This window comes from Mirounga angustirostris, unplaced genomic scaffold, assembly GCF_029215605.1.
Source record: "Mirounga angustirostris isolate CCGP_5_RB_7025 unplaced genomic scaffold, mMirAng1.0.hap1 SCAF_11, whole genome shotgun sequence".
NCBI lineage: Eukaryota > Metazoa > Chordata > Mammalia > Carnivora > Phocidae > Mirounga > Mirounga angustirostris.
Window position 1 is genome coordinate 72,410,620 of NW_026991719.1, and position 72,089 is coordinate 72,482,708.

General features: G+C 35.9%; 1 long non-coding RNA gene across 1 annotated transcript; it reads right to left on the reverse strand.

Moving 5' to 3' along the window:
* Positions 1-21,696: 21,696 nt before the first annotated feature.
* Positions 21,697-51,340, reverse strand: LOC135362021 (uncharacterized). Its single transcript, XR_010406314.1, has 3 exons — positions 51,142-51,340; positions 25,508-25,547; positions 21,697-21,812 (listed from the first exon to the last, which is right to left on the reverse strand). It is a non-coding gene; the product is annotated as an uncharacterized LOC135362021 (long non-coding RNA).
* Between the last annotated feature and the right edge of the window lie 20,749 nt (positions 51,341-72,089).

Sequence of the window (72,089 nt, forward strand, 5' to 3'; positions counted from 1 at the left end):
GCATCCAGAGTATGCCAATCCCTGTCAGTGTTCTGAGTCTGGCAAGATACCAGTCTCTTGTACAGCCCTTAAAAAAACAAAATTGCAGACTTATGCTTCTTTTCTTGAAGCCTTGGGTTTTATGCCTTTTCCCAATCACATCGACCACACCAAACTCCTCCCCACCCAGAGGTCACTTTTTATTTCAGCAGTCTCCATGCAGCCAAACTGTACTGGTTCGGTCAGTGTTCCAAATGAAGCAAGGCAGGAACTAATCTCTCAGCCAGCCTTTTGAAGAGTCAGAACAGCAGACACAGACTCCACTCCTCTCCCTCCCTCCTGAGAAAGAAGTCTCAAGTCATGCAACTTCTCCCAATCACACTAAGTCATGTTGATTAGAGCAAGCCACTTGCTGATTTTCTTGATCTCATTGCTCCCCGAGCATCCAGACTGCTCTTCTGTCAGTCTTCTGGGTGAAGTGAGACACAAACTACTTCCTTTGGCTTATCTCTGGAAAGTCAGAACATTGGAGGCATGCTCCACTCTTTGCCTTTTCTCCAAAGGAGAAGTGATGGGCCAGGATTTTATTCCCTGATACTGAGCTGGGCTGGCTTGCAGGAGGTACTGATGCAGATAAAGTGAAATTGTTCTTCTTACCCAATTCAGTGCAGATGTTCTTGGCTTTGTATCACCTTGGATTACTGAAATTTCTTAACTGAGCCCTGGAATTCTCATAAAGTTATTTATATCCTCGTATTATTATTAAATCTGTTTGCCAGAGAACATGGACTGGTACTTCTTATTCTACCATCTTGCTGATATCACTCCTATGACAATGTTTGTAATGGAAAATACATATGTAATACATTTATATTCCTTAACAATAAAGAGATTAAGTGCATGTTTCCCTTACACTTTGTTGTTTCTGTTTCCCTTAGTTTAGAGTGATGATATCAGACGCTATCACATTTTTTTCATCTTTATTTAGGACCACAGTGTGTTATCAGTCAAAATAAGAATGATTACTAAATAAAAGACTTCCAAAAATATTATTTTGGATTCCTGTAGTCAAAATCCCAAGCAGTAGTGGTAATCTTCCTTGTTTTATTGTGGATGCCAATAACACTTCTCTTTTGTTTAAAGATTTATTTACTTATTTTTAGAGAGGGGGGAGGGGCAGAGAGAGAAGTAGAGAAAGAATCCCAAGCAGACTCCCCACTGAGCAAATAGCCTGCTCTGGGGCTTGATCTCTAGACCTTGAATAATTTAAAATACTGTTGTATTAAAGCTCTCAATACTGCTGTTGTGCATCAAATTAAGTAATTTGTCATTCGCAATGAAAAAGACCTGATTTGCTAACTGAACTCTTGTGATTGGTGGTTATTTGATGATGAGCCTAATTATATCACAGGCATTACTGTTGTTGTTTTGTTTATTCGGTATCAATTTGAAAAAGTACATTGAAGAGGACTGTTCTTATGAAGCATTTTGATATGCAAAGAAATATTTGAACAAAACAACAATTAACTGATAAACATTTAAATATTTAACATGTTTCAATGTATGTGTCAAGAGCAAAACTACAGTGTTTAAGGAAAATATCTCAAGAGCTGTACCACAGATCAGAAGTGTGGCACCTGAAAATATATTTAGTTATTGCATGCAAAATAGAGTGAAATTAGAAGTACATAAATGTCCACCTCATTAAAAATTATGGTAATCATCATTTATCTTGCCTTTTACCATATCAATTATGTTTGATCATGTTGAGCTGGACCAGGTAAAACCTGATTCCAAAAAACATTTTTCCTATGTAAAGAAATAAAGTGACTTTCACACAATAAAATACAAAGGTTTTTTTAGCTCTTTTATAATGTTCACAGGTTCTACCCTTCTGTTGTCTAACGGTTTGAAGTATTTCCCATGGCAGCTTAGATGCATGTTTTCTGTAGGTTTTTTGTATGAAATTTCACATGGTGAATCTGTTGATGAATGAAAGAATGAGGTATAAATTTCCTTCAGTTGATAAAAATTCATTATTTATTAAGGGAGCTTCAACTAAGGGCCATGAGCTAAGAATAACATATAATTTCCTACATTCAGTGACTTTTTGATTAAACCTAATTTCAAAGTTAATAGAGATGTTTATGATACCATTTCACAGCATCTAAGGGATTTGCACTGTGTTACAATAATGTCGTCTGATAATAATTCTTGTTTCTACTATCATGGTCATTGGTAATAAGAGTTTTCTTTATAAGACATTATACTCAAAACTGAAACAAAACTCTGATAAAACTTTAGCTGAGGGCGCCTGGGTGGCTCAGTTGGTTAAGCAACTGCCTTCGGCTCAGGTCATGATCCTGGAGTCCCTGGATCGAGTCCCGCATCAGGTTTCCTGCTCAGCAGGGAGTCTGCTTCTCCCTCTGACCCCCGACCCTCCCCCCTCTCATGCTCTCTCTCTCTCAGTCTCTCTCAAATAAATAAATAAAATCTTAAAAAAAAAAAAAACCTTTAGCTGAGATTTTTTTAAGTAGACTAATTCAAGATAACACAAATATTGAATAATGTGCACCTTCCCTTCTTCTTTACTTTGATGAGTATCTGAATGAAAAAAAAATACAAATAGTAAAGAATAGATTTGATGTTTCACCTGAGGTGAGGATATGACTATTATTAAGGAGAAAAATGGTTTTAAAAGCCAACATGTATTTTATAACAAAATAAAAGTATGTCACATTTTATAATGAGCATTTTAAGAGAAAAGGGTTTTATCTTTATATTATTTATTTATTTATTCGGGTTTTAATGCAAATGTTTTAATTTGTTTGACAATTCTATTTGAACTATAATTGACATACAATGTTATATTAATTTCAGGTGCACAACATATTGATTTGACAATTCTATACACTACTCAGCCCTCACCACAATAAGTGTAGTCACCATCTGTCACCATGCAATATTATTACAATATTATTGACTTCATTCCTTGTGCTGTACTTTTCATCTGCATGACTTATTTATTTTATAATTAGAAGATTGTATCTTTTAATTTCCTTTATCTATTTCATCCATCTCCATGCACACATCTCTGACAAGCATCAATTTGTCCTCTGTATTTGGGTCCATTTTTGTATGTTCATTTTGTTTTATAGATTCCACATATAAGTGAAATCATGTAGTATATGTCTTTTTCCTTATGATTTTTTTCACTTAGCATAATACCCTTTAGGTCCATCTATGATGTTGCAAGTGTCAAGATTTCATTCTTTTTATGGCTAAGTAATATTCCATTATATACATAGCAGTTCTTCACCAATTCATCTACCAGTAGATATTTGGGTTGTTCCATATCTTAGCTATTGCTAATAATGCTGAAATAAATAGAGGTGAATATATCTTTTCAAATGAGTGTTTTTATTTTCTTTGGGTAAATACTCAGTTGTGGAATTACTTGATCCTATGGTGTTTTTATTTTTAATTATTTGACGAACCTTCATATTGTTTTCCATGGTTGTTGCACCAATTTATATTCTCACCAACAGTGCACATATGTTCCTTTTTATCCACATCCTTGCCAAGACTTGCTATTTTTTTGTCTTTTTCACACTAGTCATTTTGACTTGTATGAGGGGATATCTCACTGTGGTTTGGATCTGCATTTGCCTAATGATTAGTGAGGTTGAGCACCTTTTCATGTGTTTGTTGACCATGTGTATGTCTTCCTTGGAAAAATGTCTATTCAGATCCTCAACCCACTTTTTAATTAGATTGTTTGTTTTTACGGTGTTAACTTGTATAAAGTATTTATATATTTTGCATATTAACCCCTATCAGATATAAATTTGACTTATTTTTTTTGCTTTTCATTTTTTAAATGTTTTCTAAGAACATGTAAACTATATTTAGATTATTTCCAGCAGTTCTTACTATTTTTTTTTTATTTTGAGTCAAGCATACATTATATTTCATAGACTTTTATAAGGATTTAAGACATTATCATTTAAACAGTGTCCTGTTGAAATAGATGTGTGTGGGGCCAGTAGATATTTTTGAGTAATGACTAAAGTACTTGACATTTCCTCCACTGAGAATATATAAGAAGGTAAGCACTAAAAAGTAAAAATACGGATGTCCATACCCAGTCACATCCTTGACTCAAAGAATCACTCAGGGTAAAAGAATCAAGGGACCTGTATAATAGGACTTTTCAAATTAGGATTTTAAGAAAAAAAATGAGCCCTGTTGACTGTCATCATATTAATTTTTAAAAAAAGTATATGGAAGACTGTTATGACTCATTTGTGGAAGATTTCATACAGTAGGAGGCAGCAGAGGGACGTGACAGTCTACAGGTGTTACAAAAGACCTTGAGGCAGTAACACTCAAAGTTTTGTCCACAATCAGTTTTATAACATATTCTTTGGTAAAATATGTTTCAAAAATCATACTCTAGGTAATGGGAATAATAGTGATTGGCATAAAAATGGTGAAAGTTTTCTTGAGGTCTCCAGACAGATCCAGCCTATTTGAATCTAGGGAAGAACACAATTTAGACTCAATCTGGCAACGTCTTCTAAGCAGTATTTAATACTGCTTCTGTATTTAAATAGCTATCAAATTAAGGACTAATTAGCTCGAGGCATTTAGTGATTTTTTTTCAGTGTGATTTTATTGTTACAACTGTCAAACAATTTTGTGCACCAAGTTGGGTATTCTAATATGGATAAAATTTCAATTTTATTAAAGCAAAGTAATAGCAAAAGGTAAAGTTAGACATCTGATAGAGACAGAACTGGGTGACCTCCAAGTTTGCTTTCAAATATACAATTCTATCATGAGTATACAAACATGCTTGCCCTTATAGATTCCAATAAAGGACACTGAATATATTAGACTAAGAGCCACCAAACCTTGATTCAAATCTTAAAATGTATTTGAAGTGGAATATAAGAAGCAAAACAAATGAGCAAAGGGGTAAAAGAGAGAGAGAGGCAAACCAAGAAATGGGCTTTTAAGTATAGAGCACAAACTGATGGTTACCAGAGGAGAGGTAGGTGGGGGGTTGGGTTATATAGGTGATGAAGATTAAGGAGTACACTTGTGATGAGCACTGGGTGATGTAGTAAATGTTGAATCACTATATTGTACACCTGAAACTAATATTATACTGTATGTTAACTAACTATAATTTAAAGAAAAACTTTAAAAATGTATTCTATTTCAAAATTAAGTGTGGATGTTTTGTGTAAAAATTATTTGGATTACAACTAATGTGGGAGGAAAGCACTGAAGATGTCATTGCTATATTTATTATTATGAGTGATTTAACACCCATTTATTTCTACCCTGCCCTCCCCATTTTTTTAGTTTTGCTCATTCAATCAGGGAGTATAAACCAATGTTGGAACAACTATTCAGTTTAGCATGTAACTTTTCCTTTTCAATATTTTTTTAGCATTTGTTTATTTTGATATATTTAGAATATAATTTATACTTAACCGTATATGATTCATGGATTTTTAAAGACTCACTAGTTGTCCTTTTATACTACTTTTCCTTTCTGGATATGTTAATATTTAACTGATATTTATAAAGTCATGTAACTGATATATTCACAAAGACCTTGCCCATCAGAAAATGGCTTGTGTTTGATTTTACACATAAAATGTTTATTGCTGCAGAGAAATCTGAAAATTTCTGATTTGGGTTCTTTTGTAAATAAACTATTAGTTTTTGTTACAGCTTATATGCTTATAGAATTCTAAAATTTAGCACTTTTCTCTTGCCCAGTGAAATGGGATTTAGTGTGAATGCCCAAAGTTCCAGTTAGGGGAGAGGCCTTCAGTAAGGGGTTCATGTGGGGTAAGGAGAGTGGTTTCAGGGGAACCCAAGGATATGAGAGCCTCCTGGATGAGTGCTGATTTAGTAAGCAGGTCCAGTGAGGCCCACTCCTGGCTGAGATTCCATACTGCTGGCATTTCAGGAGTTGTCTGCTGGAGGTGCCCAGATCACCAAGTCTAGGGCTTGCTCTCTGAGATGGAAAAACAGAACAGTTACAGCAGTTCAAATGAAAGTCTGTAATTGTGTGGGCTCAGATAAAATTTGGGCATGCAGGTGAAGTAATGTTCTGCATTGAAAAATAAAATGCTTGTTTGGGAGATAGTCCAAGATGGCAAAGGACTAGGAGACCTTAGTTTTGTCTGATCCCAGGAATTCAGCTAGATAGCTATCAAATCATTCTGAACATCTGCAACTCAACCAGAGATCTAAGAAAAGAATAGCTGCAACTCTACAGATAGATAAGCGACCACTTACCACAAGGTAGGAGGTGCAGAGAAGTGAATTTGAAGTGATATATGGGAAAATAGACCATGGGGAGAAGGAGCCTCCATCAGCCAGCACCAGAAAGTGATATAGCAGCAGAGCACAAAATCAGAACTTTTGGAAGTCTGCTCTGGTGAGGAATGTCCTGCCTGAAAGTCACTCAGGTGGTGAAGTGGGGTGGAATCCTAGGTGGGATAATGTGGTCTCAGGATCCCTGGGGTCACAGGAAAACCAGGGGTGCCAGAGTGCTGCCAAGTTCCCAGGCATCAGAGCTGGGAAGGTGGCTAAAATCAGAGAGCTCAGGAGTGGGCTTTCAGCTCAGTGTTGCCATATACCATGAACTGTGGCATGGTCAGGCGACGACTCTCTAAACAGGGGCCCAGCAAGTGGAAGAAACCCCTCACTCCCCCAGGAGGAGCAGCACAAGAGACTCCAAGTGGGGTCGTGTGCCTGAGATAGAAATGTTCAGTCACGGGCTGTGTGAGACAGGAGCAATTGATTTTCCTGGAGGGTGCAATGAGGGGTGGGGCCCCAAGCTTTTGGCTCCAGACCTGAAGATTGGGAGGCTACCATTTTCATTCTCAACCTCTAAGCAGAGCAGAAAGCCTTCAGGGAACAAAAGTCACATAGAGCAATCCGGAGCAGCATACATAGCCTAGCCCCCTGCAAGGGCAGTGCAATTCTGCTTGGGGCAAAGACATCTGGGAATCAGGACAACCGGCCCATCCCCGCAGAAGATCAGCAAGAATATCTGGCCAAGACCAAGTTTACTGATCACACAAAACTGCAAAACTTCAGCTCTCGGGAAAAATAGAATATAGAATTTATGTTTTTTTTTTCCCCCCATGGATCTTTCAATTTTAATTTTTTCTTTCCCCTTTTCAACCAATTTCTTATTTTATCAACTTGTTAATTTTTTTTAATTTTCATATTTTACACTTATATTCTATCCTTTCATTGTATTTAATTTTATTTTTGTGTGTGTATGTGTATATATATATATATATATATATATATATATTATTTTGCTTTCATTGTAATTATTAGATGCAGTTTCTTCTAACAAACAGACCAAAATACACCCAGAATCTACTGTGTTGCTCTGTTCTCCTCACCAGTATGATCATATTCTCTCTCTTTCTTCTTCTTCTTCTTAGCCTTTTAAAATTTTCATCTTTTCAGTTATATTATAGCCTTTCAATGTATTTAATTTTATTTTTGTATATATATATAAGTTTTTACTTCCTTACAATTTTGGGATGTAGTTTCATCTAACAAACAGACCAAAACAGACTCAGGTTATAGTGTATTGCTCTGTTGTGTTCACATGTTTGTTTGCACTCCTTTCTTTTTTTTTTTTTTTTGTCTTTTAATTTTCATTTTTACAGTTACATTCTATCATTTCAATGTATTTAATTTTATTTTTGTACAAGTATTTCTTTCTTTATAATTTTGGGATCTAGTTTTCTAAAAAAAAACAGACCAAAATACACACAGATCCAGTGTATTACTCTGTTCTGTTCACTTGTCTGATTATATTCTTTTTTTAATTTTTTTTTCTAGTTTTGGGTTTCTTCTGATTTGTTTAGTGTATATTTCTTTGGGGTCATTGTTGCCATTTTAGTATTTTGTTCTCTTATTTATCTGTTCTTCTCCAGACAGAATGACAAGATGGAAAAACTCACCTCAAAAAGGAGAACAAGAAGCAATACTGATAGCCAGGGACCTAATCCCTATGGATATAAGTAAGGTGTCAGAACTACAGTTTAGAATAATGATCATAAAGTCACTAGCTGGGCTAGAAAAAAGCATAGAAGACACTAGAGAATCCCTTTCTGGAGAAATAAAAGAACTAAAATCTAATCAAGTCAAAACAAAGAAAGTTATTAATAAGATGAATCAAAAATGGAGCCTGTAACTGCTAGGATAAAGGAGACCGAAGAGAGAATTTGTGATATAGAAGACACAATGAGGGAGAATAAAGAAGCCGAGAAAAAGAGAGATAAACAACTACTGGGTCACGAGAGGAGAATTCAAGAGATAAGTGATACCATAAAGCAAAACAATATTAGAATAACTGGGATACCAGAAGAAGAGGAAAGAAAGAGAGGGGCAAAAGGTATATTGGAGCAAATTATACCTGAGGACTTCCTTAATCTGGGGAAGGAAACAGGCATTCAAGTGCAGGAGGCAGAGAGAACCCCCTTCAAAATCAATAAAAATAGGTCAACACCCTGACATCTAATAGTGAAACTTGCAAATCTCAGAGACAAAAGAGAAAATCCTGAAAGCCACACAGGAAAAGAGGTGCATAAGGTTTCTACAAGGGTAGAAACATCAGACGGGCAGCATACTTATCCACAGAGATCTGGCATGCCAGAAAGGACTGGCATGATATATTCAAGGTGTTAAATGAAAAAAAAAAATGCAGCCAAGTATACTTTATCCAGCAAAGATTCATTGAGAATACAAGGAGAGATAAAGAGCTTCCAGGACAAATAGAAACTAAAGGAATTTGTAATCACTAAACCAGGCCTGCAAAAAATGATAAAGGGCTCCTTTAAGTGAAGAGAGACCCCAAAAGTAACATAGACCAGAAAGGAACAGAGAAAATCTACACAGTGACTTTACAAGTAATACACTGGCATTTAATTCATATCTTTAAATAGTTACTCTGAATGAAAATGGGCTAAATACGCCAATTGAAAGGCACTGGGAATCAGATTGGATAAAAAAGCAAGACCCATTGTTATGCTGTCTTCCAGAGACTCATTTTAGATGTAAAGATACCTCCAGATTGAAAGTGAGGGGTGGAGAACCATTTATCATGCTAATGGACATTAAAAAGAAAACTGGGTTAACAATCATTATATTAGACAAATTAGATTTTAAACCAAAGACTGTATAAAGAAATGAAGAGGGACACTATATCACACTTAAAGGGTCTATCCAACAAGAAGATCTAGCAATTGTAAACATTTATGCCCCTAACATGGGAGCAGTCAATTATATCAACCAATTAATAACCAAATTAAAGAAACACATTGATAATAATATAATAACCATATGGGACTTTAACAGCCCACTCAGAGCATGGGCAGATCATCTAAGCAAAATATCACCAAGGAAACAAGGGCTTTGAATAACACACTGGACTAGATGGACTTCACAGATATTTTCAGAGCATTCCATCCTAAAGCAACAGAATACATATTCTTCTCAAGTGAACATGGGACATTCTCCAAGATAGATCATATACTGGGTCACAAATCAGACCTCAACTGTTAAGAAAAGGTTGGGATCTTCCCCTGCATATTTTCAGACAGAATGCTTTGAAACTTGAACTCAATCACAAGAGAAAATTTGGAAGGAATTCAAATACATGGAAGCTAAAAAGGATCCTACTAAAGAATGAATGGGTCAACCAGGTAATTAAGAATTTTAAAAATTCATGAAAACGAATGAAAACGAAAACACAACTCTTCAAAACCTTTGAGATACAGTAAAGGCAGTCCTAAAGGGGAAGTATACATCAATACAAGCCTTTGTCAAGAAACAAGAAAGGTCTCAAATACACAACCTAATATTACACCTAAAGGAGCCTGAGAAAGAACAGCAAATAAAGCCTAAACCAAGCAGGAGAAGAGAAATAATAAAGATCAAAGCAGAAATCAATGAAATAGAAAATAAATTAACAGTAGAACAGATGAATGAAACCTAGGAGCTGGTTCTTTGAAAGAATTAATAAGATTGATAAACCCCTGGCCAGACTTAACAAAAAGCAAAGAGAAAGGACCCAAATAAATAAAATCATGAATGAAAGGGGAGAGCTTACAACCAACACCAAGGAAATCCAAACAATTATAAGAACATATTATGAGCAACAATATGCCGACAAATTAAGCAATCTGGAACAAATGGATGCATTCTTAGAGACACAAAACTACCAAAATTGAAACAGGAAGAAATAGAAAACCTTAACGGACTCATAACCAGCAAGGGAACTGAAGCAGTAATCAAAAATCTCTCAACAAACAAGAGTCCAGGACCAGATGGCTTCCCAGAGGAATTCTACCAAACATTTAAAGAATTAATACCTATTCTTCTGAAGCTGATTCAAAAAACAGAAGTGGAAAGAAAACTTCGAAAGTCTTTTTATGAGGCCAGCATTACCTTGACCCCAAAACCAGGCAAAGACCCCACCAATAAGGAGAATTTCAGACCAATATCCCTAATGAACATGAATACCAAAATTCCCACCAAGATGGAAAAATAAAATAAGATGAAATCAGAGAGGGAGAAAAAACATAAGAGACTCTTAACTATAGGAAACAAACAGGGTTGCTGGAGGGGAGGTGGCTGGGGAGATGGGTAACTGGGTGATGGGCATTAAGGAGGGCATGTGATATAATGAGCACAGGGTGTTATATGCAACTGATGAATTACCGAACTCTACATCTGAAACGAATGGTACACTGCATGTTAACTAATTGAATTTAAATAAGTTAATAACAAATAAAAACTTAATTCTTTATAACCATTTGACCTTTCACATGGTTTCTTTTTATCTCACCTTGATCATATATCTCTTTTCCAGGACTTACTTCTGAGTTCCACCTAAGCTCTATCTAGGCTGTCTTTATTTCTGAAGAGCCATGTTCTCCCTTTGTGATTTTCTAGTTTTTATTCTCAGTTCAAATAATATTTTCTAACAACTGGAGAAGTAATAAATCAATGGATCCCACTCAAATGTTCTCCCTTTTTCATTTAAACTAGAGCAATTGGGAGGACATTCTTAGAATGGTCATCATCCTCTCTTTGGAGGCTGTTTTCAGTAGCCATTTCAAGAGCCAGTTAGTCATAAAGTGTTGTGTTATGGATATTAGGGATATAGAAGCAAATGAGATTTTATATCTCAAGCAAATTATTTTTCTCCTTTTCTACAGATTATCTCATGTTTTATGCCCTTTTGCCTCAAAGAAAGGTCAGTCATGTGGACCATATTATTTATGTCTCTGTAGAAGATCCACCCAATTTTCCAAGAGATGTTATAGCTAAGGTAATAGGGTTACTATTTGAAAATTTTAGGATGGATAGAAGTGCAGGGTTGTTCCTATATAAGTGACTTCGTATCTAAGCAGGAAGGATAAGTAATATGTATGACAAAGATGGGAAGCTCTCCTGAATCTCCAAGATCTCCAAATCAGGCACTACTGGGAGAAATTGAAAGAGCTATACACTACATAACCTGACCCATACTAGGAGGTACCCATAAGATGTGGGAAAGGTGAAAAATTATCTTGTGTCACTAGAGAAAGAGATTCAGAGAAATATATGCTGCAAACTACAGCAAGAAATGAGATGCAGTGTTGTGTTTTATAGTGGGAAGTATCACACTCTTTTGTTTCCTAAATATTCTTGAAGGCTCAAGGCAATAAACCTCACCTCATTAAAATTGTGCAAAACTAAAATCAATCCCTAGAGGGCTTTTGAAGTTACCAAAATTTCTGAGGACATGCAATCCCTGAACATTCTGGGAGTGACAGTGGAAGTTATTTCTTTTTTTTTTTTTTTAAGATTTTATTTATTTATTTGAGAGAGAGAATGAGATAGAGAGAGCATGAGAGGGGGGAGGGTCAGAAGGAGCAGCAGACTCCCTGCTGAGCAAGGAGCCCGATGTGGGACTCGATCCTGGGACTCCAGGATCATGACCTGAGCCGAAGGCAGTCGCTTAACCAACTGAGCCACCCAGGCGCCCGACAGTGGAAGATATTGACAGTAGTGCAGGCTATTTGTTGAGATGAAAGATATTGCTGGGGCTATGCCATGGCAGTTGCCATTAAGAATGTTGACATTATGAACAACTTGGTATACGTCTCATTGAGGGTAAAATCTGGTTAGATTGACGTTTCAGAAATGCAAGTTGTTTAGGACCCTTAAATATTCAGCAGGGAGACTATGAATATAAGAATTATATCACACAAAATGATTCATTTTTTTTAACCCCGTGACATGGATTTAGTGTGGAAAGGTGAACTAATTTTAGTGTATTGTCTAATTTATCTAGTTTATTCACCACTGGAAAATACCTGTCAAGGTACAATTTGTTTTGTGTTTGATTTGTTCTTGTTTTGAGGGGCTATAATTGGATATTTGAGAGAGAATTTTATAATATTAAATTTGCTTTATTTAAAAAGGATATTTTATTGATGGAAAAATCTTTCTGAAAATAAATGAGTTTTTCCTATGTTATTTATTTATTTTTAATCAAATGATTTCTATGCCTTGATCTCTCAAATAAAATGGAGAAAGGAAAATATTTTAAAGAACTGAATCACTTTTTTTCAGAACATGACAGGATAATTTGAGATATTTACTAGGTATAGAATGCGTGACTGGAATTTAAGAGGGAATTTTTTAAGGTTTACCACAAATTTGAAAATATGCAATTTATTCACTGGATATAATAGATTGATAATATCAGATGAATATTTTATTATAATACCATTACCTTATCTTTAAAATTCAAATTGATGCTGAAAGCACACTAGTAAATAATTATATTTATGAAAGCATAACTGTTAATAGAAAACTTTATAAAATATCATTTAATGCTGAATCTGAAGCAGACCCCAAAGGAAAGGCAAAGAACTTGGAGGAATTCCAGGTAAGTTCAAAGTATTTTCATGTATTTTATCATATTTTTAGTGATTATACATTTGTAGAATTGGAAGATTCACAAAATGAGAACGCCATCTGTGCATTTTCTATTTTTTTATACAAAGGATCATCTCCTGATTTAGATTCTTTTTTTATTTTATTTTTATTTTTTAAGGTTTTATTTATTTATTTGAGAGAGCGAGAATGAGAGAGAGAGAGAGAGAGAGCATATGAGAGGGAGGAGGGTCAGAGGGAGAAGCAGACTCCCTGCTGAGCAGGAAGCCTGATGCGGGACTCGATCCCAGGACTCCAGGATCATGACCTGAGCCAAAGGCAGTTGCTTAACCAACTGAACCACCCAGGTGCCCCGATTCTTTTTTTAAAATTTTTTATTGTTACGTTAATCACCATACATTACATCATTAGTTTTTGATATAGCGTTCCATGATTCATTGTTTGTGTATAACACCCAGTGCTCCATGTAGAACATGCCCTCTTTAATACCCATCACCAGGCTAACCCATCCTCCCACCCCCTCCCCTCTAGAATCCTCAGCTTGTTTTTCAGAGTCGATCATCTGTCATGGTTCGTCTCCCCCTCTGATTTACCCCTCTTCATTCTTCCCCTCCTGCTATCTTCTTCTTCTTCTTTTTTTTAACATATAATGTATTATTTGTTTCAGAGGTACAGATCTGTGATTCAACAGTCTTGCACAATTCATAGCATTCACCATAGCACATACCCTCCCCAATGTCTATCACCCAGCCACACCATCCCTCCCACTCCCCACCATTCCAACAAACCTCAGTTTCTATCCTGAGATTAATAATTCCTCAAATCAGTGATGTCATATGATGCATGTCTTTCTCTGACTGACTTATTTCGCTCAGCATAACACCCTCCAGTTCCATCCACGTCGTTGCATATGGCAAGATCTCATTCCTTTTGATGGCTGCATAATATTCCATTGTATATATATACCACTTCTTCTTTATCCATTCATCTGTTAATGGACATCTTGGCTCTTTCCAGAGTTTGGCTATTGTGGACATTGCTGCTATAAACATCGGGGTGCACGTACCCCTTCGGATCCCTACATTTGTACTTTTGGGGTAAATACCCAGTAGTGCAATTGCTGGATCATATGGTAGCTCTACACATTCAATGCAATCCCCATCAAAATACCATCAACTTTTTTCAAAGAAATGGAACAAATAATCCTAAGCTTTGTATGGAACTAGAAAAGATCCCAAATAGCCAGAGGAATGTTGAAAAAGAAAAGCAAAGCTGGTAGCATCACAATTCCGGACTTCAAGTTCTATTACAAAGCTGTCATCATCAAGATATTATGGTGCTGGCACAAAAACAGACACATAGATCAATGGAACAGAACAGAGAGCCCAGGAATGGACCCTTAACTCTATGGTCAACTAATCTTTGACAAAGCAGGAAAGAATGTCCCATGGAAAAAAGACAGTCTCTTCAACAAATGGTGTTGGGAAAAATGGACAGCCACATGCAGAAGAATGAAACTGGACCATTTCCTTACACTACACACAAAAATAGACTCAAAATGGTTGAAAGACCTCAATGTGAGACAGGAGTGCATCAAAATCCTAAAGGAGAACACAGGCAGCAACCTCTTCGACCTCAGCCACAGCAACTTCTTCCTAGAAACATCATCAAAGGCAAGAGAAGCAAGGGCAAAAATGAACTATTGGGACTTCATCAAGATAAAAAGTTTTTGCACAGCAAAAGAAACAGTCAACAGAACCAAAAGACAACTGACAGAATGGGAGAAGATATTTGCAAATGACATATCAGATAAAGGGCTAGTATCCAAAATCTATAAAGACCTTATCAAACTCAACACCCAAAGAACAAATGATCCAATCAAGAAATGGGCAGAAGACATGAACAGACATTTTTCCAAAGAAGACATCCAAATGGCCAACAGACACATGAAAAAGTGTTCAACATCGCTCGGCATCAGGGAAATCCAAACCAAAACCTCAATGAGATACCAGCTCACACCAGTCTGAATGGCTAAAATTAACAGGTCAGGAAACAACAGATGTTAGCGGGGATGCAGAGAAAGGGGAACCCTCCTACACTTTTGGTGGGAATGCAAGCTGGTGTAGCCACTCTGGAAAACAGTATGGAGGTTCCTCATAAAGTTGAAAATAGAGTTATCATATGTCCCAGCAATTGCACTACTGGGTATTTACCCCAAAGATACAAATGTAGGGATCCGAAGGGTACATGCACCCCAATGATTATAACAGCAATGTCCACAATATTTAAACTATGTAAAGAGCCAAGATGTCCATCGACAGATGAATGGATAAAGAAAATGTGGTGTGTATATATACAATGGAGTATTATGCAGCCATCAAAAGGAATGAAATCTTGCCATTTGCAATGACATGGATGGAACTGAAGGGTATTACGCTGAGCGAAATAAGTCAATCAGAGAAAGACATGTATCATATGATCTCACTGATATGAGGAATTCTTAATCTCAGGAAACAAACTGAGGGTTGCTGGTGTGGTGGGGGGGTGGGATGGTTGGGGTGGCTGGGTGATAGACATTGGGGTGGGTATGTGCTATGGTGAGTGCTGTGAATTGTGTAAGACTGTTGAATCACAGACCTGTGCCTCTGAAACAAATAATACATTATATGTTAAAAAAATGATAGCAGGAAGGGAAAAATGAAGGAGTGGAGATTGGAGGGGGAGATGAACCATGAGAGACTACACTCTGAGAAACAAACTGAGGGTTCTAGAGGGGAGGGGTGGGGGGATGGGTTAGCCTGGTGATGAGTATTAAAAAGGGCATGTACTGAATGGGATACTGGGTATTATATGCAAACAATGAATAATGGAACACTATATCAAAAACTAATGGTGTAATGTACGGTGATTAACATAACATAATAAAAATTAAAAAAAAAGTAATAAAGACTAAAATAGAACAGAGAAAATCTCCAGAAACAATGATTTAACAGGTAATACAATGGTACTAAATTTGTATCTATCAATAATCAATCTGAATGTAAATGGACTAAATGCTCCCTCCAATTAAAACACAGGTGTCAGAATGGATTAAAAAACAAGACCCATTTATATGCTTCCTACAAGAGACTCATTTTATTTATTTATTTTTATAAATTTTATTTTTATTTATTTTTTTAAGATTTTTTTTATTTGACAGAGAGAGACACAGTGAGAGAGGGAACACAAGCAGGGGAAGGGACAGAGGGAGAAGAAGACTCCCCAATGAACAGGGATTCTGATGCGGGGCTTGATTCCAGGACCCTGGGATCATGACCTGAGCTGAAGGCAGATGCTTAATGACTGAGCCACCCAGGCGCCCCTACAAGAGACTCATTTTAGACCTAAAAATACATTCACATTGAAAATAAGGTAACGGAGAGCAATTTGTCATGCTAATGGATGTCAAAAGAAAGCCAGATAGCCATACTTATATGACACAAACTAGATTTTAAACTTAAGACTATAACAAGAGATGAAGACTGGCACTATATCATAATAAGGGGGTCTATCCAAAACAACATGACCTAAAACTGTAAATATTTCTGTCCCCAACTTGGGAGCACCCAGATATATAAATCAATTAATCATAAAGTAAATCATTGATAACAATACAAGAGTAGGGGACTTTAACATCCCATTTATAGCAATGGACAGATCATTTAAGCAGAAAATCAGCAAACACAATGGCCTTGAATGACACACTGGACCAGATGGACTTAACAGATATATTCAGTACATTTCATCCCAAAGCAGCAGAATACAGTCTTTTTGCCTTCATATCGACATTCTCCAGCGGGTTACAAATCAGGCCTCAACAAGAATAAAAAAGATTGAGATTATACCATGCATATTTTCTGTCCACAATGCCATGAAACTTGAAGTGAACCACAAGAAAAAATGGGGAACGGCAACAAATACATGGAGGTTAAAAGAACATCCTTCTATAGAATGGATTGGTTAACCAGGAAATTAAAAAGGATATTAAAAAATACATGGAAACAAATGAAAATGGAAACAACAATACAAAATATATGGGATGCAACAAAAGTGGTACAAAGAGGGAATTACATAGCTCAATAGGCAGGACTAACTCAAGAAGAAAAATCTCAAATATAAAACCTAAACTTATACCTAAAGAAGATAGAAAAACAATAAATGAAGCTTAAAACCAACAAAAAGAGGAAAATAAAGATTACAGCAAAAATAAATGATACAGAAACAAACAAACAAACAAAAACACAGTACAGGTGCCTGGGTGGCTCAGTTAAGCGACTGCCTTCAGCTCAGGTGATGATCCCAGAGTCCTGGGATTGAGTCTTGCATTGGGCTCCCTGCTCAGTGGGTAATCTGCTTCTCCTTCTCCCTCGCCCTTCCCCCTGTTTGTTCTCTCTCTCTATCTCTCACTCTCTCATAAATAAATAAATAAATAAATAAATAAATAAATAAAGAGAAAAACACAGTAGAAGAAATCAATGAAACCTGTAGCTGGTTCTTTCAAAGAATTAATAAAATTGATAAACCCCTGGCCAGACTTATCAAAAAGAAAAGAGAAAGGACCCAAATAAATAAAATTACAGATGAGAGATGAAAGATCACAACCAAAACCGCAGAAATAACAAGAGAATAAATATAAGAGAATATTATGAAAACTGAAATGCCAACAAACAGGGCAATCTGGAAGAAATGGACAAATTCTTAGAAACATACAAACTACCAAAGGTGAAACAGGAACAAATAGAAAAATCGAACAGACGAATAACCAGAAAAGAAATTGAATCAGTAATCACAAATCTCTCAACAAACAAAAGTCCAGGGACAGATGGCTTCCCAGTGGAATTCTGCTAAACATTTAAGGAAGAGTTAGCACTTATTCTTCTCAAACTATTCCAAAAAATAAAAATGGAAGGAAAACTTCCAAACTCACTCTGAGGACAGCATTGTCTTGATTCTAAAACCAGACAAAGACCCCACTAAAAAAGAGAACTATAGGCCAATATCCATGATGAACGTGGATGCAAATATTCTCAATAAAATACTAGCAAATCAAATCCAACAGTAGATTAAAAGAATCATTCACCACAATCAAGTGGGATTTATTCTTGGACTGAAAGTGTGGTTCAATATTCACAAATCAATCAACGTAATACACCACATTAATAAAAGGAAAGATAAGAACCATATGATCCTCTCAATAGATGCAGAGAGAGCATATGACAAAATACAGTATCTATTATTGATAAAAACCCTCAACAAATAGGGCTAGATCTATAAAGACCATATATCAAAGACCCACAGCTAATATAATCCTCAATGGGGAAAAACAGAGCTTTTCCTCTAGGGACAGCAACAAAACAGGGATGTCCACTCTCAACCATTATTTAACATAATACTGGACATTGAGCCTGAACAAGCAGACTACAAAAAGAAATAAAAATCATCCAAATTTGCAAAGAAGCCAAACTTTCACTACTGCAGATGACATGATACTCTATGTAAAAAACATGAAAGACTACACCAGAAAAATTGCTAGAACTGATACACAAATTCAGTAAAGTCGCAGGATAAAAAACCAATGTACAAAAATTTGTTGCATTTCTATACACCAGTAATGAAGTAGCAAAAAGGGGTTGTACCAAAAACCATAAGATACCTAGGAGTAAACCTAACCAAAGAGGTAAAGGATCTGTACTCTGAAAACAAGAGAACACTTACGAAAGAAATTGAAGATGACACAAAGCAATGGAAAAACATTCTATGCCCATGGATTGGAAAAATAAACAAATAATCTAAAAATGTATCTACTACCCGAAGCACTCTATACATTAAATGCAATCCTTATCAAAATACCACCAGTATTTCTCACAGAGCTATACAAACAATCCTAAGATTTGTTTGGAAACACAAAAGATCCTGAATAGCCAAAGTAATCTTGAAGAAGAGAAGCAAAGCTGGAGTTATCACCATTCTGGACTTCAATCTCTATTACAAAGCTGTAGTGACCAAGATAATATGTTACTGGCACAAAAACAGACACATACATCAATGGAACATAATAGAAAACCCAGCAATGGACTCACATCTATATGGGAAACTAACTTTTGACAAAGCAGGAAAGAATATCCAATGGAAAAAAGACAGTCTCTTCAACAAATGGTGTTGGAAAAACTGGACAGCAACATGCGAAGGAATGTATCTGGACCATTTTTTACACCATACACAAACATAAATTCAAAATGGATGAAAGACCTAAATGTGAGACAAAGAAACCATCAAAATCCTACATGTTACTACACAGGCAGAAACTTCTTTGATATTGTTTTGGCAACTTTGTTCTAGATATGTCTCCTTAGGCAAGGGAAACAAAAGCAAAAATGAATTATTGGGACTTCATCCAGATACAAATCTTCTGCATAGTGAAGGAAAGAATCACAAAACTAAAAGGCAACCTTAGGAATGGGAGAAGATACTTACAAATGACACATATGATAAAGGATTAATATCCAAAATCTATAAAGAACTTAATGATACTCAACACCCAGAGAACAAATAATCCAGTTAAGGAATGGGCAGAAGATATGAATGGACACTTTTCCAAAGAAGACATCTATGTGGCTAACAGACACATGAAGAGATGCTCAACATTACTTACGATCAGGAAATAGAAATGAAAACTATAATGAGATATCACCTCAAATCTGTCAGAATGGCTAAAATTAACAACATAGGAAACAATAAGTGTTGGTGAGGATGTGGAGAAAGGGAAACCCTCTTAGACTATTGATGGGCATGCAGACTGCTGCAGCCACTGTGGAAAACAGTATGGAGGTTTCTCAAAAAGTTCAAAATAGAAATACCCTATGATCCAGTAATTGCACTACTAGATATTAACCAAGGGATAAATATATATATATATATATATGTATATATATATATATATATATATATATATATGTATATATATATATATATATATATAAAGTAAGTTGAACGGACACATGCATCCTGATATTTGTAGCAGTATTATCAACAATAACCAAATTATGGGAACAGCCCAAATGTCCACTGACTGATGAATGGATAATGAAGTTGTTGTATATACATACAATTGAGTATTACTCAGCTGTAAAAAAGAATGAAATCTTGCCATTTGAAATCATATGGATGGAGCTAGAATGTATTAGGCTAAGTGAAATAAGTCAGTCAGAGAAAGACAAATACCATTTGATTTTACTCATATGTGGAATTTAAGAAACAAAACAGATGACAATAGGGGGAAAAAGTGAGAGGCAAACCATAAAACTGACTCTCATATATATAGAACAAACTGAGTGTTGCTGCAGGGTAGGTGGGTGGGGGTATGGGCAAAATGGCTGATGGGTATTATGGAGAACACTTCTTATGACGAACATTGGGTTTTTGTATGTAAGTGATGATCAGTAAATTCTACTGCTGAAACTAATATACACTATATGTTAAATACCTGGAATTTGAAGAAAATGAAGGGATGAAAAAACATTTACCATGCCAAATGAAGCAAATAGAAAAAAGCCCATGTAGTTATATCTATATCAGATCATATAGACCCTAAAGATTTTATGTATGTATGTATGTATGTATGTATGTATGTATGTATGTATTTAGGTATGTATGTATTTAGGTATGTATGTATGTGAGGGAGAGAGAGAGACAGAGTGCAAGGGAGGAGCAGAGGGAGAATGAGAGAGAGCAGTAAAGAATTCCAAGCAGACTCCACTCTGAGCATGGAGCCTAATGCAGGTCTCAATCTCACGATCCTGAGATCATGACCTGAGCCAAAATCGAGTGGGATACTTAACCAGCTGAACCACCCAGGCACCTCCAGGTAATATAGACTTTAAACAGAGAGTGTAGCAAGACAGAAAGAAGTCCATTCCATAATTACAGAAGGACCAATCCATGAAGAGATGATAACTATTATAAATATCTGTGCACCCAACAATGGAGTACCTAAATATATGAAATGAATATTAACATACATATAGAGAGAAATTGATGTTAGTACAATAGTAGCAGTGGGCTTTAATACTCCACTTACATCAATGAGTAGATCATCCAGGCATAAAATAATTACGAAAACAGTGACTTTGAATGACACATTAGACTAGATGGACATAACAAATATATACAGAACATGCCTTCAAAAAACATACATTTTTAAGTGCACATGGAACATTCTCCAGAATACATAATAAATTGTGGAAGAAACCAAGAAACAGACTCTTAACTGTGCAGAACAAACTGATGGTTACCAGAGGGGAGCTTGGTGGAGAGATGGGTTAAATAAGTGATGGGGATTAAGGAATGCACTTGTGATGAGCACCAAGTGTATGTAAGTGTTGAATCATAAATTTTACACCTGATACTAATATTAAACTATATGTTAACTAACTGGAATTTAAATTTACAAAATAAATAAAACAAGTCAATAAATTTAAGAAATTTGAAATCATACCATGCATCTTTTTAAAATACAATTCTGTGAAACTACAAATCAATCACAAGAGAAAAACTAGAAGTAACACAAACATGTAGAGGCTAAACTGCAAATACTAAGCAAAAAATGGGTCAACAAAGCAATTACAGAAGAATCCAAAAATACTTGGAGATAAATGAAAATAAAAACATAATGGTTCAAAATTTGGGGGATACAGCAAAAGCAGTTCTAAGATGGAACTATATATCAATGCAGACCTACCTCAGGAAACAAGAAAAAACTCAAATAAGTAATCAGATATTACACGAAAGACCTAGAAAAAAAAACAAAACAAAATCCAAGGTGAGTAGAAGGAGAAAAATAATAAGAGACAGAGCAGAAATAAATGGCATACAGACTTTTAAAAAAAGAAAAAAAACCAATAAAACCCCAAACAGTTTTTTTTTTAAAGATAAACAAAATTGACAAATTCTTACCCAGACTCATTAAGGAAAAAATAAAGATAAAAAAACAAATAAATAAATTAAATTAATGATAGATGAGAAGTAACAACCAACACCACAGAAAAACAAGGATTTTTAAAAGAATATAAAAAAATAATTTATGCCGGGGCGCCTGGGTGGCTCAGATGGTTAAGTGTCTGCCTTCGGCTCAGGTCATGATCCCAGGGTCCTGGATCAAGTCCCGCATCGGGCTCCCTGCTAGGTGGGGAGCCTGCTTCTCCCTCTGCCTCTGCCTCTCTCTCTCTCTCTCTGACTCTCATGAATAAATAAATAAAACATTTAAAAAATAATTTATGCCAACAAATTGAAGCATTGATAGAAGAAATGGACAGAAGAAAGGGATAAGATCCTATAAACATATAATCTTCCAAAACTGAATCAGGGAGACATAGAAATCTAAACAGACCAATTATTAGCCAAGAAATTCAATAGTCAAAACACTACCAGACAATTTAAGTCCAGGACCAGTGGCTTCATGGGAGAATTCTACAAAACATTTAAAGGAAAGTTAATATCTATTCTCCTCAAGATATTTCAAAAACGGAGAGGAAGAAAAGCTTCCAAATGCAATCTATGAAGGCAGCATTACCTTGATACCAAAACCAAAGACATCAAAAAAAGAGAAAACTATATAGGCCAATATCCCTGATGAACACACATGCAAAAATCATCAGGAAAATATTAGCAAACCACATTCACCAATACATTAATAAATCATTCACCTTGATCAAGTGGGATTTATTCTGGGAATGTAAGGATGGTTCAACATTCCAAAATCAATCAATGTGATACACCACATCAACAAAAATGAAGGATAAAAATCATAGAATTATTTCAATAGTTACAGAGAATGTATTTTACAAAATTCATAATAAAAACTCTCAACAAAGTGGGTTTAGAGGGAACATAACTCAACATAAAAAAGACCACCTATGAAAAACCCATAGTTAACATCATACTAAAAGATGAAGAAATTAAAACTCTTCCTCTGAATCAGGAACAAAACAAGGATGTCCACTCTCAACAGTTATTCAGCTTAGTACTGGAATTGCTAGTTATAACAATCAGACAAGTAAAAGGTATAAGTAGTACCCATATTTGTGAGTAAGAAGTTAAATTGTCACTATTTTCAGATGACATTTATAAATATTTATCAGAATCTCTTTCTCTGTCAAATAAATAAATAAATAAATAAATAACATTGGCAGGGGACATGTATAGACATTATTTCAAAAAAAACCATGTAAATGGCTAACAAATACATAAGATGCTCAACATCACTCATCATCAGGGAAATGCAAATCAAAATCATGATGAAATATCACCTTATACCAGACATAATGGCTGGAATCAAAACACAAGAAATAACAAGTGCTGGAGAGGATTTGGAGAGAAGGGGCCCTCATGCACTCTTGGTGGGAATGTAAACTTGTACAGCCACTGTGGAAAACAGTATGCAGTTTCCTCAAAAAAAATTAAAATAGAAATGCCACATGACCCAATAATTCCACTACTGGGTTTTTACACTCAGAAAATAAAAACACGAACTAATTCAAAAAGATATGTGCACCTCTTTGTTTATTGCAGTATTATTTATAATAGCCAAATATGGAAGTAACCTATGTGTCCATCAATAGATGAATAGATAAGGAAGATGTGGTATGTACATACAAGAGAATGTTATGCAACCATAAAAATATGAGATCTTAGCTTTTGTAACAACATGAATGGACCTAGAAAGTATAATGTTAAGCAAAATTACTCAGCTTAAGAAAGACACATAACATGATTTTGCTCATGTGCAAAATCTAAAAAAACAAAAACAAACAAATGAAAAAACAAACAGCAGAATCAAACATAAATATAGAGAACAAACTGATGTTTGCCAGAGGGAAAGATGGGGGGTATGGGTAAAGAAGGTAGAAGATACAGTGTTCCAGTTATGAAATAAGTAAGTGATAAAAATAAAAACATAGCAGAGTGAGAGTCTTCCAGGGAAGATGGTGGAGTAAAAGGACCCCAAAGTCACCTTGTCCCACAGATACAACTATATAACACTCATATTTGTGTGAATAACCTACAAAATGACCCAACGACTGGCAGAACAAACTCCACAACTAAATGTAGAGAAGAGGCCACATTGAAGAGAGTAGGAAGGTCAGAGACACAGTCAGACACGAAATGGTCCTACAGAGGTGTCCACAGAAGGGAGGGAGGCCATGGGTTTGGAAAGGAGGGAAAAAGAATTCCTCACACCAGGGAGCCCATGAGGGGAAGACAGATCACCCTAACATTTGACTTTGGAAATAGGTTGAATTTCATGAGTTTTTACAACAAGTATGTTTTAAAAACTGGAATTTTAAAAATCAGTAGACTCCACTCTGGGAGAACTGAGAAAGTGAGAGGAAACTGAATCTCCTCCTTTAAAGAGCACAACAATAGCCCATGGAGATACAGCATAGACATAGTAGTTTGAAAAACTCCTGGAGCATATGGGAAGGAGAGTAGTTTACTCATCTCAGAACCTGTCCTGGAGGCTAAGACATCATTGGGAGACTTCTCCAGGAAAAAAGGAGCTGGCAGGTACCATTTCCCTCCCCTGCCCCCCAGCATAAACACACAGCCACCTATGGAACCAGACAGGCACCAACGCTCACTGCTTAACTTTCTAATGCCATTGCTGTGCACCACTCCTCATGCTTTGGCACACCTACCTCCTCTAGCCAGGTCTGCCTCAGTCCCAGAGCTGAAGTGACCCTCTTCCCTCCCACAGAGTATGGTAGGCATGCAAAACTTGCTAACACCACCATACCAGTGCACTGCCCCCCTTGCATGTTGTAAATCTGCTCCCTCTAATTCACTCTTGGACTGAGCCCATTCAAACCAGGGTCACAAGCCTAGTAGTGAAGAAGTAGCCCCAAGAGGGGCAAACACCACTCCAAAGTGATTCCTGCCCCAGGGAAAGGGTAACATAATGACACACACAATTCAGAATGCTGCCACAGCAGTGGACTGAGGATGGACAACTGGTCTGACTACATGCCCCACCCACCAACAAAAGCTACTCAGGGAACAACACAGAGAGAGTACCCTGCAGTTTGGTGCTAATGCATCTGTGGAAAATACCTGGCCTTGTTCAACTTAAGCCCAAAATGACTCTAGATTGGACTGAAAAAATAAAGTGGTTCAGCCACAAGAGCAGGATGCATGTAGCATACATAGGAGATACCCCTGGAGAGCCATGTTTTGGTAAAGAGAGGATACTGCACTACAGGGCATTACAGAATCTATTCTTCATAAGGTCATTACTTTCAAGAGCAAGAGACGTACCTGACTTTCTCAACACACAGAAATAGACACAGAGAGTTAGAGAAAATAAGGAGATAAAAGAATATGCCCCAAATGGAAGAACAGGACAAAATCACAGCAAGAAACCTAAATGAAACAGAGATAATTAACATGCCTGACAGAGAATTTAATGTAATTATCAAAAAAAGATACTTACTGGAATTGAGAAAAGAGTGGAGGAAGGACATCAGTGAGACCTTTAACAAAAAGATAAAAAATAACCAATTAGAAATTTAGAACAAAATTAATGAAATTAAAAATACACTAGATGGAATAATTGTAGACTAGAGGAAGCAGAAAAAAACAAAAACAAAAACAAATCAATGACCTAGAGGACACAATAAAGGAAAGTAATGAAGCTGAGCAAGTGAGAGAAATATATATATATGTGTGTGTGTGTGCAAAATGAGAATAGACATAGGTAACACAGTAACAACATCAAGCATAATACTATTTACATTATGGGGATTACAGAAGAAGAGAGAAAAAGGGTGAGAAAACTTATTTGAAGAAATAATATGTGAAAACTTCCTGAATATGAGAAAAGAAACAGATGTCCATATTTGGAGGCAGAGAGACCCCCCCCACACTGAAATCCATCCAAAGAGGTCCGCACTAAGACACATAATAATTAAAATGGCCAAAAGTAGTAATAGAGAGAATTTCAAAAACCACAAGAGAATAGAAAGCAATCATATACAAAGTAAACCCCATTAGGTTATCAGAGGATTTTTTCAGCAGAAGCTTTGCAGGGCAGAAGAGAGTGGCATGATATATTCAAAGTGCTGAAAAGAAAAGATCTACAGTAAAAAATATTCTATACAGCAAGGCTATCATGCATAATAAAATGATAGAAAAACAGTTTTCCAGACAAAAATTAAAAAAAAAAAAACTAAAGGAATTAATGATCACTATAATAGCCCTACAACAAATGTTAAAAGGGACTCTTTAAGTGCACAGGAAAGACATTAAGAAAGAATAAGGAGAGTAGGAAGGAGAAAAACAGTAAAAATAAGTATATCTGTTAAAAACCAGTCAAAGAAATCACAAAATAATAATGTAAAGTATGCCATATACCCAAAACATGGGCGGAAAAGAGTAAAGAATAGGTTCAAACATAAATGGCCATCAACTTAATATAGACTGCTCTATGCAGAAAATGTTATATACAAACACAATGGTAATCACAAATCAAAAACCAACAATGTATATGCAAAGAATAAAGGAAAGAAATCCAAGTATGTCACTAAAAATAGCCAAATAATACTAAGAGAAGGGACCAAAAAAGAAAGGAACAGAGAAGAACTTCAAAGACAACCATAAAAGAATTAACAAAATGGCAATAAATATATCCAAACCAATAATTACTTTGATTGTAAGTGGACTAAACGTTCCAATAAAAAGACATAGGAAGAGAGAATGGATAAGAAAGCATGACCCATCTATGTGCTGTCTATAAGAGACTCATTTCAGACCTAAAGACACCTGTAGATTGAAAGTGAGAGGATGGAGAAAATTTTATCATGCAAATGGGTGTGAAAAGAAAACCAAGGTAGCAATACAATAAGGATAAAATAGACTTTACAACCAAGACTGTAAAAAGAGGCAAACAAGGACACTACATAATAATAAAGGGGACAATTCAACAAGAAGATAGAAAAATTGCAAATATTTATGTACCCAACATGGAAGAACCTAACTACATGACAGCAGTTAATAACAAACATAAAGGAAATAATTAATAATAATACAATAATAGTATGGGACTGTGACACCCCACTTACATCAATGGACAGAACATCCAAACAGAAAATTAACTTGGAAAAATTGGCTTGAATGACACATTGGATCAGATGGATTGAACAGATATATTCAGAATATTCCATCCTAAAACAGCAGAATACACATTCTTTTCAACTTCATATGGAACATTCTCCAGAATAGATCACATATTAGGCCACAAAACAAGCCTCAGCAAATTCACAAATAACTAAGTGATACCTTGCATCTTTTCTGACCATCATGCTATGAAACTATAAACCAATGATAATAAAAATCTGGAAAGATCACAAATACATAGAGGTTAAATAATGTGCTGCTAAATAAAAAATGGGTCAACCAAAAAACCAAAGAGGAAATCAAAAAACACATGAAGACAAATGAAAAACAAAACAAAACAAAACACACACACACACACACACACACACAATGGTCAAAAACCTGTGGGATGCAGGAAAAGTTGTTCTAAGAGGGAAGTTTATAACAATTCAGGCCTACTTCAAGAACCAAGAAAAATCTCAAATATCCTAATCTTATACTTAAAAGACCTAGAAAAAGAATAACAAACAAAACCCCAAACCAGAAGGAAGGGAATAATAAAGACTAGAGAAGAAATAAATGAAATAGAAACTAAAAAATACAGTAGACCAGATCAATGAAACAAGGAGACAGTTCTTTGCAAAGGTCATCAAAATTGATAAACCTTTAGCCAGATTTACCCTAACACACAAACATACACAAAGTGAGAGAGAGAGAGGACTCAAAGAAAATCAGAAATTAAAGAGGAGAAATAACAACCAGCATCACATAAATACAAGCAATTGTAAGATAATGTTATGAAAAATTATATGTCATCAAATTAGACAACCTAAGAGAAATGGATAAATTCCTGGAAACATATAACCTCCCAAAACTGAATCAAAAAGGAATAGAGGGCGCCTGGGTGGCTCAGTCGTTAAGCATCTGCCTTTGGCTCAGGTCATGATCCCAGGGTCCTGGGATCGAGCCCCACATCAGGCTCCCTGCTCTGCGGGAAGCCTGCTTCTCCCTCTCCCACTCTCCCTGCTTGTGTTCCCTCTCTCGCTGTGTCTCTCTCTGTCAAATAAATAAATAAAATCTTTAAAAAAAAGGAATAGAAAATTTGAACAGACAGATTACCAGCAATGAAATTGAATCAGTAATAAGCAAACTCCCAACACACAAATGTCCAGAACCAGACTGCTTCACAGGAGAATTATATCAAACATTTATAGAAAATTTAATACCAGTTTTTCTCAAGCTATTCCAAAAAAGAGAAAAAGTAGGAAAGTTTACTAATTTATTCTATAAGGCTGGCATAAGCCTGATATAAAATCCAAATAAAGACATTACAAAAAAAAAAGAGAACTACAGGCCAATATCTCTGATAAACATACATGTAAAATTCCTCAACAAAATGTTAACAAACCAAATCCAACAATAAATTTAAAAAATCATTCACCATGATCATGTAGGATATTTTCCCAGAATGCATGCATGGTTCAATATTCACAAATCAAACAATGTGATACATCATATCACTCAGAGAAAGGATAAAAACCATATGATCACTACAATAGATGCAGAAAATGCAGTTGACAAAGAACAACATCCACTCAGCAAAGAAACCCTCAACAAAGTAGGCTTAGAGGGAACATACTTCAAAACAATAAAGGCCATATATGAAAAACACACTGTTAACATCATACTCAATGGGGAAAAAAATGAGAGCTTTTCCTGTCAGGGACAAGACAGGCATGGCCCCTCTCACCACTTTCATTCAACATAGTACTGGAAGACCTAGCCACAGCAGTCAGAAAAGAAAAATGAATAAAGTTTATCCAAATTGGTAAGGAACAAGTAAAACTTTTCCTTTTTTGCAGGTGAGTTGATATTCTATACAGAAAGCGCTAAAGACTACACTAAAAAATGCCAGAATTGATAAATGAATTCAGTAAAGTCACAGGATACAAAGTTAATGTGCAGAATTTTTTTGCATTTTTTAAAAGATTTGATTTATTTATTTGGCAGAGAGAGAGATAGCAAAAGCAGGAACACAAGCAGGGAGAGTGGGAGAGGGAGAAGAAGGCTTCCCGCTGAGCAGGGAGCCCAATGCAGGGCTCGATCCCAGGACCCTAGAATCATGACCTGAACTGAAGGCAGACGCTTAATGACTGAGCCACCAAGGTGCCCAAGAAATATTTTTCATTTTTCACGCCAGTAATGAAGTAGCAGAAAGAGAAAATAAGAACGCAATCCCATTTACAACTGCACCAAAAAGAATAAGATACCTAGGAATAAACCTAACCAAAAAGATGAAAGAACTGTACTCTGAAAACTATAAAACACTGATGAAAGAAATTGAAGATGACACAAAGAAATGGAAAGACATGCCATGCTCATGGATTGGAAGAACAAATATTATTAAAATGTCTATACTACACAAAGCAATCTACACCTTTAAGACAGTCCTTATCAAAATACCAACAGCATTTTTCAAAGAACTGGAATAAACTGTCCTAAAATTAGTATGGAACCCCCAAAAGACCTCCAATAGATGAAACAACCTTTAAAAAGAAAAGCAAACCTGGAGGCATCAGAATTCACAATTCTAGACTTCAAGTTATATTACAAAGCTGTAATAATCAAAACAGTATGATACTAGCACAAAAGTAGACATATATATCAGTGGAACAGAATAGAAAGCCCAGAAATAAACCCACAATTATATGGTCAGTTAATCTTTGACAAAGCAGGAAAGAATGTCCAGTGGAAAAAAAGACAGTCTTTTCAACAAATGGTATTGGGAAAACTGGACAGCAACATGCAAAAGAATGAAACTGGACCACTTTCTTACACCATGCACAAAAATGAATTAAAAATGGATTAAAGACTTGAATGTGAGAGCACAGGCAGTAACTTCTGTGACAACAGCCTTAGCAACTCTTTTTAGCTAGGTCTCCTGAAGCAAGGGAAACAAAAGCAAAAAATAAACTATTGGGACTACATCAAAATATAAAGCTTCTGACCAGAAAAGGAAACAATCAACAAAACTAAAAGGCAACCTACTGAGTGGGAGAAGATATTTTCAAATGACATATCCAATGAAGGGTTTATATCTGAAAGATATAATGAACTTATACAGCCCAACACCAAAAAAGAAAATAATCCAATAACAAAATGGGCAGAAGGCATGAAGAGACATTTCTCAAAAGAAGAGTTCCAGATGGCCAACAGACACATGTAAAGATGCTCAAAATTATTCATCATCAGGGAAATGCAAATCAAAACCACAATGAGATATTACCTCACATCTGTAAGAATGGCTAAAATAAAAAACACAAAGAATAACCTTTGTTGACGAGGATGTGGAGAAAAAGGAACGCTCTTGCACTGTTGGTGGTAATGCAAACTGTTGCAGCGCTGTGGAAAACAATATGGAGTTTCCTCATAAAGTTAAAAATAGAAGTACCCTATGATCCAGTAATCACATTGCTGGGTTTTTACCCCCAAAATACAAAAACACTCATTCAAAGGGATACATGCAGCCATATGTTTGTTGCAAGTTTATTTACAATGCCCAAATTATAGAAGCAGCCCATCAATAGATGAATGGATAAGGACAATATGGTATATATAATGGAATATTATTCAGCCATAAAAAGAATGAAATCTTGCCATTTGAAACAAACAGCATGGATGGAGCTGAAGAGTATAATGGTAAGGAAAATAAGTCTGTGAGAGAAAGACAAATATCATATAGTTTCACTCATATGTGAAATTTAAGAAACAAGACAAATAAAAAAGATTAAAAAAAAGAGTCAAACCAGAAAACAGACTCTTAATTATAGAGAATAAACTGAGGTGTTTGGGGGAATGGGTGAAATAGGTGAAGGAGATTAAGAGTACACTTATCTTGATAAGCACTGAGTAATATATAGTATTGCTAAATTAGTATATTGTAAACCTGAAACTACTATAACACTGCATGTTAACTATACTAGAATTATTTTTTTAATAAAATTTAAAAAAGGTATAGCATATGGAATATGGTCAATACTATTGACCATATTGTACAGTGGGAGATGGTAGCTACATTTGTGGTTAACATAGAATAACATATAGAGAAGTTTAATCAGTATATTGTACACCTGAAATGAATTTGGCACTGTGTGTCACACTGTGTCACAAATTTAGCACATTTGTGTCAGTATGCTCAAATAAAAATAAAGAAATAAAATAAATATAACCAGAATGGCATGATAAATTAAGCAACTTATATGGAATGTATAATGGGGTAGCTTGGCACCTCCTGACTCTTTAAACTCCAAAGCAAGAAGACAAAAATGACCTAAAGAAAGACATGTTAAGCAAAAAGTAAGGAGATGTTAAATATTTGGAAAATTCTCAGCCTACCCATATTGCAAAACTTTAGAGCAATAAGGGTTTGGCTAAAGAATAATTTGATAAGGAGATTAGTATGGATCAGGCATCTCAAGAGAAACCAGGCACTGTGGTTTAAGGCAATGGAGAAATGACCCCATAAAGCAACTCAGAAGTCATCAGGGCTGCCACTTCCACAAAAAGCCTAGGGTGCAAAAGCCCTTGGAGCAGACCAATTTCAAGGGGTATGGGCTGTCTCTCTGGGTCAGATGGCTCAGCATGCCCCCATCCCAGTGTCTCAGTGGTGAGGCCCTCACAGACAATCGCAGGGCGGTCTGTGGCCAGTGAGCCTGTGAGGGGTGAGGTCACTTGGCAGAAAAAAACAGGAGCATGACCCCAATCCAGGTGATCTGTGGAACCCCAGCAGACAACCATGGTAGGGGCAGGCCCATGCAGACAGCCATTGTGGGACTGCTTCACTGAGCAGTGGGGGTGATGTTTTGCCACCCCACAGGGTCCAGATGGTAGAGCATCAAGCCAAAGAAGATTATTCTTGAGTCCTTAATTCTAATGAAATTTTCCCTGTTAGGTTTGGGATTTGTCACCTGTCACTCCTTTATTCCCTATATTTCTTTTATTTTGTAATGGGAATGTCTAAACTATGCTTGTCCCATCATCGTATTTTGGAGGCACATAACTTACCTGATTTCACAGGCACACAGTTGGAGAGCATTTTTTCTCAGGATGAATTACTCTCTTACTGTATCTGACTTTGATGATATTTAGGTGAGACTTTGGACATAGACTTGGGAGTTTATGCTGGAATGAGTTAAGATTTTGGAGCTGTCAGAATAGAATTAATGTATTTTACATGCACAGAGACTGTGAATTTTTGAAGGTCATGGGCGGAATGCTATTAACTAAATGTTTTTCCACAAATTCATACGTTGAAATCCTAACCCCCAGTGTGATGGTATTAGGAGATGAGGTAATCAGGAGGTGATTAGGTCATGAGGGTGGACCTTCATGAATGGAATTAGTGACTTTATTTTTTTTTAATATTTTATTTATTTATTTGAGAGAGATAGAGCACAAGCTGGGGGGGGGGGAGCAGAGGGGGAGGGAGAAGCAGACACTGCTTAGCAGGGATCCTGACACTGGGCTTGAGCCCAGGACCCCGGGTTCATGACCTGAGCCAAAGGCAGCTGCTTAACTGACTAAGCCACCCAGACGCCCCTGGAATTAGTGACTTTATAAAGGAGAACTCACAGAGTTCTTTTTCTGCCATCTGAGGGTGTGTTGAGAAATATGCAGTTGGCAACTCAGAAAAGAGTCTTCCCTAGAACCTGACTATACTGGTACACTGACCTTGGACTTCCAACCTTCAGAACTGTGATAAACACATTTCTGTTACTTAGAAGCTACTAGTCTATAATACTGTTATAGCAGACTGAACCAACTCAGACTATTACCAAGATTAAATTATGAATAAATAAAACACACAGACAGATCTGTAATTTGTAAATTGAATCAATGATAAAAAACCTGCTAGGAAAGAAAAGCTCAGGACCAAACGGCTTCACTGGATAATTCTACCAAACACTTAAAGAAGAATTAATGCCAGCCCTCACATTCTTTCAAAAATTTGAAGTGGAGGGAACAATTTCTTACTCATTTTATGAAACTAGTATTAACTTGATAACAAATCCAGATAAATATATTAGAAGAAACTACAGATCAATATCTTTGATGAACATTAATGCAAAAGTCATCAATAAAATACTAGCAAAGCAATTCAGCAGCACATTAAAAGGACTATACACCATGGTCAAATGAAATTTATTCCTGGAATGCATGGATGGCACACATATGAAAATCACTGAGAGTAATATTACACACTAATGGAATGAAGGGCAAAAATCATGTGATTATCTCAATTGATGCAGGAAAACCATTTTACAATATTCAACATCCTTTCATGATAAAGACACTCAAAAAACTAGGAATAAAGGGAAGTTATCACAACATAATAAAAGTTGTATATAGAAAGCCCACAGCTAACATCATAATAAATCAAAAACTGAAAGCTTTTTCTTAAAGACCAGGAACCATATAAGATGTCCATTATTCCAGCTCTATTTATCATAGTACTGGAATCCTAACCAGAGCTATTAGGCAAGAGAAAGAAATAAAATATATTGTAATTGGAAAGGAAGAAGCAAAATTATCTCTTCACAGATGACATAATTTTTAATGTAGAAAACCCCAAGTACTCCACAAAGTCACTGATCATTTATTTTATTATTAGTTTATTAGAACTAATAAACAAATTCAGCAAAGTTGCAGAGAACCAAACCAACTTACAAAAATCAATTGTGTTTCCATACACTAACAATGAACAATCTGAAAAGGAAGTTAATAAAATAATTTTACTTACAATAACATCAAAAATAAAATACTTATGAATAAATAAAACCAGGAAGGTGAAAGAGTTATACACTGAAAACCACAAACATTGCTGAAAGAAATTCAACAAGACATAAGTATACAGAAAGACATCCATGTTTATGGATTGGAAGACCTAATATTGGTAAGATGACAATGCTATCCAATGTGATCTAGAGATTTAGTACAATTATTACCAAATCCCAAAGACATTTTTGCAGAAATGTAAAAGCCTATCTTAAAATTGATTTGTAATATCAAGAGATCTGAAATAGCCAAAGGTAACCTGAAAAAGAAGAACAAAGTTGGAGAATTCACACTTCTGTGAAACTTACTACATAGCTATGGTAATCAAAAGATAGTGGCACTGGCACAAAATATATAGAAAGACAAATGAGATAGAATAGAAAGCCCAGAAATCAACTCTTGTATGTATTCTCAAATGATGTTTGGCAAGAGTGCTAAGTTTATTGAATGTGGAAAGGACAGTCTTTTCATCAATAGTGCTGAGGAAACTAGATATCTATACATAAAACAATGAAGTTGTATCTTTATCTTGCACCATACAAAAATTAACTTAAATGACCTAAATATATGAGCTAAAAGTGTAAAATATACAAAATTATAAAATATATAAGAAGAGAAGAGGAACATCTTCATGACATTAAGTTTGGTGAGGATTTCTTAGATAGGACACCAAAAGAACATTCATCAAAAAGAAAATAAATAAAATGGACTTCATCAAAATGTAAAACTTTTTTGCATCAGAGGACACTATCACAACAGTTAAACAACTCACAGAATAGGAAAAATTGTTTGTAAATCATCTATCTGATAAAGAATTGATTTATAGAATATATAAAGATCTCTCACAACTCAATAACAACAACAACAGCAACAACAACAAAAAAACCTCACACAACTCAACTGAAAAATGAGCAAAGGACTTAAATAGACATTTCTCCAAAGAAGACATGCAAATATTCAATAAGTACCTTAAAATATTTTCAATGTGAGTTATCATTAAGAAATGAAATCAATTCTGTAATGAGATATCGCTTAACACCTTTTAGGATTGCTATGATTAAAAATGTTTTAGCATGGATGCATAGAAATTGAAACACTAGTGCATTAGTGGTAGGAATGTGCAATTGTGCAGCCACTGTGGAAGACAGTATGTTGTTTTCTCAAAAAAAAAAAATAGAATTACAGTATGATCCACAAATTCCACTTCAGATATATACCCAAAGTAATTGAAAGTAGGGACTTAAGCGGGTATTTTACACCTATATTCATAGCAGCATTATTCACAAAAGCCAAAGAGTGGAAATAATACAAATATCCATCAATGAATGCACTGATAATCAAAATGTGATATATACATATAATGAAATACTATTCAAACTTAAAATAAAATGAATTTCTGATATATGTTACATGGGTGAACTTTGAAAACTTTATGCTAAGTGAAATAAGCCAGACACAAAAGGACAAATATTACACAATTCCACTTATATAAGATATTTATGGCAGCCATATTCATAGAGATAGAAAGTAGAATCATAGGGGTGCCTGGGTGGCTCAGTTGTTAAGCGTCTGCCTTCGGCTCAGGTCATGGTCCCAGGGTCCTGGGATCGAGCCCCGCATCGGGCTCCCTGCTCTGCGGGGAGCCTGTTTCTCCCTCTCCCACTCCCCCTGCTTGTGTTCCCTCTCTTGCTGTGTCTCTCTCTGTCAAATAAATAAATAAAATCTTAAAAAAAAAAAAGAAAGTAGAATCATAGTCACCAGGAACTGGAGGCAGGGGGTAATGGGGAGTCATTGTTTAATGAGTACAGAGTTTCAATTTTGAAAGATGAAAGAGTCTAAAGATGGATAGTAGTGATAGTTACACAACAATGTGAATATTCTTAATGCTACTGAATTGTACACTTAAAAATGATTAAATTGGTAAATGTTACTTTATCTGTATTTTATCACCATAAAAATTGATGGAATATAAAAAGTTCCAGGAAAAAAAAATGTGAATTTTAATGTGAAAATTCCAGGAAAAAAAAAGAAAACTGACCAAGTGAAATTCCTTTTGAATGAAGGATATATGAATAGGAATAGGAGAGAGGTAGGCAGAAATAAAGAACAGGAATTTGTGTGAAGAAAATTAGTAGGTAATGGCGATTACATCAATCATGTTATATGTAAAAGAGACGTTATCTACAGAGTTTGAGGTAAGCAGGGATGGAGCTTGGATTTGCACTTGGAAGAAAGGATTGCAGTAGGGTATATATCTTAGAAGTTTTCTAAATAATTTATATGTATGTATGTATTTGTTGTTTTTCCTCAGCCAATTCAACAGTGACATGGCATGGATGGTTTGTTAAAAACCATCAAAAGCATTTTAGATAATTCATTTTAGAAATCTGAACATGCCTGTGCAAAGAATTCATTTGTATTTCCATAATCCAATACTCCAGCAGAGGGACATCTTGAGTTAAAAATCAACACAGCAGCATTAGAGGAAAAAGAAGGAAGAATCTATTTCTACTACTCAATTGCCCATATTATCTTACATTGACAAAAACTGCATTTTTATTAAAATCTGAATGTGGTTAATATAGTCTATGGCCACTGATGCCTAATGTCTCAAAATGTAAATAGACATTGGGGAGGGTATGTGCTATGGTGAGCGCTGTGAATTGTATAAGACTGTTGAATCACAGACCTGTATCTCTGAAACAAATAATACATTATATGTTTAAAAAAAAAAAAAAGATAGCAGAAAGGGAAAAATGAAGGGGGTGAAATCGGAGGGGGAGACGAACCATGGAGACTATGGACTCTGAGAAACAAACTGAGGGTTCTAGAGGGGAGTGGGGTGGGGGGATGGGTTAGCCTGGTGATGGATATTAAAGAGGGCATGTACTGCTTGGAGCACTGAGGGTTATAGGCAAACAATGAATCATGGAACACTACATCAAAAACTAATGATGTAATGTATGGTGATTAACATAACATAATAAAATAAAATTAGAAAAAAATTTTGCACATCTAGGGAAACAGTCAATGAAACTAAGGGGCAATCTAGGGAATGGGAGAAGACATTTGAAAATGTCTTATCAGATAAAGGGCCAGTATTCAAAATTTATAAAAACTTACCCAACTCAAGACCCCAAAAACAAAAATAATCCAGTCAAGAAATGGGCAGAAGACACGAATAGACATTTCTCCAAAGAAGTCATCAAATATCCAACAGACACATGAAAAAATGCTCAACATCTCTGAGCATCAGGGAAACACAAATCAAAACTACAATGAGGTACCACCTCACACCAGTCAGAATGGCTAAATTTAACAACTCAGGAAACAACAGATGTTGGCAAGGATGTGGAGAAAGGGGAACTCTCTTACACTGTTGCTGGGAATGCAAACTGGTCACAGCCACTCTTGAAGATAGTACTGAGGTTCCTCAAGAAGTTAAAAATAGAGCTACCATAGGACCCAGCAATTTCACTATTAGGTATTTATCTAAAGGATACAAACATAGTGATTCAATGGGAACATGCACCCCAATGTTTATAGCAACAATGTCCATAATAGTTAAAATAAGGAAAGAGCCCAGGTATCCATAGAGAGATGAATGGGTAAAGAAATGGGATATATATATATATATATATATATATATATATATATATATATATATATATAAATATATAGTTAGGTAGTTAGATATATAGTTAGATATATAATCCAGTATTACTCAGACATCAAAAAGAGTGAAATCTTTCCATTTGCAACAACATGAACAGAACTACTGGGTATTATGCTAAGTGAAATAAGTCAGTCAAAGAAAGTCAAATATCATATGATTTCACTCACATGTGGAATTTAAGAAACAAAACAGATGAACATAGGGGAAGAGAAGGATAAAAGATGAAAACAGAGTTGGGGGAAAATGTAAGAGACTTTTAACTATAGGAAACAAATGGAGGGTTGCTGGAGGGGAGGTGGATGGGGGGATGGGATAACTGGGCAATAGCATTAAGGAGGGCACTTGATGGAATGAGCACTGGGTGTTATTTGCAACTGATAAAACACTAAATTCTACCCTTGAAACTAAAACAAAACAAAACAAAAACCACAAAAAAAACCCTCTTCTTGTAGCTTCTTTTTTTTTTCAATTTTTGTTTAAATTCCAGGTAAGTAACATAGAGTGTAATATTAGTTTTAGGTGTACAATTTAGTGATTCAACACTTCCATAAAACACCCAGTGCCCATCACAAGTGTACTCCTTAATTCCCATCACTTATTTAACCCATCCCCCACCCACCTCCCCACTGGTAACTGTCAGTTTGTTCACTATAATTAAGTGTCTGATTCTTGGTTTGCTTGTTTCTCTTTTCTCCTTTGCTCATTTGTTGTGTTTCTTAAATTCCACAAATTCATGAAATCATATGGTATTTAACTTTCTCTGACTTATTTCACTTAGCATAACACTCTCTAGCTATATATATATAATATATATACCACTTCTTTATCCATTCATCTGCCTATGGACACCTCTTCTTAACTATTCATCAGTCAGTGGACATGGGCTCTTTGCATTGGTTTGCATAATTTGGTAATTGTAGATAATGCAGCTATTAACATTGGGTTGCATGTATCCTTTCAAATTAGTATTTTTATATTCTTTGGGTAAATACCTAGTAGTGCAATTGCTGGATTATAGGGGAATCCTACTTTTAATTCCTCTTGCTGTTTAAATCACTTTTCCAGAGTCACTTTTTTCCCTATGGTTTAAAATCATGGAACTAATCCTATATAAACCAGGGTAAAATGAGTGTGAATCTTATGGAAACCAGGGTATTATGAGTATGATAACATTTATGTAAATCATCTTAATGCTTTAGATTATATCTATTTTTTTTTTTTGGTTGTCTGAAAAGTGAGTTCATGAAAAGCATTTTCCCAATAGTGCAAACCCTGAGAAGTGAAATGTCACTCATGTATATTTCTGCCTGACACTGAGAAAAGTGACTACAATAAGTTAGACCAGCAGTGTATCTTCACAGTACACTTTGCTAATATAAGTATAGATGTGCCACTAATTTACTAAAGAAGGGTGCAATCTGACAGTATGTAATCACTAATTAACATTGCCTTATTTAAAAATATAGTTAGAGATTGTCGAACTTGTAGCAAATAGCTGGTATTACTTTTTCACTGTATACTTGCATGACCAAGTTAATTATTTGCATGAACACATCAGAAACAACATATTCCGTCTAAATGTTAAGTAACAATAATACACAGTGAGCACCCTTGAAATCCAAACCTCTTACATACTAGCACTTGAAATTCTAATGAAGTATTTTGTCCTAGTTCAGATCTGATATAAAGTTAGTCTTATTTTCCATTTCAGGAATAGAGTCACAGTGTATACAGGTCAAAAACTGACAATGTTTAAGTGTAAAATGTACAAAATTGAAAACATTGAGGTGGGAGTTAATATTTTTTTTAAAGATTTTATTTATTTATTTGAGAGAGAGAGAGAGAGAATGAGAGACAAAGAGCATGAGAGGGAGGAGGGTCAGAGGGAGAAGCAGACTCCCTGCCAAACAGGGAGCCCAATGCGGGACTCGATCCCGGGACTCCAGGATCATGACCTGAGCCAAAGGCAGTCGCTTAACCAACTGAGCCACCCAGGGTCCCAGGAGTTAATATTTTTAAAAAACAAAGCCATGTGGTAATTCCAACTGGCTAAATGCTTGAAAGAGTCTCTGATTTCAAAATGATAGTTATGCAATGAAGTGGGTTAATATAACCAACATCACATAATTTTCATTGAAAGGAAAAATAAACAGTAAAATTTTAATGGTTATACATGTTAAGAGATTATATAGGAAAACATGCAAATGACCATGAAATGTCTCTACTTTAATATTTATTTTTCTATGCACATTTTTAGAAAAAAAATTAAACAGGTTTCATGTCTAAATGAGTCTTTAAAAGAGAAATATACTTTTTTGCTTAAGAAGACAGGCACTAAAATATTCCAAATATATCCATGCTGTTAATATGATGAGACCATAAGTATATCAAGGAAACAGTAAATGTAAGTTTGAAATTAAGAAACAATCTACAAATAGAAAAAAATATATTGGTCAAAAATAAGGCTGAAAGGTAATATAATATGGTCTTTAGTTATTTCAAAAGTAACATGTATTATTGTCTCTATTCTGATGGCAGGCTAGAAAGAAAAATGTTTAAGGAAATATTATCCAACTGTAATGCTTATTGGCATTGAAACAAGATGTTAATTGCTTGCCAAACTAATGACTCTAACATTTATGAATACAAATAGACTTTTATAAAATTTAGTAATGTAATACTATGTTTCTGTGTCTACCTCTTTTCTTTATGCACTTCTAGCTTTTATGAAAGCGAAGAACAGTAAGTCATAGAAAAAGACAGCAGTGTATGCCAAAAGATATGAGAATCTGGGATATATACACTATGTCAATTCCCACACTTCCAGTGTCCACTTTTCCTCTCCTCCCAAGTTCTGAAGGTGGTGTTTAGAGCTTTTCAAACTTATTTGAAAAGTGTTTCAAGTTATTGCCCCCCAAAATACCAACAGGCAATATTATTGTATTGAATGGGGAAATGAGGTAAGGAAAAGTTGCTATGTATTAAAAAACAAAAAAAACAAAAAAACAAAACTTTTCTTAACAAAGACGCTTATTTATATTAAGTCCTGCAGAGATTAGCATACATAGGGAGAGATTCAGGGAGAATTTTATTTTTTCATTATTAAACTTTTTAAAAATTTTTTCTTGAAAAGTTGAATTATGCTGAATATTATTGACTCAATATAATGTGTACAAATACGTGATTATTGAGACCTAATAGCATGGAACTTTATTTTAGAAACACTATATTATAACACAACCATCAATTTTGCATTTGAAGGCTGATATTAGAGTAAGATTCCTAACGTAATTATATTTTCCACATGGTTGGCTGAGGAATTTTCTGAATAAGTGCTTTTTCAAGGTATTTTTTGGCACACTCAAATTCTATGAATCAAAATTACACTTTTAATCTTATAGATTTCACATAAAACCTAGACAATTTCTGGAACTGCATTTATAATGTCCTGTAGGAAATAAGGTAATTTTTTGGACAATTTTTAAAAGTGAAACAATCAGCAGTTTATTAGTATTTGTAGTCATTAGAAACATTAAGAATTTGACAACATATTTAAAGAGCCAAGGAAAAAGTAATTTCAAACATATGAATAACATTTTAGACAAAGATTTACTACCATAGGATATATGTTGGGGAACTAGCCTTTGATTGCCTGTTCCCTGAAATAACAAAGCTGGCTATAAAAGAACAATGGGAGTACAGGGAATTGTTGATAGTGGAAACAAAACAATACCATGTGATTTTCCAGTCTATGGTGTAATGTTATCTAATGATAGAATGTTTCACCATTCTTTCATTGAACTAAACACATCTGTGGCAGAAATCTGAACTAGAGAATGCATATGTTCAAATTGGGGATACAACTCTCAGTTGAGAGATTTTTTACAAATAGAGATATGGGTATCTATAATGAATTTCTAGGAATTCAAATTTTATGACTCAAGTTCTTATGTGACATTGAATTTTAAATTAAATGTGGAAAGCTCATGAATACTTATATTAATTCATTAATTCATTTATTCAGCAATATATATTGAGTGCCCATATATTGAGTACCAGAATCTATGCTACAAGTAGGTGTACAGTAATGAGAAAATATGCCATATCATATCTCCTCAAAGAGTTTATAGTTTAGAATAATTTATATACATTATACAAATTGTTATATAATCCCATTAGAAATTTGAACAGAAGAGGTTTAGTGATGTAGACTGAAGACTGGACATTGCCCAATAAGTTATTTCACCACAGTTGAAAAGTAAAACATTTAACTGAGAATCTTGATTTTGTCATCTTACTGATAATGGATTTCATCTACAAGGGAGTAATAAACCATGCTCAATCAACCTCAAGAGGGAAATCAACCAAATTCCGTGAGACTGATGAAATGAATCAAAATCTAGTATATTAATTTTAAATGAAAAGTATAATTGCCATGCATTCTTAAGAATGCATAAAGAACACATCATTTAATGTGGCATATGGAATACCCCATATGAGTGAAATTATATGGTATGGAAAACAATAAGGGGTTTCTCAAAAAAGATAAATAAAAATAAATTGACCATATGATTCAGCAATCCCACTACTGGGTAAATACCCAGAGGAAATGAAAACAGTATTTTGAAGAAATATATGCCCTCCCATGTCTAATGCAGCATTATTTACAATAACCAAAATATGGAAACAACAAAACACTCATCAATGGATGAATGGATAAAAAAATATGTGGTATATATACACAATGGAATATTATTCAGACATGAGAAAACAGGGTATCTTGCTGCCAGGAATGGCCAGCAATCCCTGTACTGATGGATAAAAGATTACTCTAAACTCTGCCATGAAAGAGAGGAGAAGGCAAGGGGGTCAATGCTCAGAGACAAAGACCCTTTGTTCTTCTTTGCTCCCGCTTTTATTGGTCCTTCAGGATATCTTTATCATTGTTTCTCAAGCACGTGATGTGTGACAAGGGGTCTTACTGAAACTGAGAGGATTTATGGGAAAGATAAGATATGCTAGTCTGTGTGTTCTACTAAACATAGCCTAAGGGACAATGCATACATCTCTTAGATCACAGGGCGGCTGTTTAGTCTAAGAAGGCTTCGGGAAGGCAACTCCCCACAGCATTCCAACAGCAGAGTTGTCACGCAGGCCTCGGCATTCCAAAGGCCTATGCCCTTTTCCAAAACCTTCCCTCACCTCCAGCGGCTTCCATGTTATATTTTAGCAAGCCAGGTATTATGGCTGATTTCATTCTCTGCATTAACCCCAACATCTTGCTATTTGCAACAACACAGATGGACATTGAGAACATTATGATAAGTGAGATGAGTCAGACAAAGACTACTGTATAACATCATTTATATGTGGAATCTAAAAATAGTCAAATCTGTAAATAACAGAATAAAATGTGGTTAGCAGGGGATGATGATTGGGCAGATAAGACTGATGTTGCTTAAACGTACACATTTACAATGAGTAGTAAATAAGCCATAGTAATTTAATGCATGGCATATATAGACAAAATTGCACTATAATTATGTAATGTAATAAATGTCTCTACAATTGCAATCATATCACAACATATAAATGTATTAAAGCAAACACATTGTCACCTTAAATTTACACTTGTGATGTGTCAAATATGTTCAATAAAAAATGAATCACTAAATCCTACTCCTTAAACCAATATTACACTATATGCCAACTAACTAGAATTTAAATAAAGATTTGAAAAGAAAAAAAATAAAGCTAAGTATAATAGACAACAAAAAAAAAAAAGAAAGAAAGAAAAAGAAAAAAGAATTAGAAAAGAAAAAAGTGATGGTGTGGAACAAAGGTTATATTTAATTTATTTGCTTACCCAAGATTTAATAATAAAAACAACAATAATAATGATGCTAACATCAATAGCAAAAAAAATAGTGACAATTACTTTATATTTCTTGCTATGTACTATTATTTTAGTCATTTTGTACAAATTGACACATTCAATTCTTAAAATATTCTTATTACTATTATTTCACTGATAAGAAAGCTAAGGCATACAAAAGTTAATTTTTTTTCCAAGGTTATATGGCTAGTCACAGGGATACAATTCAAAACAAGATATTGTGGATCAATGCCTCCTCTCTGTATAGACCACACTATAAGTTATGCTATAATGTACATAATATAAAGGAGAAAAAATAACCTCCCTTAGCTTTTTTTCAAATTCATACATCTAATGAAATCCAGAATTTGGATCCACCTAGGTATTCTGGTTCCAAGTTTAGTATTCATATTGTCATTTATAGTTGTATTGAACCAAAATTTGACTAAGTGATAAACTAATCTATTGTGGTAGTCTAATAAATTGAAGTTAATAGTGTTACTTTGTTTATTAAATTAGATAAAGGAAGAGTTAACCCATGGTACAAAAAGTAGAAAATTTTAAATTGTTTAGAAAAAAAATATTAGTGCTAAGAATTCATCATTCATTCTTTTATTATAGATCTAAAACAGTTTCTTAATTTAATAGTTGTGTATGGTCCAGAAAGTGAAAAAGATTTTTTTATAGTAAGGTCTGGAATTCAGTTCTGTCAGGGAATAAATATTTACCTGTAGGAATGTTGGACTGGAGCATGTGCACATTATTTAAGCACAAACATCTGTGAAGTTAAATCTCTTTTTGTAAAAGTAATAAATGCTTTCACATTTCATAAAGTCTTTACTAATTGTAGGACCCAACTGCCCAGTTTCCTTAAGTAATTTTTATGAACTGAACAATGAAATTCTGTTTTAAAAATAAAATATGAGAAGAAAGTGCATTTGTGTATAGTAAAATGCACAGCAACCATAGTACATCAAAATTTTTGCCTCCTGGCTGAAAGTCTGTGGCTATATCTGCTGGCACTTAGAGATCAACACAGTCTAGCTACAAAGTTAGTGGGCAAGGAGTGGAACTCTAAAAATACCAGTTATTCCTATCACCACCATTTCACAAAGAATGAGATCAATATACCAGTAACCTACAGTTGAAAAGCTTTCAGAATTATTTAGGTATAATTTATAAAGAAAAAAAAATACATCCCATGGAAAAATAAAACTACATAAAAATGATTTTTTTGTTCTGTTTAGTATAAAGAAGTATATTGATTCAAATATGGTATAAATGATATAAAATTCAGGTAGGAGCTATAAATTTATCATCAGTAAGAAATTTACTTTAACTAGAAAGACATAAAGGGATATAAAGGTAAATATTTATAGAAGACGGGGTGCCTGGGTGGCTCAGTCATTAAGCGTCTGCCTTTGGCTCAGGTCATGATCCCAGGGTCCTGGGATCGAGCCCCACATCAGGCTCCCTGCTCAGCGGGAAGCCAGCTCCTCCCTCTCCCACTCCCCCTGCTTGTGTTCCCTCTCTCGCTGTGTCTCTCTGTCAAATAAATAAATAAAATCTTAAAAATATATATATATTTGTAGAAGAGTATTGAAGCCAAATTCCTTGGAAAATATTTTGACAATGAGAATTAATTTCTCTTAAGTATTTTGTCCATTACATGGTTGGAACCTTAGTCAATTTTCATCTAATGAAATGGTTGATTTGAAATGATAATGAAAACGTGAGCAAAAGTACTAAGTACATTTTGCAAAATTTATCTGCAAACAAGGTAGTCTTCTTGGCCTGAAAGTATCAAATATTCACCAAAAAACTATTAGAGCTAGGAAATGAATTCAGTGAACTGTAGGATAAAAGATTAATAAACATAAATAAACATAAATCTGTTGTGTTTCTATCAATTGAAAATTAATTAACATAAAGAGATATTAAGGAAACAATCCCATTTATAATTGCATCCAAAAAAATGAAATATCTAGGAATACATTTACCACAGAGGTGAAAGACCTGTACTCTGAAAACTAGAAGACATTGTTGAAAGAAATTGAAGATGGCCCAAATAAATTGAAAGATACACTGTGTTCATGGATTGAAATAATTGATATTGTTAAATGATCATACTACCCAAAATAATCTACAGGTTCAGTGCAATACCATTCAAAATACCAATGACATTTTTCACAGAACTAGAACGAAAAATCCTCAAATTTGTATGGAAACACAAAAAGCCCTGAGAAGCCAAAGCAATCTTGAAAAAGAATAACAAAACTGTGGGTATCATGCTCCCTGAATTCAAACTATAATACAAAGCTATAGTAACCAAAACAGTATGATGCTGTCACAAAAACAGACATCTAGATCAATGGAACAGAATAGAGAGTCCAGAAATAAACCCATATTTATATGGCTAATTGATCTTCAACAAAGGAGGCAAGAAAAAGAGAGACTTTTCAATAAATGGTGTTGGGAAAACTAGATAACATGCAAAAGAATGAAACTGGACCTCTTTCTTACACCATGTACAAAAATAAACACAAAATAGATTAAAGATGTAAATGTAAGACCAGAAAACAAAAAAAATCTGGAAGAAAACATAAACAATAAACTCCTGGATGTAAGTCTGAGCAATATTTTTGTGGCTCTGTCTCATCAGACAAGGGCAACAAAAAGCAAAATATAAATAAAACTACATCAAACTAAGAAGCTTTAACAACAACAACAAAAAGCTTTTGCACAGTGATGGACACCATCAACAAAATGAAAAGGCAACACACTGAATGGGAGAAGATATTTCCCAATGATACAACCAGTAAGGGGTTAATATTGAAAATATATAAAAGACTCAAACAACTTAATATCAAAAAACAATCAATCCAATTAAAAATGGGCAGAAGACCTGAATAGACATTTCTTCAAAGAAGATATTCAGGTATCCCACAGACGCATGAAAAGATGCTCAATATCATTAATCATTATGGATATGTAAATCAAAACTGCAATGAGATATCACCTCACACTTGTCAAAAGGCTCAGTCTCTCTCTCAAATAATAAATAAATAAATAATAAATAAATAATAAATAAATAAAATCTTTTAAAAAAGGAAATAAAAGGCATCCAAATCGGCAAAAAAGTAGTTAAACTTGCACTATATTCAGATAACATGATACTCCATAAAGAAACCCAAAAGACTCCACCAAAAAACTGCTAGAACAGATACACAAATCCAATAAAGTCAAAGGTACAGAATCAACATCCAGAAATCTGTTGTATTCCTATACACCAATAATGAAGAAGCAGAAAGATAAATTAAGTGTTCAGTCCCATTTACAATTGCTCCAAAAAGCATAAGATACCAAGGGATAAACTTAACAAAGCATTAAAAGACCTATATTCTGAAACTCTTCAAAGTAACTGAAGATGACACAAAGAAATAGAAAAAAAAAATTACATGCTCAGATAGGAAGAACAAATATTGTTAAAATGTCCATACTACCCAAAGCAATTTACACATTTAAAACAATCTCTATCAAAATAGCAACAGCACTTTTCACAGAGCTAGAACACACAATTTTCACAGAGCTAAAATTTGTATGGAACCAGAAGAGACCCCAAATAACAAAAGCAATGTTGAAAACTAAAACCATATCTGGAAGAATCATAATTGCATACTTCAAGTTACATTACAAAGCTGTAGTGAGGGGCGCCTGTGTGGCTCAGTCAGTAAGCATCTGCCTTTGGCTCAGGTCATGATCCCAGGGTCCTGGAATCGAGCCCCACATTGGGCCCCCTGCTTGACGGGAAGCCTACTTCTCCCTCTCCTACTCCCTCTGCTTGTGTGCCCCTCTCGCTGTCTCTCTCTCTGTCAAATAAATAAATAAAATCTAAAACAAAAACAAAAACAAAAAACCCCCACAAAACTGTAGTGAACAAAACAGTATTATAATGGCTCAAAAGTAGACACACAGACCAATGGAATAGAATAGAAAACCCAGAAACATACCCACAACTATATGGTCAATTAATTTTCCACAAAGCAGGAAAGAATATTCAATGAGAAAAAGACCATTTCTTCAAATAATGGTGTTGGGAAAACTGTGCATAAATATGCAAAAGAATGAAATGGGACCGCTTTCTTCCACCATATACAAAATAAATTTAAAATGCATTAAAGATCTGAATGTGAGACCTGAAACCATAAAATTCCTAGAGGAGAACAAAGGCAGTAACCTCTTTGACATTGACCTTAGCAACTTCCTTCTAGATTTGTCTCCTGAGTCAAGGGTAACAGAAGAAAAAATAAACTACTGGAACTTCATCAAAATACAAAGTTCTGCACAGTAAAGGAAACAGTCAACAAACCTAAAAGGTAACCTATGGAATGTGAGAAGATATTTGTAAATGTCATATATTAGTATCCAAAATACGTAAAGAACTTATACAACTCAATACTCTAGAAATGAATAATTCAATGAAAAAACAGGCAGAAGACATAAATAGACACTTTTCCAAAGAAGACATCCAGATGGCCAACAGACATATGAAAAGATGCTCAACATAACTCATCATCTGGGAAATACAAATAAAAGCCATGATGAGATGTCACCTTACACCTGTCAGAATGACTAAAATCTAGAACACAAGAAACAATAGGTGTTTTCATAGATTAAAAAAAAAAAAAAAAAAAAAAACCCACAAAAAAACCTTGTTGCACTCTTGGTGGGAGAGCAAACTGGTGTAGTCACTCTGGAAAATGGTATGGGGGCTCCTCAGAAAGTTAAAAATAGAAATACCCTATGATCCAGCAATTGCACTATAAGGTATTTACCCAAAGAATACAGAAATATTAATTCAAAAGGATACTTGCACCCCAATGTTTATAGCAGCATTATCCACAATAGCCAAATTATAGAAACAGCCCAAATGTCCACCAACTGATGAATGGATAAAGAAGAGGTGATATATATACACTGGAATATTACTCAGCCATAAAAATGAATGAAATCTTGCCATTTGCAACCACATGGATGGAGGGAGAGTATTATGCTAAGTGAAATAAGTCAATCAGAGAAAGACAAATACCATATGATTTCACTCATATGTGGAATTTAAGAAACAAAACAAAGGAGCAAAGTGAAGAAAGAGAGGGAAGCAAACCAAGAAACAGAGTCTTAGCTATAGAGGAAAAACTGCTGGTTACCAGAGGGTAGGTGGGTGAGAGGATGGTTTAAATAGGTGATGGGGATTAAGTAGAGCACTTGTTGTGATGAGTACCGGCTGTTGAATGGAAGTGTTGAATCACTATATTGTACAACTGAAATTGATATTATACTGTATGTTAACTATCTGGAATTCAAATAAAATCTTCTCAAAATCTTCAAAAAATAAATGAATGTCCTTTATTATGTTGAGGTATGTTCCCTCTAAACCTACTTTGTTGAGGGTTTTTTAATTTGAATGGATGTACTTTCTCAAATGCTTTTTTTCCCCCATCTATAGACAGGGTCATATATTTCTTATCTTATCCCTTATTGATGTTATGTATCACATTGATTAGCTTGTGAATATTGAGCCAACCTTTCATACCAGGAACAGATCCCACTTGATTGTGGTGAATTATTTTTTAGCGTATTATTGAATTCATTTTGCTAGCACTTTATTTTATTTATTTATTTATTTATTTATTTATTTAATCCATCTTCATCAGGGATATTGACCTGTAGTTTTCTTTTTAGTGGAGTCTTTATCTGGTTTTGGTGTCAGGGTAATGGTGTCCTCATAGAATGAATTTGGAAGTTTTTCTTCCTTTTCTATTTTTTGGAATAGTTTAGGAAGAATGCACATTAACTCTTCATAGAGTGTTAGATAAAATTAACATGTGAAGCCATCTGGTCCTGGACTTTTGTTTGTTGGGAGATTTTTGATTATTGATTCATTTTTTTTGTCAGTTTTCCGTCTGTTCAAATTTTCTATTTCTTTTTGTTTCAGTTTTGGTACTTGATATGTTTCTAGGAATTTATTCATTTTTTTCCGGGTTGTCCAATTTGTTGGCATAGAGTTTTTCATAATATTCTCTTATAACTGTTTGCATTTCTGCAATGTTGGTTGTTATTTCTCCTCTCATTTGTGATTTTATGCATTTGAATCTCTTTTATTTTTCTTGATAAGTTTGGCTAGAGGTTTATCAATTTTGATTTTTTTTAACGAAAAAGCTCTTGGTTTCACTGATCTGTTCTATTGTTTGGTTTTGTTTTTAGATCATTTATTTATTTTGCCAATCTTTGTTATTTTCTTCCTTCTGCTGGTTTTAAGTTGTTTGTTGGTCTTTTTGTAGTTCCTTTAGGTGTAAGTTTAGGTTGCTAATTTCAGATTTTTCTTCCTTCTTGAGGTATTGCTTATGATTTGGGGAAGAAATGGATCATGGGTGCTGCAGCAGGGAGAGGGCGCTGGTCAGAGAGAGAGGTGAGAAGGAGAGAGAGAACACTTCCCCAATGCCATTGACTAGGAACATGAGAGGGTGTGATTTTCATGAGTTTTACAACCAGCAGGGCTCAAAGACTGGAGTTTTGGAGATCCACGGCATGACTGGTGTGGAACTCTAAGGAAGATGCAGTTCTCCTGTGGAGAAGGAGGTTGGATAGCTCAAAAGCAAACAGCAAGATCTGAGGATACAATGGGATGCACTGGGAGAGGCAGTTCACCCTTCTTGGAGTGCATCTGGGAAATGTGGCGTTGCCTCTGCAGGAACAAAAGAGACTGCAAGAGCCATTACCCATCCACTCCCCAGCATAAGCTCACAGACACCTGCTGAGGGCAGCTAACCTGGACATTGGCTCTTGGCTGTGCTTACTCCAAACTCCATACCCCTGAACATTGGTGCAACTACATTTCTGGTAAAAACCAATATCAGTTCCAGCATGGTGAGACCCTTCCCCAGAGGACCAGTTGGGGTCCACGCCACACCAGGTCCCTGAAGTTTGGAATTTTAAAACTCAGCCGGGCTGACTGGGATAGAATACAGATACACTGAGCTGCCAGGCAGGGAGATGGTTCAGACACAGACAGGATGAAGGCAGAGATCTTAGGGACACCCGGAACACATGAGGAGAGATTGTTCCCTCTTCTTGGAGACCTTCTTGGACAGCAGCAGGCACAAACTCCCCACTCCAGGGACAAAGGAGCAGAATGATGCCATTTCCCTCCCTTACCCCTCAGCATAAACTAACTTTAGGAAGCAGCACAGTGTCAAAAGTGGTGGCCTAAATCCCTTACACCATCGCCCCTGCACTATGCATTTTTCATGCAAGTGTGTCTAAGAACCAGAGTAGGAGCACCTCCTCCAGAAGACCAACAAAAACGTCACACACCATGTCTACAAACCAGAGTTGTGCAAAACATCAGCTCTAGTAGAAATAACATCAGGTCTCTCTTAACAAGCAGACTAGAACACACCCAGTTAAAACTTACCACACTCCTGCTAAGGCCCAAACACTGCCCACTTCAGGCAAGGAGAAACTCTGCAGAGGACTGACCTGAGGGAAAAAGCAACCAAAACACAGCAATACAGTTCACACAGCATACCCCAGAGACAGTTCCTGAAGAGCCAGGCCCTGGACAGTATATGATGTTTTCTTCATTAAACCATTACTCTCATGGGGCACCTGAATGCCTCAGTCAGTTAAGCAGCTGCCTTTGGCTCAGGTCATGATCCCAGGGTCCTGGGATTGAGCCCCCCATTGGGCTCTCTGCTCAGCAAGGAGCCTGCTTCTCCCTCTCCCTCTGCCTGCCACTCTGCCTACTTGTGCTCTCTCTCTCTGTCAAATAAATAAACAAAATCTTAAAAAAAAAAAAACAAAAAAACATTACTCTCAGGCACAGGAAACATAACTTGTTTTCCTAACACATAAAAGACAGATACTTAGACAAAATGCCAAGATGGAGGAATTCATCCAATAGAACAAACAAGAAAAGGTCATGGCCAGGAATGTAACCAAGAGCGATATAAATGATATGCCTAATCCAGAACTTAAAGCGACATCATAAGGATACTAGATGGGCTTGAGAAAAGCATAGAAAACACCAGGGCATCTTTTGCTGCAGAGATATAAGACCTAAAAACTAGTCAGGACAAAACGAAAAATGCAATACCTAAGATTCAAAACTGACTATATGTAATGACCACAAGGATGGAAGAAGCAGAACTAGTAAGTGATATAGATGATAAAATTATGGAAAATAATGAAGCTGAGAAGAAGAGTGAAAGAAAAATATTAGATCACAAATGTAGTCTAAGGAAATTCAGTGACTCCATAAAGCATAATAACATTCATATCATAGGAGTCACAGCAGAAGAGAGAGAAAAGAGAATAAAAGGTTTATTTGAGGAAATAATAGCTGGAAACTTTCTTAATCTGGGGAAGGAAACAGACATCCAAATCCAAGAGGCACAAAGAACTCCCATTAAAATTGACAAAAGCAGACCAACACTAAGCCATATCATAGTTACATTTTCAAAATATGGAGATAATGAAAAAAATCCTAAAAACAACAAGACAAAAGAAGCCCCTTACTTGAAAGGGAAGACAAATAAGTTTAGCAGCAGATCTTTCCACAGAAACCTGATAGGCAAGAAGTAAGTGGCATGATATATTCAACATTCTGATGGGAAAAATATGCAACCAGGAATAATCTATTAGGCAAGGCTGTCATTCACAATAGAAGGAGAGATAAAGAGTTTCCCAGACAAACAGAAGCTAAAGGAGTTTATGACCACTAAACCAGCTCTGCAAATTATAGGTTGTAGGAATGGATAAGAAAACAAGATCCACTTATATGCTGTTTGCTGCTTACAAGAGACTCATTTGAGATGTAAAGACAACTGCAGATCAAAAGTGAGGGGATGGAGAAATATTTACCATACAAATGGATGTCAAAAGAAAGCCAGAGTATCCATACTTATACTAGACAAACTAGATTTTAAACCAAAGATGGTAATAAGAGATGAAGAAGGGCACTATATCATAATAAAGGTGTCTATCCAACAAGATCTAAGCATTGTAGGTATTTACACCCCCAACTTGGGAGCACACAAATATATGAAACAATAACAAGCATAAAGAAACTCATTGATAATAATACAATGAGAGTGGGGAACTTTAACAACCCACTTATATTAATGGACAGATCACATAAACAGAAAATCAACAAGTAAAAAATGGTTTTGAATGACAACCTGGCCTAGATGGATTTAACAGACATATTGAGAACATTTAATCCTAAAGCAGCAGAATACACATTCTTTTCAAGTGCACATGGGACATTAACCAGAATAGATCAAATACTAGGTCATAAATCAGGCCTCAATAAGTCAAAAAGAGATCATACCATACATATTTTCCAACCACAATGCTATGAAACTTGAAGTCAACCACAAGGAAACATTTGGAAAGCCCACAAATACATAGAGGTTGATAAACATCCTACTAAAGAATGAATGGGTCAACCAGGAAATTAAAGAAGAAATAAAAAAACACATGGAAACAAATGATAATGAAAGCATGATGGTCCAAAACCTTTGGGATGCAGCAAAAGCAATCCTAAAAGGGAAGAATATAGCAACACAGGCCTACCTCAAGAAGCAAGAAATCCCAAACACACAATCTAACCTCACACCTAAAGGAGCTAGAAAAAGAAAAAAAAAAAAATGAGGCCTAAAGTCAGCAGAAGAAGGAAAGTAATAAAGATTAGAGGAGAAATAAATGATATAGAAACAAAGAAAAAAATGAACAGATTAATGAAACCAGGAGCTTGTTCTTTCAAAGAATTAATAAAATTGATAAACCCCTATCAAAAATAAAGAATTCAAATAAATAAATCATGAATGAGAGAGGAGAGATCACAACCAACACCACAGAAATACAACAACAATAAGAGCATATGATGAAAAATTATATGCCCACAAATTAAGCAATCTGGAAAAAATGGACAAATTCTTAGAAACATACAAACTACCAAAACTGAAATAGGAACTAATAAAAAACTTGGACACACTGATAACCAGTAAAGAATTTGAGTCTGTAATGAAAAATCTCCAAACAAACAAAAGTCCAGGACCAAATGACTTCACAGAGGAATTCTACCAAACATTTAAAAAGAGTTAATACCTATTCTTCTCAAGCTGTTCCCCAAAAATAGAAATGGAAGGAAACTTCCAAACTCTTTCTATGAGCCCAGCATTACCTTTATTCCAAAACCAGACAAAGATACCGCTAATAAAGCAAATTATAGGCCAATATCCTTGATGAACATGGATGGAAAAATTCTCAACAAAATACTAGCAAATAGAATCCAACATTACATTAAAAGAATATTTCACCATAATCAAGTGGGATTTGTTCCTGTGCTGCCAGTGTGGTTCAATATTCACAAATTAATATGATGTACCACATTTGTAAAAGAAAGGATAAAAACCACATGATCCTTTGTGATGCAGAAAATAGATGGAGAAAAAGCATTTGATAAAGTACATCATCCAATCTTAATAAAAAATCCTCAACAAAGTAGGGATAGAGGGAACATACCTCATCATCATAAGGGCCATATATGAAAGACATAAAGCTAATATAATTCTCAATGGAGAAAAATGGAGAGCTTTAATTTTTGGTCAGGAACAAGACAGGTATGCCCACTCTCACACTTTGTATTTAACATAGTACTGGAAGTCCTAGCCACAGTAATCAGACAACAAAAAGAAATAAAAGGCATGGAAATCAGCAAGGAATAAGTCAAAAGTTCACTATTGGCAGACAACATGATATTCTATGTAGAAAACCCAAAAGGCTCCACCAAAATTTGCTGCAACTGATACACAAATTCAGTAACGTCACAGGATACAAATTCAATGTATAGAAATCTATTTCATTTGTATGCAACAATAATGAAAGCAAAAAGAGAAATCAAGGAATTTATCCCATTTATAATTGTACCAAAACAAGAAAATATTTAGTAATAAACCTAAAAAAAGGTAAAAGATCTGTACTCTGAAAATGAGAAAACAATTATGAAAGAAATTGAAGAGGACACAAAAAATGGAAAAACATTCCATGCTTATGAATTAGAAGAACAAATATTCTTAAAATGTCTATACTACCAAAGCCATTTACACATTTAATGCAATCCCTATCAAAATACCACCACTGTTTTTCACAGACCTGGACCAAATAATTCCAAACTTTGTATGGAACCACAAAAGACCTGGAATAGACAGAGAAACCTTGCAAAAGAAAAGCAAAGCTGGAAGCATCACAATTTTGGACTTCAAGTTATGTTACAAAGCTATAATCATGAAGACAGTATGGTTCTGGCAGAAAAACAGACACATAGATCAATGGAACAGAATAGAAAACCCCGAAATGGACCCACAACCATATGGTTGAATAATTTTCGACAAAGCAGGAAAGAATATCCAATGGAAAAAAAGAGAGTCTCTTCAACAAATGGACAGCAACATCCTAAATAATGAAAGTGTACCACTTTTTATACCATGCACAAAAAATATATTCAAAATGGATGAAAAACCAAAATGTGAGACAAGAAACCATCAAAATCCAAGAGAAGAACACAGGCAACAACTTCTTTGACATTTCACATAGCTGCTTCTTACTAATTATGTCTCCAAAGGCAAGGGAAACAAAGCAAAAATGAACTATTGGGACTTCATTAAGATAAAATGCTCCTGGGCGCCTGGTGGCTCAGTTGGTTAAGCGTCTGCCTTCTGCTCAGGTCATGGTCCCAGGGTCCTGGGATCAAGTCTTGCATCAGAATTCCTGCTCAATGGAGAGTCTGCTTCTCCCTCTGCCTCTGTTCCTACCCGCTGTTCATGCTCTCTCTCTCTCACTCTCGCTCTTGCTCTCCCTCTGTCAAATAAATAAATAAAATATTTTAAAAAAGATAAAATGCTCCTGTGCAGCAAAGGAAACAACCAACAAAACTAAAAGGCAACCTTTGGAATAGGAGAAGATATTTGCAAATGACATATCTGATAAAGGGTTCATATCCAAAATGTATAAAAAACTGATAAAACTCAACACCCAAAAACAAATAATCCAGTTAAGAAATGGGCAGAAGAAATGAATATACACTTTTCCAAAGAATACATTCAGATGGCTAACAAGCACATGAAAAGATGCTCAACATCACTCATCATCATGGAAATAAATAGCAAAACCACAATGAGATATCATCTCATACCTTTCAGAATGGTTAAAATTAACATCACAGGTGATAGGGAGCAAGATGGCGGAGGAGTAGGAGACCTGGATTTCGTCTTCTCTCAGGAAATCAGCTGGATAGGGATCAAACCATTCTGAACACCTACAAACCCAACAGGAGATCGAAGACAGGAATAGCAACAACTCTCTGAACAGAAAAGCAACCACTTTCTGGAAGGTAGGACGTGCGGAGAAGTGAATCTGAGGTGATATTCGGGAGGATAGATGGCGGGGGAGGGGCCTCTGTCGGCCACTTCTGGCAAGTGATAGAGCCGCGGAGCACAAAATCGGAACTTTTAAAAGTCTGCTCCGCTGAGGGACGTCACTCTGGTGGCTAAGCGGGGGGTGGAACCTTCCGGTACAGTGTGGTCTCAGGACCCTCGGGGTCACAGAAAGACCGGGGGTGCCTGAGTGTGGCAGAGCTCCCAGGTAACAGAGCAGGGAAGCCGGCTGCACAGGCGGAGCCCAGGCGCGGGCTCTCAGCTCGGGGTTGCGATAAATGTTATCTGTGGCCCAGTCGGGCCCCTGCTCCTCCAGCAGGGACCCAACAAGTGGCAGATCCGGGGAGACTCACCTTCCTCCCCCGGGAGGAGCAGCACGGGAGTGCACTACAGGGATCTGCTGGGTTTGGAGACTCCACACATGGTCGGGTGCCAGAGATAGAAACGCGTGGTCACAGGCCAGGTGAGCATGGAGTGCGGCCGAGACCGGGGAGACGGGAGTGACTGACTGCTTTTCTCTGGGGGCTCACTGAGGAGTGGGGCCCCGAGTTCTCGGCTCCTCCGAGGCGGAGATTGGGAGGCCGCCATTTTCACTCTCCGCCTCCAAAGCTGTACGGAAAGCTTGCAGGGAACAAAAGCTCTGGAGAGCAAACCCGAGCAGATTACTTAGCCCGGACTGGGCAAGGGCGGGACAATTCCGCCTCCGGCAGAGACATTTGGGAACCACGGCAACAGGTCCCTCCCCTGGAAAATCAGCGAGAACAGCCCGCCAAGACCAAGTTTACCGATCAATGAGAACAGCAGAACTCCAGCACTAGGGGAATACTGCACATAGAATTCATGGCTTTTTTACCATGATTCTTTAGTCTTTCAAGGTTAATGTTTTTTAACTGTCTTTTTTTCTTTTTTTTTTTTTTTGAATTTTTCTTTTTCCCTTTTTCAACCAACTTCTTATCAATCTTTTTTTAAAAAAAAAATTTTTATTTTTCATTTTTAGAGTCATATTCTATCCCTTCATAGTAGTTACTCGTATTTTTGGCATATATATATAAGTTGTTCTCTCTTTAAAATTTTGAGATAGTTTCTCCTAACAGATCAAAATATACCCTAAATCTCTAGTGTATGTTTTTTTTCTACTCCCCTGCCTGATCACAATCTCTCCCTTTTTTTTTTAAATCCTCTTCTTTCTTTTTTTCAAACAGCTTCTTACCAATTCCTTGTATAAAATTTTTTATACTTTCCATCTTTACAGTCATATTCCATCCCTTCATCATATCAACCCTTATTTTTGTACATATATAAGTTTTTCTTTCTTTAAAATTTTGGGAGGCACTTTCTTTGACCAGACCAAAATACACCCAAAATCTAGTGTGTGGCACTGATCTATATACCAGCCTCATCATATTTGATCATATTCTGTTTTTTATTTTGTTTTGTTTTGTTCTGTTTTTGTTTGTTTTTATCTTTATCTTTTTCTTTTTTCTTTTTTCTTTTTTTCTTCTTTTTCTTTTTTCTCTCTTTCCCTTTCTTTTCCCACTGCTTCAGGTCTTTTCTGATTTGTTTAGAGTATATTTTCTGGGTACATTGTTACCCTGCTAGCATTTTGTTCTCTCATTAATCTATTCTCCTCTGCACAAAATGACAAGATGGAAAAAAATCACCTCAATAAAAAGAACGAGAGGTAGTACTGACTGCCAGGGACCTACTCAATGCAGACATTAGTACGATGTCAGATCTAGAGTTCAGAATCACCACTTTAAAGATACTAGCTGGGCTTGAAAAAAGCATGGAAGTTATTAGGGAAACCCTTTCTGGAGAAGTAAAAGAACTAAAATCTAACCAAGTCGAAATCAAAAAGGCTATTAATGAGGTGCAATCAAATACGGGGGTGCTAACTGCTAGGATAAATGAGGCAGAAGAGAGAATCAGTAATATAGAAGACCAAATGATGGAAAATAAAGAAGCTGAGGAAAAGAGAGATAAACAACTACTGGATCACGAGGGCAGAATTCGAGAGATAAGCAATACCATAAGATGAAACAACATTAGAATAATTGGGATCCCAGAAGAAGAAGAAAGAGAGAGAGGGGCAGAAGGTATAATGGAGCAAATTATAGCAGAGAACTTCCCTAATTTGGGGAAGGAAACAGGCATCAAAATCCAGGAAGCACAGAGAACACCTCTCAAAATCAATAAAAATAGGTCAACACCCCAGCATCTAACAGTAAAACTTATGAGTCTCATAGACAAAGAGAAAATCCTGAAAGCAGCTCGGGAGAAGAGATATGTAACCTACAAGGGTAGAAACATTAGATTGGCAACAGACCTATCCAGAGAGACCTGGCAGGCCAGAAAGGACTGGCAGGATATATTCAGAGCACTAAATGAGAAAAATATGCAGCCAAGAATCCTATATCCAGCTAGGCTGTCATTGAAAATTGAAGGAGAGATAAAAAGCTTCCAGGACAAACAAAAACTAAAGGAATTTGCAAACATGAAACCAGCCCTACAAGAAATATTGAAAGGGGTCCTCTAAGCAAAGAGAGAGCCTAAAAGCAACATAGACCAGAAAGGAACACAGACAATATACAGTAACGTCACCTTACAGGCAATACAATGGCACTAAATTCCTATCTTTCAATAGTTACCCTGAATGTAAATGGGCTCAATGGCCCAATCAAAAGACACAGGCTATCAGATCGGATTAAAAAACAAGACCCATCGATATGCTGTCTGCAAGAGACTCATTTTAGAACCAAAGACACCCCCAGATTGAAAGTGAGGGGGTTGAAAACCATTTACCATGCTAATGGACACCAAAAGAAAGCTGGGGTGGCAATCCTTTTATCAGACAAATTAGATTTTAAACCAAAGACTGTAATAAGAGATGAGGAAGGACACTATATTCTAATTAAAGGGTCTATCAAACAAGAAGATCTAACAATTGTAAATATCTATGCCCCTAACATGGGAGCAGCCAATTATATAAGGCAATTAATAACAAAAGCAAAGAAACACATCGACAACAATACAATAATAGTGGGGGATTTTAACACCCCCCTCACTGAAATGGACAGATCGTCTAAGCAAAAGATCAACAAGGAAATAGTTTAAATGACACACTGGACCAAATGGACTTCACAGACATATTCAGAACATTCCATCCCAAAGCAACAGAATACACATTCTTCTCTAGTGCCTATGGAACATTCTCCAGAATAGATCACATCCTAGGTCACAAATCAGGTCTCAACCGGTACCAAAAATTGGGATCATTCCCTGCCTATTTTCAGACCACAATGCTTTGAAAGTAGAACTCAATCACAAGAGGAAAGTCGGAAGGAACTCAAATACATGGAGGCTAAAGAGCATCCTACTGAAGAATGAATGGGTCAACCAGGAAATTAAAGAAGAATTAAAAAAATACATGGAAACCAATGAAAATGAAAACACAACTATTCAAAATCTTTGGGATGCAGCAAAAGCAGTCCTAAGAGGAAAGTATATAGCAATACAAGCCTTTCTCAAGAAACAAGAAAGGTCTCAAGTACACAACCTAACTCTACACCTAAAGGAGCTGGAGAAAGAATAGCAAGTAAAGCCTAAACCCAGCAGGAGAAGAGAAATAATAAAGATCAGAGCAGAAATCAATGAAATAGAGACTAAAAGAACAGTAGAACAGATCAACGAAACTAGGAGCTGTTCCTTTGAAAGAATTAACAAGATTGATAAACCCCTGTCCAAACTTATCAAAAAGAAAAGAGAAATGACCCAAATAAATAAAATCATGAATGAAAGAGGAGAGATAATAACCAACACCAAAGAAATACAAACAATTATAAGAACATATTATGAGCAACTCTATGCCAGCAAATTAGATAACTTGGAAGAGATGGATGCATTCCTAGAGATGTATCAACTACCAAAACTGAACCAGGAAGAAATAGAAAACCTGAACACACCTATAACCACGAAGGAAATTGAAGCAGTCATCAAAAATCTCCCAAAAAACACAAGCCTAGGGCCAGATGGCTTCCCAGGGGAATTCTACCAAACATTTAAAGAAGAATTAATACCTATTCTTCTGAAACTGTTGCAAAAAATAGAAATGGAAGGAAAACATCCAAATTCATTTTATGAGGCCAGCATTTCCTTGATCCCAAAACCAGACAAAGACCCCATCAAAAAGGAGAATTACAGACCAATATCCCTGATAAACATGGATGCAAAAATTCTCACCAAAATACTAGCCAATAGGATCCAACAGTACATTAAAAGGATTATTCACCATGACCAGGTGGGATTTATCCCTGGGCTGCAAGGTTGGTTCAACATTCGCAAATCAATCAACGTGATACAATAAATCAACAAAAGAAGGAACAAGAATCATATGATTCTTTCAATAGATGCAGAAAAAGCATTTGACAAAGTACAGCATCCTTTCTTGATCAAAACACTTCAGATATAGGCATAGAGCATACATACCTCAATATCATAAAAGCCATCAATGAAAAACCTACAGCGAATATCATTCTCAATGGGGAAAAACTGAGAGCTTTCCCCCTAAGGTCAGGAACAAGGCAGGGATGTCCACTATCACCACTGCTATTCAACACAATATTGGAAGTCCTAGCCACAGCAATCAGACAACAAAAAGAAATCAAAGGCATCCAAACTGGCAAAGAAGAAGTCAAACTCTCACTCTTTGCAGATGATATGATACTTTATGTGGAAAACCCCAAAGACTCCACCCCAAAACTGCGAGAACTCATACAGGAATTCAGTAAAGTGGCAGGATATAAAATCAATGCACAGAAGTCAGTGGCATTCCTATACACCAACAACAAGACAGAAGAAAGAGACATTAAGGAGTCGATCCCATTTACAATTGCACCCAAAACCATAAGATACCTAGGAATAAATCTAACCAAAGAGGCAAAGGATCTGTACTCAGAAAACTATAAAATACTCATTAAAGAAATTGAGGAAGACACAAAGAAATGGAAAAATGTGCCATGCTCATGGATTGGAAGAACAAATATTGTGAAGATGTCAATGCTACCTAGAGCAATCTACACATTCAATGCAATCCCCATCAAAATACCATCCACTTTTTTCAAAGAAATGGAACAAATAATCCTACAATTTGTGTGGAACCAGAAAAGACCCCACATAGCCAGAGGAATGTTGAAAAAGAAGACCAAAGCTGGCGGCATCACAATGGTCCACAATGAAACTGGACCATTTCCCTACACCACACACAAAAATAGACTCCAAATGGTTGAAAGACCTCAATGTGAGACAGGCCTCCATCAAAATCCTAAAGGAGAACACAGGCAGCACACCGGAATTGTGTTTGTGTGTCTATCCCAGTTCTTTGTACTAGAGCTGTAATAGACAGCTCTATTACAAACCTGTCATCATCAAGACAGTATGTTGCTGGCACAAAAACAGACACATGGATCAATGGAACAGAATAGAGAGCCCAAAAATGGACCCTCAACTCTATGGTCAACTAATCTTTGACAAAGCAGGAAAGAATGCCCAATGGAAAAAAGACAGTCTCTTCAACAAATGGTGTTGGGAAAATTGGATAGCCATTTGCAATTACATGGATGGAGCTAGAACGTATTATGCAAAGCTAAATATGTCAGTCAGAAAAAGACAAATACCATATGATTTCACTCATATGTGGAATTTAAGAAATGAAACAGATGAACATAGGGGGAATAAAAAGAGGCAAACCATGAAACAGAATCTTAAATATAGAGAAGAACCTGAGGGTTGATGAAGAGGACATGTGCAGGTGAATGTGTTAAATGGGTTATGAATATTAAGGAGGGCACTTTGATGAACACTGAAACTACTCCTGAAACTAATATTAGGGGCACCTGGGCAGCTCAGTTCATTAAGTGGCTGCCTTCGGCTCGGGTCATGATCCCAGCGTCCTGGTATCGAGCCCCACATCGGGTTCCTTGCTCAGCAGGGAGCCTGCTTCTCCCTCTGCCTGCCATCCCCCGTGCTTGTGCTTTCTCTCTCCCCCAACCCTGTGTCAAATAAATAAATAAAATCTTTAAAAAAGAAAGTAAAATTAAACCATATGTTAGCTAAGTGGAATTTAAATAAAAACTTTAAACAAATAAAATAACCTAAAATTTGTGTAAAATTATTTTATTAAGAATTATTTTTTTTTCTCTACTCCAAACAAATATCTGGCCATGTACATGGTAACTTTATGCAATCATTATTTTCACCAATTTATACTTCTTGAGAATTTCTGCTTGCTAGGAATTATTTAGAAATAAATATCTTAACATTGCACATTGCTTTAGTTAGAAATCTTCTAATCAATGACAACAAAATATAACAAAATAACTACAACTTCAGAAGAAGAAAGTAGGCAAAAGGTTGTGTATTATTAGTTTTTCTTTAATCAATAAACATAAAAGGGCACATAAAGTGAAAAAAATACTTGAAACAATGTCCCTGGTATTTTATTAAGTAACTAAAACCAACATATAGAGGCACCTGGGTGGCTCAGTCGGTTAAGCATCTGCCTTCAGCTCAGGTCATGATCTCAGGGTCCTGGGATCGAGCCCCGCATCAGGCTCTCTGCTCAGCTGGGAGTCTGCTTCTCCCTCTCACTCTCCCTCTGTGCTCTTTCTCTATCTTTCTCAAATAAATAAATAAATAAATAATCTTAAAAAAATAAAACCAACATATAATAACATGTATCATATGATCCTACCTTTGTATAAAGCAAAATCAATCATCTAAATGCACATGTATGTTTATGTGAGGATCAGAAAAGATATGAAAGGAGAGGCATCAAGTTTTTGACAATAGTTATTTTTTGATAGATAAGATAATAGCATGAAAAGGAACTCATTGATTTCATTTTATGCACTTACTGCCTTTTAGGACTTGAATGCAACCTCCATGAGGTCAAGTTTTATATACCTATCTTATTCTCTGCTATATATCTAGTGCCCAGAAATAAATATTTTAAATGGATAAACAAAGTTTAAATTGTCATAGGGTATACATAACTTTTGTAATACAAACTGTGTGTTAGTGTGTTATAAGCCATTATATATCGTAAATACATGTTAGTCATAGCTCTGGCAATAACTTTGACCAATTTATCATTTCTGAGACTTTCTACATCTCTCAGATGTCTTATATTACCTTCTTCAGAGATATAAAATATTAGTTCATAAACGTAGTACTGTATACCAATCATCTGATGAATGAACAAATACTATAGCAAATATGATTCTAATTTAAGTTCATTCTTAATTAAAAATGATAAAACACAAACAGTTCAATTACCCTTGTTCTATTTTTCCATTTTAAGAACTGTCTGTATCTTCTTATTCATTCTGTGGTAATATTTCCAAGTGTTACCATTTAAAGGGCTTAGACCATCATGTTTGGGGCCTTGGAGTTATCAAAGGTTTTTATATGCATTCTTTCATTTGGGTCTTATACAAATTCTGTCACCCATCCCATTTTACAAAAGGAAAAACTTAAGTTCTGAAAAGCAATTTGCTCAAAACCTCACAGGTAATAACTGTTCCTGAAAGTACTCTTGAAAGTATAACTTACAAGGTTATCAATGAAACTTTTCACCAACATTCCCTGTTTGAAGATCAACAATGGTTTGTGGTTTGTAACGTCATATGCCTTAACAATGCTTTTTGACTGTCTCCTTTCTTACATCAAACTAATATACTTATAATCTAATTTCTCTATTTAAATAGTTGAGGGGAGTGGGCATGACATTGGGTGGTACATATTTCTCAATTCTCATTTATAGATAATATAAATGAAAAATACAAATTTAATTCATAGAGGATGTAGAAATATCAAATTGTGCCTCATGCAATTTTACACAGTGCAATCACATTGAATGGAATTAGCAATATGATAATATTAACAATATTAACAAAGATAATGAAATTCTGTGGAACACATGAATTCTGTGTAATAAATTTGTGCTGTGGGCATTCACCTAGTCAGAATGGCACGTTTGACAGGCCATTTACACACATTCTTGAAGAAAACAGAAAAGTAGCATAGTCTCTGTACACTGGGATTTCCATACATTGTCAGCATTTCATTTGGTGTAGGTCAGTTTCTGTACTTGTTATTATGGTTTGCCTTTCCTGTTTCAAACAAAACATCTGAAAGAATCTTATTTTTTTCTTTACTTCCTGACAGTATAACAATACCTGAGTAGGGTAGGTAGCAATTTGACACCAACTCCAAGTTTTTCATAAATCTCATTCACAATCGAATCTACATACTTTTTGAGAACAATGAGGCTCCACAACATGGGGAAGCAATATATGTTCATAAATATTTATAAATAATTAAAAATTGGCATTTAAAATGGAAACAAATATTTAGAAGCTCCTGAAAACACACACACATATAGACACACACATATGCACACACACACAAATAAAGGAGTAGAGAGCAACAGGAAGTGGGAGAATTATATTTTACTTTTTTTTTAAAGATTTATTTATTTATTTGAGAGAGCGAGAATGAGAGAGAGTACATGAGAGGGGGGAGGGTCAGAGGGAGAAGCAGGCTCCTCGCTGAGCAGGGAGCCCGATGCGGGACTTGATCCCGGGATTCCAGGATCATGACCTGAGCCGAAGGCAGTTGCTTAACCAACTGAGCCACCCAGGCGCCCGAATTATATTTTACTTTAAGGTTAGGGTTTGGTGGATTTTTTTAATCTTTTTTCTTTTATTTAAATTCAATTAGGCAACATATAGAAGATCATTAGTTTCAGATGTAGAGTGCAGTAATTCATCAGTTGCATATATCACCTAGTTACCCCATCACCCCACCCACCTCCCTTCTGTAACCCTCAGTTTATTTCCCGGAGTCGAGTCTCTTATGGTTTGTCTCCCTCTCTGATATCTTTCCATTAAGTTTTTCCCTCACTTCTATGATCCTCTGTGTTGTTTCTTATATTCCTCATAAGAGTGAAACCATATGATAATTGTCTTTCTCTGATTGACTTATTTTACCCAGCATAATACCTTCCAGTTCCATCCATGTCGATATAAACAATAAGATTTCATCCTTTCTGATGGCTAATATTCCATTGAGTGTGTGTGTGTGTGTATATACCACATCTTATTTATCCATTCCTCTGTCAATGGCTATCTGGGCTCTTTCCATAGTGTGGCTCTTGTGAGCATTGCTGCTATAAATGTCGGGGTGCAGGTGCCCCTTTGGATCACTACATTTGTATTTTTGGAGTAAATACTTAGTAGTGCAATTCCAGGGTCATAGTGTGGCTCCATTTTTAGCTTCCTGAGGAACCTCTATACTGTTTTCTAGAGTAGCTTGCATTCCCACCAACAATGTAAAAGGGTTCCCCTTTCTCCACATCCTCACCAATATTTGTTGTTTACTGACTTGTTAATTTTAGTCATTCTGACTGGTGTGAGGTGTTGTCTCATTGTGGATTCCTATCTCACATTTAGGTCTTTCATCCATTTTGAGTTTACCTTTATGTATGGTGAAAGAAACAGGCTCAGTTGCATTCTTCTGCATGTGGCTGTCTAATTTTCCCTACACCATTTGCTGAAGAGACTGTCTTTTTTCCATTGGGTATTCTTTCCTGCTTTCTTGAAAATTAGTTCACCACCAAGCTGAGGGTCTTTCTGGGTTCTTTATTCTGTTCCATTGATCTATGTGTCTGTTTTTGTGCCAGTATGATACTGTTTTGAAGTTTACAGATTTGTAACAGAGCTTGAAGTCTGACATTGTGTTGCCACCAGCTTTGGTTTTCTTTTTCAACATTCCTTTGGCTATTCAGGGTCTCTTCTGGTTCCATACAAATTTTAGAATTATTCGTTTCAGCTCTGTGAAAAATATTGATGGTATTTTGTTTTGTTTTCTCTCTCTTTTTATTTTTTGATGGTATTTTGATAGGGATTGCATTGACTGTGTAGATTGCTCTGGGCAGCATAGACATTTTAACCATATTTATTCTTCCAATCCATGAGCATGGAATGTTTTTCCAATTCTTTGTGTCTTCCTCTATTTCTTTCAAAAGTGTTCTCTAGTTTTTAGAGTGCAGATACTTTACCTCTTTGGTTAGGTTTATTCCTAGGTTTCTGATGGTTTTTGAGCAATTGTAATTGGGATCAATTCATTAATTTTTCTTTCTTCTGTCTCATTGTTTGTGTATAGAAATGCAACTGATTTTGGTACATTGATTTTATATCCTGGCACTTTGCTGAATTGTTGTATGAGTTCTAGCAATTTTGGGGTGGGGTCTTTGGGGTTTTCCCCATAAAGTATCATGTCATCTGAGAAAAGTGAGAATTTGACTACTTCTTTTTTTATTAATTTGCGTCCTTTGTCTTTTCTTTTTGATAAGTCTGGCTAGGAGTTTATCAATCTTATTAATTCTTTCAAGGAACTAGATCCTAGTTTCATTGATCTGTTTTTCTGTTCTTTTGGTTTCTATTTCATTTATGTCTGCTCTAATTTTTATTAATTCTCTTTTCCTGCTGGATTTAGGCTCTATTTGCTGTTCCCTCTGCAGCTCCTTTATGTCTATGGTTATGTTGTGTATTTAATAGTTTTCTTGTTTCTTGAGAAAGGCTTGTACTGCTATGTACTTCCCTCTTAGGACTGCCTTTGCTGCTTCCTAAAGGTTTTGAACAGTTGTGTTTTCATTTTTATTTTCTTCCATGATTTTTTTTTAAAGATTTATTTATTTATTTGAGAGAGTGAGAATGAGAGAGAGAGAGAGAGTACATGAGAGGGGGGAGGGTTAGAAGGAGAAGCAGGCTCCTTGCTGAGCAGGGAGCCCAATGCGCGACTCGATCCAGGGACTCCAGGATCATGACCTGAGCCAAAGGCAGTTGCTTAACCAACTGAGCCACTCAGGTGCCCCTCTTCCATGATTTTTTAAAATTCTTCTTTAATTTCCTGGTTGACCTATTCATTGTTGAGTAGGATGTCTTTAACCTCCAAGTGTTTGAGTTCCTTCCAAATTTCCTCTTGTGATTGAGTTCAAGTTTCAAAGCATTGTGGTCTGAAAATATGCAAGAAATAATCCCAATCTTTTGGTACCAGTTGAAATTTGATTTGTGATCCAGTATGTCATCTATTCTGGAGAGTGTTCCATGTGTCCTCGAGAAGAATGTGTATTCTGTTGTTTTAGGATGTAATGCTCTGTATTTATCTGTGAAGTCCATCTGGTCCAGTGCATCATTCAAAGCCCTTGTTTCCTTGTTGATATTCTGCTTAGATGATCTGTCCATTGCTGTGAGTGGGGTGTTGAAGTCCCCTACTATTATTGTAGTATGATCAATGTGTTTCTTAATTTGGTTATTAATTGGTTGATATAATTGGCTGCTCCCAAGTTAGGAGAATAAATATTTATAATTGTTACATCTTCTTGTTGGGTAGATCCTTTAAGTATGATATAGTGTCCCTCTTCATCCCTTCCTATAGTCTTTTGTTTAAAATCTAATTTGTCTGATATAGGATTGTTAACCCAGTTTTCTTTTGATGTCCATTAGCATTATAAATGGTTGTCCACACCCTCACTTTCAACGTGGAGGTGTTTTTAGGTCTAAAATGAGTCTCTTGTAGACAGCATATGGATAGGTCTTGCTTTTTTATCCAATCTGATACCCTGTGTCTTTTGATCAGAGCATTTAGCCCATTTATATTTAGAGTAACTATTGAGATACGAATTTAGTGTCATTGTATTACCTGTAAAGTCCTTGTTTCTGTAGATTGTCTGTGTTTCTTTCTGGTCTATGTTACTCTTGGGCTCTCTCTTCACTTACAGGATCCCACCTTAATATTTCTTTTTTTTTAAAGATTTTATTTATTTATTTGAGAGAGAGAATGAGATAGAGAGAAAGCATGAGATGGGGGAGGGTCAGAGGGAGAAGCAGACTCCCTGCTGAGCAGGGAGCCCGATGCAGGACTTGATCCCGGGACTCCAGGATCATAACCTGAGCCGAAGGCGGTCACTTAACCAACTGAGCCACCCAGGCACCCACCACCTTAATATTTCTTGCAGGGCTGGTTTAGTGATCACAAATTCTTTTAGTTTATGTTTGGTCTGCAAGCTCTTTATCTCTCTTTCTATTTGGAATGACAGCCTTGCTGGATAAAGGATTCTTGGCTGCATGTTTTTCTCATTTAATACCCTGAATATAAAATGCCAGCCCTTTGTGGCCTGCCAGGTCTCTGTGGATAGGTCTTCTGTCAGTGTAATGTTTCTACCCTTGTAGGTTAAGGACATCTTGTTTTAAGCTGCTTTCAGGATTTTCTTTTTATCTCTGAAATTTGCAAGCTTCACTATTATTTGTTGGGGTGTTGATATATTTTTATTGAATTTGATGGGGGGAGGTTTCTGTGCCTCCTAGACTTTAATGCCTGTTTCCTTCCCCAGATTCAGGAAGTTCTCAGCTATGATTTCTTCAAATATACCTTCTGTCCTTATCTCTCTTCCATCTTCCTCTGGTATCCACATTATTCTAATATTGTTTGTCTTTGTTATCGCTGATTTCTCAAAGCCTCCCTAATTATCCAGTAGTTATTTTTTTTCTCTTTTCCTCAGCTTCCTTACTCTCAATCACTTTGTTTTTTATGTCACTGACTCTCTTCTGCCTCATTTATCCTAGCTGTTAGGGCATCCAATTTAGACTGCATCTCAGTTAGATCATTTTTAATTTTGGCCTGATTAGATTTTAGTTCTTTTTTTTTTTCTGCACTAAGAGATTGTCTAGTGTATTTTATACTTTTTTCAAGCCCAGCTAGTATCTTTATAATTGTTATTTTGAATTCTAGGTCTGACATCATACTTATATCCTTATTGATTAAATCTGCAGCAGAGAGTATTACCTCTGGTTCTTTCTTTTGTTGTGAATTTCTCCTTCTAGTTATTTTGTCCAGAGAGGAATAAATAAACAAGAGAATGAAATAAAAAATATCAACCACCACCTCCAGTGAAATATACACTAGACAAATCTGAAGAGATCAGAAACCAAAAAAGAAAATAAAAAGGAAAAAAGAGAGAATAAAATCTAACAGGTGGACAAAAGAAGGGTGACACATTTGGTCTTAGTTGTATTTTGACCTGTTAGAATACACTAGATCCCAAATCTGTAAAGAAAGAAAAACATATATATATATCAAATTGAATACAGTGAAAGGAAGCCAAAAATGAAGAATACATCTATAAAATGTAAATGTAAAAATGAAAATTTAAAAGAAAACTTAAAAATAATAGTTGATAAAATAAGAAACTAGTTGAAAAGGAAAAACAGAGAAAAAGAAAAAAAACATAAGCTGAAAGACTAAAGAATCATGAGAAAAAAACCTCAGATTCTATACACTATTTTCCCCTAGCTCAGGTGTTTTTCAGTTCTATGTGATCTGTAAACTTGGTATTAGCCTGATGTTCCTGCTGGTCTTCTGGGGGAGGGGCCTGTTGCACTGATGCTCAGGTATCTTTGCCTGAATGGAGTTTCACCACCCCTTGCCAGGGAGCCAGGCTCAGTTTAAGATGCTTTGGGTTGATCTATGTGGCTTTTGTTCCTTGAAGGCTTTCCTTGCTGCTTTAGAGAATAAAAAATTAGTAAATAGGGGCACCTGGGTGGCTCAGTTGGTTGAGCGGCTGTCTTCAGCTCAGGTCATGATCCCAGGGTCCTGGGATCGAGCCCCGCATCGGGCTCCCTGCTCAGTGGAGAGCCTGCTTCTCCCTCTCCCTCTGCCTGCCACTCTGCCTACTTGTGCTATCTCTCTGTCAAATGGATAAATAAAAGATATCTTTAAAAAAAATTAGTAAATAAAAATAAAACTGGCTTTGCCCCAATCTCCAGCCCCAGAGCTGAAAGATCACGACCCCCAATTTTCAATGGACATTCAGGGAAAAACAGTCAATCACTTTTGTTTGTGCCAAACTCTGCAGACTTCTGCAGAGGGCACCCACGCTCATCCTCCTGGAGGAAGGATGGGGGTCTCACCACAGTTCTGCCACTTGCTGGGCCCCTGCTCTGAGAGTGGTAGCCCCATCATGCAATGCACTCTTGCCACTCCTCCTGGGAGAAGAAGGAGGGTCTCGCCATGTTTCTGCTGCTTGCTGGTCCCCTACTCAGAGAGCAGTCACTGATCCTGCTGGGGTTAGTGGTTTATAGCAACACCAAGCTGAGACCCCACTCCTGGGTTCACAGGTCCACACCCCACCCCGCAGTGCTTGGGCACTTTGCTGCACTCAGACACCTCCGTTCTTTCTGTGACTCCAGGGACCCAGAGACCACACTGTCCCACCTAGGATTCTGCCCCACATCACCACTTGATTATCTTTCAGGCAGAGACATTCCTCACCAGAGCAGATTTCTAAAAGTTACAATCTTGCATTCCACTGCTACATCACTTTCCAGTAACCAGCTTACAGAGGCCCCTCCCCCCTGCAGTTTATCTTTGGATATATCCCCTCAAATTCATTTCTCCATACCTCCTACCTTGCAAAAAGCGGTTGCTTTTCTAATTGTAAAATTGCAGCAATTCTTTTCTTAGATCTCAGGTTGAATTCACAGGTGTTGAAAACAATTTGATAGATATCTAGCTGAATTCAAGGGGCCAGATGAAACTAGGGTCCCCTATTCTTCTGCCATTTTCCCTTCTCTTGCAGGGGGTTTAGTGTTTTTAAAATAAGAAAATAGCATTTTAAATCAGTTGAAAATAAAGAAAAAGGAAAAAAAGTAAGAAGAATTTCAAAAAAGAGTTAAGAATAATATTGCCATGGTTAAGACTGATAGTTGAGGTATTTAGGTCAAGTGAATAATATTTTTATTTTTTTATTTTATTTTTTAAAATATTTTATTTATTTGAGAGAGAGAGAGAACACGCAGGAGGAGAGGGAGAAGAAGACTCCCTGCTGAGCAGGGGACTTGACATGGGGCTCAATCCCAGGATCCTGGCATCATGACCTGAGCCAAAGGTTCAAGCTCAACTGACTGAGCCACCCAGACACCCCTGAATAATATTTTTAGACATTAAAATGCTTTCTCATCACACAAATTAGTCAGTAGTTACATGGAGAATTTAGATTCCAGCACTCTTTACTGACCTGTGAGCACCAAATGACATGAAGGTTATGGAAACTTTGTTTTTTGCTTTTCTTGTTTCACTGTCTTTCGTTTTAGCAAGGACAGTATTTATTTATTTTTATTAGAGAGAAAGAAAGAGCATGCATGAGCCCATTTTAGGGTGGGAGGGGCAGAAGAAGAAGGAGAGAAAGAATCTTAAGCAGGTTTCATTCCCAGTGCAGAGCTTGACATGGGGCTCCATCTCACAACCTTGAGATCATGACCTGAGCTGAAATCAAGAGTCAGACACATAACCAACTGAATTACCTAGGCACTCCAACATGGCATTTATTTTTGAGTTTATCAGAAACTTACATTTTAGCAAAATGAATAAAATAAGGTAAAAATGTTTTGATTAATTAAGAGATGTCTCAAAGGCTGTAAAACTATTCAAAATACTTCTATGAGAATAACCATTGAGACTGTTAGAAAGTTCTGTTTAAGTGGTTGTGAATTTTTTCATAACAGATTTTCAGGAGGATTATAAACTTTCAACATTTCTAAAGGGTGTGTGTGTGTGTGCATGTGCATGTGCGTGTGTGTGTGTGCATGTGTGTGTGTGTGTAAAGGCTGCTGGGGTAAAGATAAAGATGGCTATTCTGTTGTTTTTCTCTCTCTGTTAGGATTCGGGAAGAAATATACCTGCATTCCTAGAAGGAGGGGTGGAGAACGCAGATAAATTTGAATATGTGAAGTGCTGAAGGGCTCCATTCCCAACTAGCGGTTTATATTTAAACTTTATTTTCTGTGTGCTATCTTGGATCCCTCTCTACCACATTCCATTATCATTTTAATACTTATGTTTCTGACCCCGTTATGGCAACCTAAACTTGATTAGCACTATTGCTTTAACAGTGACGTTTAGGAAGTTTAGAAGAGCAATTAAG